This window comes from Mytilus californianus, unplaced genomic scaffold (genome assembly GCF_021869535.1).
Source record: "Mytilus californianus isolate M0D057914Y unplaced genomic scaffold, xbMytCali1.0.p SCAF_4, whole genome shotgun sequence".
Taxonomy (NCBI): domain Eukaryota; kingdom Metazoa; phylum Mollusca; class Bivalvia; order Mytilida; family Mytilidae; genus Mytilus; species Mytilus californianus.
The window spans coordinates 56,180,526-56,233,312 of record NW_026262690.1 but is presented as its reverse complement, the minus strand read 5'-3'; the positions used below and the strand labels follow the sequence as shown (position 1 = coordinate 56,233,312).

Below are 52,787 nucleotides of genomic sequence, written 5' to 3'. Positions count from 1 at the left end.
AGCTCGCATAAAGATTGTTTACATAACGAAATATTTACTGTATGAAATCCATATCGGTAAACGTTCATGAAGATATCTGACTACTAATGAACGATGCCTTTGTATGAAATGTACGTGTTAATACAGCCTTATCAAACTGGTTTAATGCATTGTTCCGTGCTTTGAAAAGTACTTCATTCGAACCTTTTCGATGTTTTTAAACGTAAATGCACTGACATATTACATTTTAAGCCAAAGGATTTTTTTTTCACTCGATAAAACAAGGACGCACTCGAAAAAACACGGCCCTGCTCTCGAAAAAAACACGGACATATAAATATGAATTTACACTCCAAAATTTAGTTTTCAATGCAAAAACAAGATTTTTTTGTAAAGTGTCTTTATATCTAAGTATATATAGATTCCATGTAAGCATTTCCGCTCGCATTTGCATTGGTATGTGTATAAAAATGGCAGTTTAATCTATATTTTGGAATAAAGCATTGTAAGGCTAAACTAAACACTTTTTAAACAAAAAAAATGTAAAGTTGATAATAAATTTGTATTACATATACTAATTTACCTTCTATGAAATTGAATATAAGGTTCTGGGTTTTTTTTAAAGTGTAAGCGAAAAGAAGCCTGTTTGTTTACATTTTTTATCATATTCACTCGAAAAACGTTGTCACACTCGAAAAAACCCGATCAAATCACTCGAAAAAAACACGATTCCAGCCGGACACTATACCTACCGTGATTTTGCCATTTTTAAAAATTGATTTTCATTTATGTAATAGTTTGATGACTTGATGTTTCCGTATTATTATGTTACACAGCAAGTGAATTATCTATGAAAAGAGACCAGTAACTAAGACTTGTACTTAATTACAAGGTATATTCTTAAAATACGGTGGCAATTCCAGTCAAACGATATATTTTTTTTATGTTAAGTCTCAGCTCCAACAGATTAAAATGTGAACATAAAATAATGATACAAATGGCATGTTATCAGATGAAATAAATTATAAAACATTCTATGAATATTAATAATAGATCGTGACTCTGTGATGTAGTCTTTGTTTTTGTGTTAACTACTGTTCAGGGGTGGTGTTCTCGAAAGTATCCTAAGGTTCGTCCTAAGACACATCCTAAGACCAATTTTAAGATGGACTTAGGATCATCTTAGGACACTCTTACGTTGTGTCTCGAAGCTATCTCACACGCATCTTATGTTAGGACGTCCTAAACATATCCTAAGTGCGAAATTTTAAATCGTTAAAGTAATTTTTTGATAAAAAACATTTATCAATGACGAAACCAATTAATGAAATTGCAGTTTACGAATTTTATAATCACATGTATATAATTAAATGCATGATTTCAAATGTAATTATAAAATAATATCAAAAAGGATTGTAATTCAAACTGGAAAACAATTTGTTTTGAAATGAGAATTGAATTTGTAGAGTCACCGTATCGTGAAACACGAAGTTCAAAGTTTAAAATCATGCACAATTTCTTTATATACGAGTAAATAACCGATGGTGCGTTTCATTTCATGTTCATCTCCACAAAAGCCGCAGCCATATTTTTTAAAAATTATTGTCTGAGATGTGTCCTAAAGTTAGGATAAAGATAGGTTAAAGTTAGGACGAAAAATGCGATATATCCTAAGTTAAGAGAGCTTCGAGAACACGACTTAGGACAAAGACGTGTCATAAGATGGTCTTAGGACACGTCCTTATCCTAAGATAGCTTCGAGAACACCACCCCTGATAACTTTCCAATATTTTTTACAATTTTTCAATTATCATGCTGTTTCGTTTTATATCGGTACATCAACAGTAATATCATATGATTTTATAGAGGTAAACGATTAAACCTAGATATTGAAAATCACTGTTATGTCATTTACTTTATTAATATACCTCATGCAGTAATCTAGATTTCGACCGGTTAATAAATAGACTGTAATCATCTGATATGAATAGGACTACGAAATAGATTATATGACAATGCACATAACCCACATTTTTTAATAAACGTTACGATAGTTCGTTTTAGCAGGAATAGATTTTCTCTTTTTACGTGTTTCGCATTTTGACAAACCGGTGCCTTTTATAGGTTACTATAAGGTATATGGCTTTCTCATTGTTCAAGGCCGTGCGGTGACCTTTAGTTGTTTACATTTATGTCTTTTCGTCACCGGTGAAAAAGTCTTTTTATTATCGATCACAAGCTATCTCATCACATTATTTCTAAATTAAAAATTGAATGACAGATTCGTTAAGCTGTATCATATAAGTATGAGAACTAGATAATATCTATCATATGATATTCTCTCTCGTACATTAAACTTTATGTTTTTGTATGTTTGTAGAGAAGGGAAATGATGACAATTCTTTAGTAGTCTCTGTTTGATCTTATTTTATAACCACCTATCTATTGTTGAAGACGGTATTTTGACCTGTAGATTTTTTTTTGTTATTTGTGTTGTTGGTTTTCTGATAATGAGGTATATCCCACATATTTAACCAATTGATATCAACAAGTTGTAAATTTTGTTTTTTAACAATGAAATAACACTTTATAAATTTTATGCGTCCAAAACTCTTTTCTTGATTTACCTTCATCAGGAACGCTAAAACCTATAAACATTTGAAAGCCTGGCATGTATAAATACGTCGCAACTGTAAGAGCTTTTGGCCAAAAGATACCTTTAAAGGATAGCAAATTAATATAAGGGCAACTTTGCTTGAGGGAGTTGGAACTTTAGTTTCTTATATAAACAGTTAATTTTGTTATGATAGGGTATAAATCACGTCAGTGCCGCACTGATTACTTAGCTGATCAATTACCGTTGGGGACTAAAAATCATCCAGCAGCGGTATTGATTCAGAACTAGTAAAGTAAAATGACACTTTATAAATTTTGTGCGTCCAAAGCGCTTCAGATTAATTAACAGATTCAGATTTGGAAGATAATTTCAATGTTATTTAAACATCAAACTAAGCACCAGATTTGATAGTTTTTCTTCGCAGTTTTCTCTCACAAAATGTGCCGGATTAATAGTTTTACTTTAATTTGTCTATACATGACATGAGAGCCTTTTGTGTTTTATTTACTTTTCTGTTTCCGACTACTTTCGGCAATAATTAAAGTATCTCCTAAATAAGAGTAGAAATTAACAATTCCAAAAGGATTTACATAGATATGAAAATAATAATGTTTTTTTCTCTCATTTCAATTGGTTATCTGACAATATATATCCACGGTGCGATACCAAGCGACATCGCAAACAAATAACATACCTGGAATTTCTTTGTCAATTAATGTTCCAGGTCAATTAAAATATTTGAAAATAAAACGTACGAACTAAATCATATTCATAATATCATTTACTTGATATTGTTCCTCAAAAATCGATGGCATACATACACAGGAAATAAACAATAATTCCTAAAAGTGAGGGTTTCAATCCTCAGCACCGTTTTGACCGTAATTGTTTGTAATGTTGGTCTTTACAATTCTTCATTTAAAAGATATTGGGGAAAATGCCATTTTACTAATATTCAGATTTACTTTTTAATTTCCCCATGTATTTTTTTATCCTTTCATTTAGGATTTTCTTTTTTGGAGAGCAACAAGTCAATTTGAAAAAAAAACCTTCTTGGGTGTCTGATTGGATGTCACATGAAATAAAAGTTCCTTCATAATATAAGTTCCAATATGGAAAAGATATTCTGTAACAACTTGAAAAATTATTACAAAACATGTTCCTTACGGAATAAAGGTTACAGAATATTTGGTCCAACAGGAACAGATATTATGGCATTGTTTATAACAAAGTTTCTAGCTTCTGTTATGAGAAACAAAAATACGTCTTGATAATTAAGGATAGATTTATGCAAATAGATATATAATCCGCCTTTATAGATGGTGTGTATGTTTTACCCCGCAACATTCTGTATGTGCCTGTCCCAATTTATGCAGGAGCCTGTAATTCAGAGGGGGGGGGGGGGGGGGGGCAAGGGGGGATCCAATAACAGCAAAACAGCAAATTGATTTGGCTTAAAACAGATAACAAGGAATTGAAAGGGCATAAAAACAGATAACAGTGAATTAAGAATTGTTTGTATCTAATATTTACGTATTGGGATACAAGGAATATTATCCCCATATACATGACATATGTAAAAATTCGTAAGGGTTCGGCGGAACCCAGTGTCTCGCCTACTTTTGCTGTTAGTCGCAGCTGACTCAACGAAAATGGGGAAAAAATTATGAAAAATTTAACCACAGAGTGAATGTAATGTTAACTGGCAGAAAAACTAAGTCCATTTATAAGTAAAATACGGATAAACAGGATTTTTTTTCACAAAATTTTACTTCTGGATACTATCTTATGACTATAAACAAGCTTCTGTCCAAGTTATTAAAATATTCAAACTTTAACCACAGAGTGTCACTGTGAATATAATGTTAACTGGCAGAAAAATATGTCATTTTATAAGTAAAATACGGATAAACAGGATTTTTTTTTACAAAATTTTACTTCTGGATACTATCTTATGATCATAAACAAGCTTCTGTCCAAGTTATTAAAATATTCAAACTTTAACCACAGAGTGTCACTGTGAATATAATGTTAACTGGCAGAAAAATATGTCATTTTATAAGTAAAATACGGATAAACAGGATTTTTTTTTTACAAAATTTTACTTCTGGATACTATCTTATGATCATAAACAAGCTTCTGTCCAAGTTGTCAAAATATCTAAAACTTTAACCACAGAGTGAAAGTAATGTTAACTGGCAGAAAAACTAAGTCATTTTATAAGTGAAATACGGATAAACAAGATTTTTTTTTACAAAATGTCCTTCTAGATACTATCTTATGATCATAAACAATCTTCTGTCCAAGTTTGGTAGAAATCCAGGATAGTTTAAGAAAGTTATTTTAAAAAAATTCAAAAACTTTAACCACAGAGTAAATATTTGTGGACACCGCCGCCGACGGATCGCTATGTCTCGCTTTTGCGACAAAAGTTGCAGGCTCGATAAAAATCAAATTCGAACAATTCTTAATATTACAAAAAGGAAAACAGGGATACCTGATGAGGATAGTCCTAGGTCCATACGATCTTAACCGAAACACCTTTTATATAATAGAGAACACAGACTCCGCTCTGTGATTCTTTTTTAAGAATACGCACACTATTCAAATTACAAGCACGCGGTGGGAGTTTTTTTTAAATGTTCACCAACAAATGCTGAAAACAGTATTCCATAACATAAAATTATCATCATACATTGAGTTAAAAGAAAATGAATTTATCACAATTATTAAAGGATTATAATAAGATATACTGGAATAGTCCTGGACACGACTGATTTTAATATGTTTAAGTGATGGTCTGTGATGTGTACATTACTGGAATGCTTCTCAGAATTAGAGACCACCATATTACCAGTTGTAAGACCCCAATGTACAATGATTTTCATTTTCTACCGAAGATTGGCTGTCAAAAAGCTAACATTCCAATTTTCAATAACAGTTAACAGCAAATACATTCTCACAATAACAGATAACAAAAAAGATAATAGTCCTATAACAAAGAATTAAATTGCCCCATAACAGCATAACAGTTAAACCCCTTGACCCCCCTCAATTCAGTCTCGAGAATTCAGTGGTTGTCGTTTGTTGCTGAATATCATAATTTCATATTTTTTCATTGTTTGTACATAAATCAGGCCGTTATTTTCTCGTTTCAATCTAATTGAAAAATAGAACTCGAAATCCGAGTTCTCTATTTTAATTAGATTGTTTCTCGTTTTAAATTGTTTTACATTTGTCATTTCGGGGCCGTATAGTAACTTCTAAATAATGTAACGTGTAACCGGGCGGAGACGTTTTATTATGTTTATCCTCGGGTTCGTACCAGTTTCCTGGGATTTGAAGAGCAATTCAAAAATTCTAAAGTCAATAAAAAGTTTACGCTATCACTACCAAATATAAAACAAATAATACATAAAACCAGAGACATATAATACATATATGTCTCTGATAAAACGAATTTCAACACCTATTAACTTAACCCGAACCTGGTAAATTGAAACAGTTTAACAAAACCCTTTCAGTCTGATTAGTTTTAAACCAAAGGTTCGGAACTAGGCTGAAACCTAAATGTATGAAACTGGCTGAAACCTAAATGTATGAAACTGGCTGAAACCTAAATGTATGAAACTGGGCTGAAACCTAAAAGGTATGAAACTGGTCTGAACCTAAATGTATATGGAACCGGGCTGAAACCTATTAAAACGAATGTATGGAAACTATTTCAACTGGTGTAAACTTTCGGCGTATGAAACTTTATTTAAACATATGTATAAAACTGTTGGAATAACAGGGTAGCACTAAGGTATGGTTTGTCAGCAAACACTCACTGCAATAGTGAGAGATGTGAGACGCAAAACCTTAGCACCAGCCCTGTTTGGACAATCTGTACCGAACCAACAGTCTCAGCCTTTCTATATTCTATCCGCAGGTTCCAAGCACTTCACTTCACTTAAACTAAACCTTATGCCTGCTGTAAATTACTTCCTTTCCAACCTTTCCGATGTTCACTGTCTGCTGTCTTCGGTACAAATAACAACTTGCACTGAATAGCTACCCTGATACTTCGAACGCAGACCTCGAAGAGAGCACCCTAGCAACAACTGTACGTCAGGTAAAGCGTCTTATAGCAACCAAGGATAAAGGAATGATTTCGATATTGTTTTCAACGATAAAAAGATCAAACAGGAAAATTCATAGAGAAATCGTAAATTACATAACTAGAAATATTATAACATTCTTAAACTGTAAATACGTAACAATAATGATTCTAGAAATTTCCAGCTATTTTAAGTTATAAGGATTTCCGCATTTAAATTTAGAAATTACATAGCTGCTAAAATTACAACGGCTTTATCTTTCGTATCTCAGTAGACAGTTTATTATGGATTTATAAAACGCGAACAAGAAGGTAAGTATATATGCGTTTATAACATTTAAACTGAAAAGTAAAGAAAAAACTCAAAAGCTCATGTAGGTCATTATATATTTATATTTGATTTGTTTTTTTTTTAGTTTTTCGTGTTTTATACATGTAGACAAAAATGGAGCTTTTAATTTTGTCGTTGGGTTACTATCTAATTTTCAGGTCAATTTGAACTGAAAAATTTGTCATCAGTCAGTTCGTTGTCGTGTTCTTTTTTTTTTGACAGATAGAGAAAAAACCGCCGATCCGCACATCTGTCGACGTATGCATTTGTTCCTCCTAACAGAAGTTCCGTATGAAACTTTGTTATAAACAATAATATAATATCTGCTCATATTGGAACACATATTCTATGACTTTTATTCCGGCAGGAACAAAAACTGTTCAAGTGGAAATAACCTTCCGGTTGGAACTAATGTCATAAAGGAACTTTTAATTCATGACACGTCGCGTTACAATACCGTCTGTTGGTGTAAAATCGTCAAACGATAGAGTTGGAGTTACTGCTATACTTTTGAAACTACTGCATTTTTGGATGTTATCTTGACGGAAACTATAAAAGACAGAGAAAGAATTAAAAGCAAAACATGATCAGCATATGAACATCTACATGTAACTCGACATGACCGATACCGCCATTTGACCGTTTAAAGATCCAGTGTTCTTAAATGCCATACTTTACGTTAAAATGACACATTTCGATTGGTCAATGCAAGGGAGACATTTTACTTTATCATACTTCATGTTAAAATGCCAGATTTTGATTGCTTAATTATAATATGAAGATTGTTTATCCTTCTACCCTACGGCTTATATTCTATAATCCTGCGCGGAGACGCTCGATTAATTGTGCGCTTTGAAATATTTTAAATACGGATGGTTATTAAGAACATGACGTCATAGTTTCAATTCAAAAGAATAAAAAAAAAGACATTATAATAGAATATTCAGTTTAATAAATTTAATAACACATAGATGAGAGGGTGATAGAGCAGATTGTTACCACTCGCCTCGGGTGACAATGTGTACTCAGGGTAGGAATATGCTCGATCACCCGCTCAGCTATGTGTTATCTATATAATAATAATTTTGCTTTTTTTAATTATAATAGTGAGAAACTGTATACAGTAGAATTATCAGCAACATATGCGAAATTGTCCATCATCTCCTTAGTCGAGTTATTTTTTTAAATGATGATTATTTTTTTGTTTTTTTTTTTGCTTGCGTTTTTTATATTATCTTGAAAATTATCACAGATAGAGACATTTTATCAACGAAAGCTAATATCACATGATGAACTGATGTTTAAGTGTCTTAAGTCGGCAAAATCTAAATTGTTAATGGACTGCTTATAGGAGTTATTTCAATCAAATAATAATTTTCACCCATTTTTTGCGTTTTGGGCAATTATCTTAAATCTTTAATAGATAAAGGGAAACAAAAAAAAACAGTTTGTATGACCAGCAAAAGAAGATCTAAAGAGAATCACATGTCGAAAATGGTCAGTCGACTTCTAAGTTTATCCCCGATTTTTGCTGGGGTTCGTACGTGTTGCTCTTTCTTTTACTCCAATCTTTAGTTTTCTGTTATTGAGCTTTGTTATTGTTGTTTATCTTTTCGTCGAAGATACCAGGGGGGAAATCATAAACCCTTTGTCGAATGAAACAGGCAACATCATGCTAAAAAAAAAAACGACGAAAGACAAATAGCATTCCACAAAAAACTCAAGATTGGGTAACACGAGCTTTTTTCACAAAAATAATCGTACGATTAGAAATACTCGTATTAAAGTCATGAACTGTTACATTTTAAAACATCTTATGGTTATTATTAATCGAGTCATAGTCATAGGGTGTGTTTATTGGGAATATTTAAGTTTTTACTTAATGATGAGTTGGCATATCAATGCACTGAAAAAAAACCCCACTCCTTCGTGTTATATTCAAACATGAACAAGTTGAACAAGTACATACATTAACACTGTCGAATGTATTTATACTTAGATGTAACCTTTTATATTTTTGCATAAATTCCACCAGGTAATAACATTATAGAAAAGTTCGCGAATATCTTAATTATTATATAAATGGGAATACACTCCTGATAAAATTGCATAATACTTTTGAAATGTTTTTAGCGATAATTTTTTTATCAATACTGTTTCTCCAAGAAATTCGTGAGAAGAGTCGCAACATTACTAAATACATGCATATCTTTTTACCTATAGTGTATTTCAATATTACTCTCTGTGAACGGAAGTTGTCAAATTGGAGAAACCCAAAGTATCAATTAGGATAATAATATTAATTAAAACAAAAACAGCAAACAAAACATAGATGTAGAAAGACTTAAACACCGATAATATATTTCAACAAGGTATTCATATATATTTTGAGAAATACTTAAAATAGATTATTAGTGATGTATAAATATATACTTTGAGAAAGATTAAGATATAAATAGGGAATTATTTTTAGAATGTTGTAACCAATTTATATTTAACTCTTATTTTCCACGAACAAGTAGAGGGGCGTAATATGAAAACAATAGAAGCTGATAATTATTGATATAGCTTGTTATAACATGTATCTCTCTTTAAAGTATACTTAAGGGCACTTGGATCAAAATGAATATGAATATTTAAAAGTCACAATATCCCTTTTCAACTCAAGGAAACCTTGTTTGTTTAGGCAAGAGCCTTGTCCATATATTTCTTTTATCTTTTTCATGGAAATTTTATTAACTACACATCGGCTCAAAATTGTCCTGTTGTTTTTCTTTTTTTTAACCAAGAAAAGTATAGTTTAATATGAACTGTCCACGCAAAAATCATGTTTAGGTTTATTATTTTTGAATTAAAACGGTTGCCAATAAAATAACTAAACTGCTAAGTAGGATATAATATTTCGGGAAAATTACAACAGTCGACACAAACTAAAGGGGTGCATCTGACCGATAGGACAAGGGGGACATAATCCGTAACACTTAAAAACTGCTTAAGAATTGATTACACCTTCGGAAGATTTTGAACAGACATATTTTGTGTTCAAATAGTCAAAACTGTTTTATTTAAAAGATGTGATACATTCATATTGGGGAAACTTATATCATTTAGCATTATCTTTATGATATTTACCTTAAATTAAAATAAAGATCAGATTATGGATCCAAAACTTTCTAACAATATCCTTCAGATGATGGTCGTATAAAGACAAATGTGTTGAAATTCTAAAAAATGAAGAAAAAATATCATCATTTTGAGATCTTCCAATTACAATTTAGATATGAACAACATTCTAACCAAAGAAGATATGCTGCTATAAGATATGTATTAATGTTTGTCAAATCTTACTTGTGGATGATAGGTACAAAGAAATAAGTGAAAGTCTCAAATGACCGGGTGGCAATGTTTGTAACTAATTTTTGCTGAAAAAACTAAGTTCTCAAGTCTGGAAAAATAAGAAAAAATCATCAAAAAATTCTATAATAGCAGGTGGACAACTTCAACATATGTGCAATCTGCCTGTGAAATTTCAGGGATCTAGGTTGAAAACTGACTAGTAGAAGGAGTTGATTACACAAATTAGGTACCCACGTTTCCCCGCCCGCCCGTTCGACATCACCATATACTAAGCCGGTTTTGAACTTCGGACACACATCGTTCGTATTTAGATGTGATGCCTACTTTTGAAAAAAAAGAATATTACCATTTTTGTATTTTTAGAGGTATGGTTCATGATTCTCTCTTTATCAAATTTAAATCAAGACAATCAAGATTAAAGTTGCTTACTTGCACTTGCAGTATTTAATTACAGAGGCAAATATTATTATTTCTCAGTTTTTGCGTTTATTTTTCAGGTGACAAAATTTCTATTTCAATTTATTATGGAGGTCATAAAAGTTATACATTAGGTAAGTTAACACTCCATTACACACAAGTGCAAACGTACGAATCTGTCTTTATTTCTGCGTTGGGAAGACATATGCAAATATTCTTCATTTAATGATTATCATTAAAAAGTATATATCATGGACGTCTGCCTTTATGCCGTCAGTCATACCAACAGTAGAATAAGAGCCATATACTTTTGTACACTATTATCCCTGTCATATTTTTTCTATCCATATGGTTTTCAAGATAGTATATACTTAATGAGTTTTAAGTTATCTTTTTCGCCATGGCGGCCATGTTGGTTGATAAGAAGGAACAAAAAAAGCACAAACTTTGTACTAGATATTTTGATCAGCCCATGTCTGGTTGCAATCGGTTCAGTGGTTTTAGAGGAAAGGATTTTTTTAAAAAGCTTACGAGTCGACAACAAACAAGAAAAGAAGAACAAAAGTAGTTGAAAAAAAAAGAAATAAAAAAACCAATTTGTATTTTAGTGGATTTAACAAAATTCTTAAAATGTGAATATATATCTACTAACAATTTCCGACTATAAACAGCAAAATTGACTAGCAGTACAAGATCTACAAAATGATAATATAATTGTAACCATCAATTGATTCCGTATAGGAGTTTTTGGACTTAAATGACAACTGTAAACAGCAAAACATATCAGCAGTACACGATCTATATGACTGAAACAATCAATTGATAGCAACTAAGAGTAATTGTCATTAAATAGGAATTTTTGACAAATTTTACCGTTTTTGCTAATTTATCTTGAAAACAATAATTATATGATTGACAGAAACTGCACATCCATAACAAGATCTACAAAACGCCAATATCAGTGACACCATCAACAAACCTAATACACCGTGATTGCATTAAAAGGAAGTTTTCTTTCCAATTTTTTGCTAATTAGTCCCCTACCGACGAAGTCGAATGGGACTTTAGGTTTGCACTCCGTCTGTCTGTCTGTCTGTCTGTCTGTCTGTCTATCTGATGTCTGTCTGATGTCTGTCTGTCTGTCTGTCTGTCTGTACGGCAAACCAGTTTTCCACACTTTTTTTCTTCGTCCTTGAAGATATTGATTTGATATTTGGTGTATTGTTTTATCATGACAAGTTACAGATCAAGTTTGAATTTTGTTCTGGTCTGATGATTTTGTGCAGAGTTATGGTTCTTGGACTTAGAAAATTCACTCAAATAATCAGTTTTCAACACTTTTTTTCGTCATGCTTGAAGATATTGATTTGATAATGGGTATATAGTTTTATCATGACAAGTTACAGATCTATTTTGAATTGTGTTCCGGTCTGATACTTTTGTGCAGTGTTATGGTCCTTGGACTTAGAAACTTAACTCAAAAAATCAGTTTTCCTCACTTTTTTTAGTCATGCTTGGAAATATTGATTTGATAATTGGTCTATAGTTTTATCATGACAAGTTAAAGATCAAGTTCGAATTTTGTTCAGGTCTGATGATTTTGTGCAGAGTTATGGTCCTTGGACATGAACATTCACTTAAATAATCAGTCAGTTTCCACACTTTTTTCATCATGCTTGAAAATATTGACTTGATATAATTTTGTTATTTAGTTTACACCATGACAAGTTATAGATCAAGTTAGCATTTTGTGCCAGGACAATGAATTTTTAACAAGTAGGTGACTATGTATTGCCATGCAATACTCTCAGAATGCTTGTTTGCTTAGTGTTTTGAATAGTATAAATCAATAGACAAACAGAAACTGTAAACAGCAATGATGATCAACAATACAATATACATGAGCTGACACTGACATGACTGGAACCATCGACTGACTTCATATAAGAGATAATCTACTGTAATGATAGGTGCATGTGCTTTTAATGTTTTTGGATAATAGGTTGAACAAATTTATAGATTTAAAAAGATAAAAATAAATATAAAATTACTGTATTTTTGCCAGGAGAGCTACACAGGCTTTTGTTTATTGTTCTTTCCATTTTTTCTTTCAAAATTTAGGCCTCAGTGCATTGCTTAAAAGGGTTTGAATCAAAACAAAATGATTAAAATTCGTCTGTATTAACAAAATATTATTCTAACAATTTAATTTCAGATTATCACTCGTTGCAATTACTTCCGCAATTATATCCGTGGCTGACCAATCTACACCAACTAAACTTTGTTGTGTGTTTGAATCTTGTTTTTATGTTGAAATCTAAGATTCTTGGTAACAAAAAAGCTTTTGACCTATTACATTGCAACTGTGATATTCACGCACACAAAATGCATTTGCCATATAAATCTTGTCGTGTGCAGTTTTTTTACCGTATACAATCTTGTTTATGACGTCGGTAATCTACTGATTTCCATGTACCATTCTCGAAAGAATGCACGTTTGCGGAAATTTTACGTCATAGATTGAAATGCTCGGCAAAGTCTCTAATTCAAAGTTTTCCATTTGATCTTAAGCCTTGCACAAATCAGTTATATACTTACATGTTTACCAAAAAAATAATGAAACTTTTCTTTTTAGTTCATTGCAACAGATAACATGTAATTATCAGTCCTATTACTTCTTTCGAAAATATTCTATGTTTTAACAGAAACCTATTATTTCTTCTTGTTTTTAAAGCTTTAGATTAAGTAGAACAGTACTGAAACACTCCTGCTTCTCAAATTATTTTCTTAATATTAACTTACCCTGACGTTGTAGCTTAGGTCAGATTATGAAATTCAATCTTGATCCCATCACCCGATTTTATTGTTGGTTGTGGCCTGGGTAAACGTTCCCCATTATAATAATTGTTATAAAGATAATGGTGCTTTTCGCAAGCTTTAAAAGAAAACGCTGTTTTTTGCCTGGTATAAAACAAGTTTTACCTGGTACTTTAAAAAAAATCGTAAAACGCGACAACAAAAAAAATAATGAAAATGGATAATTTGCAAGGCTACTCTGCTACCAATTGGAAAGACAATCTTAAAAAAGAACTGTGGCGACCTAATTAAAAAACTGTTTTCAATAATACTTCACAATTTTTTAAAAAAAGACACACTAGCTTACCAATCTATGCACACATGATATCTGCACGAAGCTATATAACCGGCCATTTCGAAAGTGAAATTATATATTTGGAAACATCTAGTATTACAAATGCCTATTTTTAAAAACAGTACAAACCTTACAACTATCATTTCCGATGATAGACTTTTCAAACCTGTTGGCATTGTAAAAGATGACAGAGAGAAACGGTCCATTTTCTTTAAACTTTCTTTTGCGAACAAAATGCTTGATGCCATTTATTTATGCAATTTCATTCGCCTTTAATCATTCAAATCTAAAATGCCTACCTGTTTTAAAGATATAAAGTATGGTGTAATTATCTTGTACACTTATTCCGCAGCGATTGCAACTAAAATTTTCAAGCCCAAACACGTGTTGCATGGTCTCAATATAGTTTTAAATCTAAATCTCCTGGTTGTAATGCGCAAATTCTATATTCATATATTATCCAGATAGTCATATCATAGTTGGTAGCAAACAACACTTGTCAAAGAAACGTTTAACCTGAAAGGTCGAAATACTCTGAGCCTAAAATTAAGGCGACATAGCGACCGATGATAGGATTTGAAAGCAAGTTTAAAATGCCAAACAATTCTGTTGACGATCATATTTCAGACATTCAGGAAGTCTTTGGTAATTTTATCCGAACGGGAAGTTGATAAAAAATAAATAGAATTAATTTTTTGAAAGGATTAATGAACACTCATGCTACATCTATCTACAAAGACCAAAATGTTGTCAAACATATATCAAGACTCTATGACAAATGTGTTGTAGTTCCCGCAGACAAAGCCGATAACAGTACCATTTTTGTATGTAAATCGCATTATATGAACTGCTTGAGATAAGGATGTTAGTTATTGGCATATCACATAGAAACAAACACTTTAACGATATTTACTAATCTGGAGCAATCATATACCTACAAAAAAAAATAAGGAGATGTGGTATGATTGCCAATGAAACACCTATCCACCAGAGTTCAAAAACTAACGGTAGGCAGTTCTCTCACAAGCAAAAACATAACTTTAAAATATAAGGGCATACAACACTAGCACGGGAAACTTTCTACTGCATCCACACAGGACGCGCATCAAACCCTGCAATCAAGATGAAAAGTGGATGTAAGAAATTATAGGCAATGGTACGGTTTTCAATAATGAGAAACACACATACCGTATAGTCGACCATAAAAGACCCCGACATTAAATATGAGAAACAATTCAAACGAGAAAACTAAAGGCCTAATCTATAACAAAACAATTTACGAAAAACAAATATGACAGACATGGACCAACGACAAATGATTGCCAATGGGACAACTGGCTGTTTTATCTTTCTTTTGAGACATAAGATTAAGAAAAAGATGTACATTGAAAGTTATAAACGTTTATGAATATCAGAACATGAATTAAAATGACAAAAAAAGTAATTAACCACAACTAAAACTGTAGAAGGGCAATCCAGTTAACAAGTACAATACAAAAATAAGCACCTAATAAGATTCAATGTTTGTTTTAAAAAATGATACACGTCAATCCATGATATAAAACCCGCTGTTTTATTTTAATATTTCCAAACTAACCAATGCTCATTAAGGGAATTATACAAAATGCGTGTGCATGGAGAATCTACTAAAAGTAATATCATTGGCATTATAAATTATATATGGATGACTCCAAGACTACAAAATTTAAGTTTTTTAAAGAGAATTGTATGTAAAAAAAAGTAATGAGATTTGTTTTTTTTAAATATCATTTGAACCATTACCAATGATATTGAATAAAAATTGGTTAAAGAAACTACATGGAATTAATTTGGATTTTCAGCTTTAAATGTTATTTATATTTATTACAGACACTTGTGTCTCACAGAAGATGGAATATCATAGTAGCCATTACGCATTCATAGTATATCTTGGGACGAACCATTATGGTATATCTTGGGACGAACCATTATGGCTTCGAAAGGTAAAATTAGGATTGCTTCACAAACATGTATTCATACTGCCGCATTAACGTTTCCGCTTTTCTGGATCTTTAAAATATCGTCAATATTAAGAACATATATATGGTAAAAATCGAAGAAAATTCACCTAACCATCAAGGTTAATACTTGTTTAATAACGATAGCAGTTTATTTGTATATAGTTGCTTACTCATTATCTTTTGTACCCTGTAATTATCTTTTGTACCCTGTAATGTCTGTCTTAGTTGTGAAAGAACGGATTAGAATGTATGTTGCTCAATTTTATTGTTTAGTTTTTGATGGACTGTTGTCTGTTCATTTGTGTCTTTTATGATTTTGCATGTCATTCTTGAAATCAGTTTAATTGATGGTTTTGTTACTTTTCTACACAAAACGCAACAACCATTTAAACCATAAAAACTGACTTAAATATGGTAGGTAAAACAGCATAGTTCACAACATAGAAATAGCCACAGCGAGAGGGCGTTATATATGAAGCTTAATTATTGACGATTGTCAAAGGGTGTACACAGTTTGCACTTTAATTGGAAAGATGAAAAATAACATTTGATGAAAATCAATGTTAAAAACCTGTAAACGTATTTTTCTCTGTTTAGACTATCCAAGAAATCTTCTAGTGACACGCAGATGCTACGCGATACTTCATCCATGGATGCATATAATATAGAACTTTTTCGAAAAAAAACATACGGATTTTCTGAGGGAACTAAATGGTTCAATAATTTTGTAAAGCAAAGGAAATTGTCCCCTTTTCACTTTTATATAAATGTTGGAAAAAAGATAAAAAAAAGACGAAGGGATTTTGTAAATTTAAATTATTATCGAAGAAATGCAACATTTTAACAATGACATAAATGACAATTCTTAAAAAAACTTAATAAAAAAACAGTAATTCTTCTTTCTAGATTCGTATATATCAGTTTCACACGGGAAGCTCAATGCAAAACATTTTGCACCTTCTTACGTTCGCTATGCCCTTGCCTGTATAGTGATGTTTTAGATGAGAATGAAGGTAGCCTTTGTATTACTTTAATTAAACTTGAAAGTTATGTAGGAATTAAAAAATGACTATCTTACCTTACATTGGTGAAGTTTCAATATAGCTGAAGTGAAATTCAAACCTTAAAGGATAATAAGTATGCTTTCTTTTTCAATTTGCACTTCTAACACTGATATGATGACTTAACTGTGGTTATTCTACAACAGTTTGGAAAAAAAATTCTGATATTTTGAACAGTTTGATTTGATGTTGCGATGTTACACAACTGTCATAGGTAAGGAAAGAGTTAAGTCCTCACTAACATGTTAAACCTTGACCCATTTTTTTTCTGGTCTGTACCTATTCAGAAGTCTGAATTTCAGTTGTGTCATATTTGTTTTTCGTGTATTGTTTTAGCGCTTGGTTTTCTCGTTTGAATTGTTTCACATTTTTTCATGCCGGGGCCTTTAACCATACAGTAGGGGTTTTGCTCATTATTGAAGGCAGTGCAGTCACATATAGTTGCTCATTTCCACGTCCTTTCGTCTTTTGAATAGTTGTTTCATTGTCATACCTTATCACCTTATTATATATGCTTTGAAATATGATTTGGTCAATATTTATTTCTATACTAAATATATGTCAAATAATGTCGTTTTGTGTTAATATTTGTTCGGACATGAGGAAAAACGAGTATCATGACCTTTTGATAGAATACTTGTCATGTGCAACATACAGGAATAATATTTTAAATTATTTAGGAACCTTTATATAGCATACGTTGAACTGATTGACTGTCCTATAGTGCCATTTTTATGTAACAAAGTACATCTGATTTTAAAAAAAATGATCTTAAAATAATTAAAATTCATACCGGTTTTTAATTTAATACACCAGACTACATAAAACTCACCAGTGGTGCTCAAATAAAACAAGCTGGAAGGTCAAATTAAATACGAAGCTGAAGAGGTTTACAAACCGGAAATTCCGGAAAAAGTTGTAACAAATACAACTAAGGCATTGTCTGGGGGTAGAAAATCCTTTGTGTTTCGAATAATTCAACATTTTATACTAGTAATTAGTCATACATAAAAAATGAACATATCAATGATATTTCATGTCAATACGAAAGTGCTGACTACTGAGCTGTGAAACATTTGGAGATGAAGTGTACATCAGCATTAGCATCAATCCATTGGCTGTAAAAACTAACCAAAGATACCTGGCTTATAATTTGGAACGCAAGACCAGCGTTTCGTCTACATAAGACTCATTAGTGCCGCTAGGATTAATACATTTTGAAATCAAGCAACATCTAATAACCGAGGAAATCGCATGAACTCTCAAAGCAGCGAGACTATATGTGCGTTGACAGGGCAAGTGTCTCTTGTCGTGCATGCATCACCCGCCATGTGAAAAAAAAATCATCAAAGATACCAAAATTAATATTTTGTACGCCAGACTCGCGTTTCATCTACAAAAGACTCATCAGTGACGTTCGAATAAAAAAGTTCAAAGGCCAAATTAAGTACGAAGTTGAAGAGCATTTAGGACCAAAACTTCCGAAAGATTTTACCTAATACAGTTAACGTAATCTATTCCTGGTATAGAAAATCCAGATTCGGTCAAATTTGTCAAAATCGGGAATAGGACACAATCGGTTATATTACAGATCAGACGACTTTACTCGTATCTAAAGATCCAAGACAGTGAAAACATGTCTCTAGTGAGTTAGGACACTAACATATTGTATCGGTCAAACCAATTACTGAAGATGACCATAAAACGTTTGTAAAAGTTGCTCTTCTTCATAACTCGGTTTGGGCAGTTTTTGTGTAAGGAGCACACCCGTGTTAATGAAGTCCGTTATAGTGTGACATGCAAGAGAGTAACATATTAACTAAGATATGTAAACGCCATACAATGGATCAGAGGTAGCATAGTGATTAAATAAATAATGCATCCTTTTAATTTAAGACACAAAGTCACCAACGAACTGATTTTGTTAGGTGCAAATCATTTTTTATTTTGAAAATGTTTATTGATAAATTCTATTGAAAAATAAGATAAAAAGCTTAACTTGCTGCTGGTGGACTATCAGTTCCCGAGGGTATCACCAGCTTAGTAGTCAGTACTTTGTTCTAACATGATATACAACAAACCTTTTCTAAATTGTCCGTTTATAAATTTATAAAATTATCAAGAAACTAAGGTCTCAACTCCCTCAGACGAAGTTGACCGTAGATGAATTTGGATATCATTTTTTATACATCCTTAGCCTACAAATATTCGGCTTTGATGTGTTCCTTGATGAAGATAATTCAAGAAAAGCGCTCCGGACGCATGGATTTTTTTCAGCACTGGTTGGATACCGCTACTGGTGGACTATCAAAACATCCCCGACGGCTTTTTCGTTCACATTTTCCTGTGACATTACTTGAAAAACTCAAAACCTCAAAACCTCATTTATCTGATGACTTGAACTAAGCCAAAGTGTTGTGTACAATGTGTAGGACAAACGAGACAAGATTTTTTTAGAAGAACTCAGGAACACCTATAATAACAAACGTGATAATTTCAAGGAGTGTGGCACAATCTCGTTTTTCAGCCCACTCTATGATTGTACGCGTATAATTACAGCTTTTTGTCAACATAGGCTGTTCCCGCGCTGGATACAGTAGAATCACCTATTTTTATACGACCGCAAATTTATTTGCGTTCGTATTATGTTATGGTGTTGTCTGCGTCTGCGTCTAAAGACATTTTTGGTTCGCAGACAATAACTTGAGTATAAGTGCATGGATTTCTATGAAATTTTAGCAGAAGGTTCCATACCACTAAAGGATGGTTGGCATTGTTTTGGGGGCTATTGTCCTAGCGGTTTTGTAATTAGGGTCCAAAAATGGTCAGTTTTTCTGGTTCATGGAAAATAAATTGGTTCGCAGTCAAAAACTTTAGTATAAGTGTATGGATGTGTAAGAAATTTCAGCGTAAGGTTCCATACCACAATAGGAGGGTTGGATTGATTTTGGGGGTCATTGTCTTAGCTTTTTTGTAATTAGGGGCCATAAAGGGACCAAAAACAATTATTTGTCTGGTTTTAAGACAATAACTTGAGTATAAGAGATATTTTTCTGGTCAAAATTTTAGCACAAGGTTCCATACCACAATATGAAGGTTGGGGGTTATTATAGTAGCTATGTAGGAATTAGGGGCCATAACAAAATCAATTATTTGTCTGGTGCACAGACAATAACTTGAGTATAACTGTATAGATCGCTATTAAAATTAAGCACAAGGTTCCATACCACAATAGGAAAGTTGGGATTTATTTTGGGGGTTTCGTTGTAGCTGTTTAATAATTAAGGACCAAAAAGGGGTAAAAAAACAAGCATTTTTCATGTTTCATGACACTAATTTGTGTTTTAAAGTATGGATTTCTATGAAAATTTACTACAAAATTCCATACTTCAAAAGGAAAGTTGGGATTGATTTTAGGAGTCATGGTCCAAACCGTTTAATGATAAGGGGCTGAAAAGGGGACAAAAAACTCGGATTTTCTGATTTCTGGACAATAACTTGAGTATAATCCTATTTATTGCTATTCAATTGTGCCACAAGGTGTTATACCATAAAATAAAGTTTGGGATTGATTTTAGGGGTTATGACCCTATTGGTTTAGTTAAAATGGGCCAAAACTAATACTTTGTATAAATTGCGTATTTCTTTAACAATTTCAATGGGGTTTAATTCAAAAGTCTTGAATTCATGGGAGTCTTTTATATGCTGAATCTTATTGGCTATTTAGAATTTGGATTATAGGGTCTGTTTTTGAAATGATCCATATTAAGGTCCAAAGGGTCCTAAATTAAACTTTGTTTGATTTCTTTAAAAAATAAATTATTGGTGATCCTGGATATGCTGAATCTAATTGTGTATTTAATTTTTTTAATTTTGAGGCCTGTCTTCAAATTGGTCCACATTAAGGTCAAAAGACCAAAATACAACTTTTTTTTATTTAAAAAAAAATTGATTCTTGGGGTTCTTTGATATGCTGATTCCAACCATTAGAATTTGGATATTGGACCATAATCGGTAAATGTCCAATTTTGAATTATTTAACTTACTTAGACCACATTCATTCTGTGTCAGAAACTATGCTATATCAAGTATTTAACCAGAATCTTAATTTAGAGCTGTATTGCACAATTGTTAGAAATTTTAAGTTGCGTCATAGTTAAAAATAGATATAGCATCATATTCTAATTTTAGAAATTATGTATAAATATAGTTTGAAATTTACTGTTCTTTATTACATATTTTGAAAAGAGGTAAGTTTTATAGATTTTTTACAGACACTGATTTTTATACGACCGCAAAAAAAAATTGTGGTCGTATATTGTTTGATTTTTTGTTAATATTTGTTAAAAACTTCGTGGTAGGTTTGTTTGTTATTCTGTATAATTCAATTTTAAGAATGTTTTATATATATCTTTTTTATGAAGCAAACCCGTTTCAAAACTTAGCTAATATTGTTCATTAACAAATGAATAATCAAAATTCTTGGTGTACTAAGATATTATGGTCCATTAATAAATAAATGAATAAAATTCTTGGTGTACTTGGATATGCTGAATCTAACCGTGTATTTAGATTTTTGATATTGGACCATAATAGGTAAAATCCAATTTCAAATTTTTCAGTTCTTTGTCCACATTCGTTCTGTGACAGAAACCTATGATGTGTCAATATTTAAACACAATCCAAATTAAGAGCTGTATCAAGCTTGAATGTAGTGTCCATACTTGCCGCAATTGTTCAGGGTTTGACCTATGCGGTCGTATCCAGTTGCGCCTAGCGGAGCATTTTATTCTCATTGATGAAGGCCGTACGGTTGCCTATAATTGCTTACATCCACGTTATTTGGTCGATAGACTAGACTAGACTAGACTAGACTAGACTAGACTATACTATACCAAACTTAATGTAATTTAACGAAAAATAATATATCCGAAATTCTAACTTAAACTGCCATGGTTGTAAAGGAGGATACCTGATCGTAATTGGCTAGCGAAGATGTGATGTTATCTCTATGAGGTTATATTGTCCCCATGATGTTATCTGGATACAGACATGTTTACAACAAATATGATAAGTACTAACAATAGTAAATCCAATAATTTTAAACAAATCTTTTATTTAAATCTTAACGCAGCTGATTCTGCAGTGCACTTATTTTCTTTACCAACTACTGTAGTTGCGTTGTGAATTTTGAATTGTTTATATATAAACAGATATTTATTTTCGTCTTTTGTCTTGAACCTTATTTGACGATCAGTTATTGCCGCCAGTAGAACAAGCATTCTGAGAGTATTGCATGACATTACATAGTCCCTTACCGGTTAAAAATTCATTGTACTGGAAAAATGACAAAAATGTGCGAGACAAATGATTACTTGCTTTTAATTTCGAAATCCAATGACCATATAACTCTGCAAAAAAAAATTTAACTGATCGGAACGAAATTCGAACTCGAGCCATTACTTGACATGGTTAAACAATAAAACAAATATCAAATCAATTAATTTCTTCAAAGTGACGAAAAAAATTGTGGAAAACTAATTATTTTTTTAAGTCTGAGAACTTGTCATGGTAAAATTATATACCAAATATCAAACTAGAGTCCGCAAGCATGACGAAAAATGTGCGGAAACCATGATTTTTTAAGTCCAAGGACCATCACTGTGCACAAAATCATCAGACCGGAACAAAATTCAAACTTGATCTGTAACTGGTCATGCTATATAACTTACTTTATGCAAAAATCAAATCTCAAGCACAAATAAAAAAGTGTGGAAAACTGATTTGCCGGACTGACGACGGACAGACGGACAGACGGACGGAGTGCAAACCTAAAGTCCCCCTCGGCTTTGCCGGTAGGGGGAGAATTTTCTATTTATAGTTTAAAAATTCCATGATCTATTTATAAATGATTTGAGGGGACGCCATTGATTAGAGCGTTGTAAAGTTGTGCTCATGTGGCAGTACGGACACTGATAATGCGTTACACATGTTGTTTAAGGTAAATAAGGAAGGATTTTATAAGTAAAATCAAATATTTCAAAGCAACAGTAATACATTAGCTACGCAATGAAAACGCGAAAAACCTCGAAAGATGCCAACGACCTTAACAAATTATTTGGATTGTGCGATGTCACTAGTTCATCGCTTCATAGCGCTCAACCAGTATACATTTTAGCACGCATGGGTCCATCTCAGTTAAATGCCTGCACATTTGAGCTTTTTGCGAATCGATACTAGTTGAAGAAACATGAAAGCAAAAGGAGGACGATCGTTATGCACAATAGCTAAATTTAGAACAAAAAACATGAATTAGATAACTCAGATATATACGCATATTCCGAGACTACTTAATAACTATATAAGTCTCAGTCATATAAAAGAGTTTTTAAATTTTAATGGCCATTTAAACTTTTAAACTTACTCTGATGTCCCATTGTTAATTTTAAAGAAAGGTTTATTTTGATTGATTATTGTGTAAAAATAGCACATAGTAAAAACCAAGTGGATTTACCAGTAGTAATTAGTCTGTTGAAAATAATAATGATAGTAATCGTGTGCTATTGCATAACCTTGCCTAATTAGCTCATATTAAATGTAAGAAATTTATGTAGTTCCAGAAGTTGAGAACATAATGATTGTTCAGTTTATAAGTAGTTCCAGATAGCATTTGTATCTCATAAGAGGGTCTAGCCAAAGATTGCTCTGACGGCCTCTTTAACCATTTCATACGGAATGTATCCTTTTGGCACCCTCGTGCACATGCTGATATTATCTTTTTGGCACACCGGTGTAGATGCCCAATGTATCCTTAAGTTTCTATTTTTAGACGGTCACAATGCAAACAGAAAAATAACGTTCTAAAGAATTTCTTGACCCAGTTGATCCATAAATAGTATAATAAACACTAAATGCATTCCCTAAATTCCTATGTGATGTAAATACGCTGCCAAACACAATGTTTTTTTCAAAGAATGTTGAGAGAGAAAAAAACTCGTGACGTAACAAAATGGCAGAATTGTAAACAATCACTGTCATTTGTTTCATTTCAAGTTAAAATATTTAGAAAACTCAACCCGCGGCTATGAAAGCAGTTGAACTTGTACTTCTTGGAGCCAAGGTACGTTAGAGCACAGTCCATTTAGAAAATTGCTAACCCAGTCTTGAGGGTGGCAAGTTTCTGTGTCATAATCGTAATGGAACTATTTTCAAGTAGATAAATCATAAACCTTTGATTTCTTATTCATTTTACTCCAATGAATATGAAACTTTTATTTAAGTATTAACCACCTGTAGCACATTTCCAATGTATATGCTGTATCAAAACATGTGATGTACATCATGGCCGTTGCGGAAGATTGATTTGGGGGATGATATCTTCTGAGATTCAAAGTCAGTGTAGAGATACAAATGTACATACCCAGTAAAAGTAAACATGGTAAATCTCAAGTAAAAGGTTAGGTGTGCAATTTTGGATTTTTCTCCATGAGAAAAGATTAAAAAAGAATAATGAGAGTAAAAACTGTGCTCGCTTTTGTGCCAGGCTTTTCAAAATTTTCAAAATTTAGTTATCTATAATAATATACATACATGTATATATAGCATGTATTGATCGATTCTACCACTGCAAGTGTGATACAATATTTTTCAACTCAAGATAGTTTAATTTTCAAATCAAAAATTTAATGGGCAAGAGTGGAGAAATACCTTATTGCTAAAGATTTGGTGGTAGAATCTGTTTCTAATGATTTTTTGGACAAATATGGAGACAAATTTAATCCTTCTTTTACAATGATCTTCAAAAAGATGTGTTCTTTCTGTGTAATGTCATCAGGCATGGTCGCCTTTTTTTATGACGTCACAATAAGAAAAAAAGAAAGCAAAACAATTGATGTCATAATTGAATTTTTACCAATGAAGAACTGAAATCAAACGAACCACACACTTATTAAGTAAAAATAATCAACAGGTCAGGAAAAGAAGAAATCGAGAAATGTATAAAGACATAGAATATCATCAAAATTAAAGTATGCCATCTTTTATTTAAAGCTGACTTAAAAGAAATAATCTGTTCATATTTTTTGTTTATGTTTATTTTAATAAATCTATGTTTACCTACCACCTTTCAAAAATGTACAATATTGTACAATGTTGGATTACCTCCCTTACACTGCTTTGAAATTATCTAGACTTTTATGATGTATTTAAATTGGTAATTATGGTTGCAACCTCCATTGGAAATTTGAATTGAGATTATGACCATATCTTGAGGGAAAGAATTTTTTTTTTTGGAAAAGGGGGAGGGGGGGGGGGGGGGGGGGGGGAGGGGGCTAAAAAAAATTGAATATAAATTCAAATCATATAACCAATTCTAAGTTCTTTGGCTACAGTTATTCGGTGTCAGAAACCTATTATGTGTCAAATACTTAATTACAATCCAAATTCAGACTGTATCAAGCGCGAATATTGTGTCCATTTTCGCCCCAACTGTTCAGGGTTGGACCTCTGCGGTAGTATCCAGCTGCGCTCAGCGAATCATTTTATTTTTTTAATATATGCAGAACTTACCTTTATTTATAATAACAAAATACTTGCATGCATAAAGTTTTATCCTATCCAGTACTACAGTGAAAATTTCACACAACATTTCGTTGCATACAAGAAAATAACATTCACAGGAAGTAAACAAAGTAACTTTTCACCCCTTTTTTACCTGTTTACAAGCTTTAGTAACCAGGTCACCTCAAGGTTTCCAATATTTTAAAGAAACAACAGATAAAAAAAAGTGCTTTGAAACACCCAAGATATATGTTTATGACTAAAAAAATATTTTCTACAATGAAATGCAGCGTAAATTTCCTCCAACTATCAAATAAACGTGGATTTTTTTCCTGCCTCTTTTTAAAATGAAGCTAGACATTTGGTGGTATTACACCTAACATCAGCATACTTTTTGAAAACCAATACACATTCTTTTATCTCTTTCTTGATAGGCAAGAATCAGCTTAAGTGAATTTACCTAATTCAAAAAGTATAGTTACTGTAATTAAATGTTATGGCCAAATATCACTTACAAGGCATCAAAAATATGTATATTGTGTATATAATCACATTTCTACATATCTGAAAATTTTTTTTATGAATTAACAAAGAAAATTATAAAAAATAGGGTTTTGTGTCAACAAAGTAGAAAACCAATCCTTTTCCACTGACTTATTTAGTCAAATTTATAATAAAACAATAAATCAAGGGAAAAAGTTTTCCAAGCATTTATGGAATGACTGTAATATTTTTTCTATCTATGAAGAAATAACATCAAAAATGTGGTGCACACTGAATAACCACGGGTTGTTTTAAAGTGTGCACCACATTTTTTATGTTATTTCGAATAGACAGAAAAAATATTACAGTCATTTCTTATAATTTAATCCTTAATTCCATTTTAAACTGGAGTAAATCATGAAAAAACTTTAATGACGTCAAGGTCACATGACAAAATTATGTCTATGAGCTGATAAACAAAACAACGTCAGCCAATCGGAAGACGGGTTACATCCAAAATTAAATTATTGAAAATTCGAAAAAGTGCCACCTGCAAGATTGAAATACTGAATGTATATTGTTAATTGCCACTAGACTTAGAGAAAACCTGTGATTTCTCAAAATTTTGTCAATCAATTAAAAAAAATTTTGGCATGAGACGGGAAAGAGACATAATTTTATATCTATATATTTTTTTTATCAAACAATTCGTAATAGTTTCAGGTAATGTAACTGTAAAAAAGTCACAGCATGAAGTTACATATAGGTTAAATGACATTGCCGTATTTGAATTTTATGTCTGATTTTACTAGAAGAATGCCATAAATTTTTGATGAAGTACAATTGATACTTACAGTACATGTAGTAATAAAAGGTATTAAATATTTTTTAACTTTTTTTTCAGCACTAATGGTTATGCCTGGTAGTTGCCACTTCTTCTACAAACATACCAGAGCTTGTTTGGTTTTTCATTACATACAGCCGATAGAGAGAATACTAAAATTGTTATACATTATTATTGAAATCAAAGATCCACCGCTGTAACTGATCTTTGAGCTTTTTTGTTTTGTGTATGTATTATAATCCAATAGTATAGCTGTGTATTTGTTGCCTATGATTTTGCTTTAACACTGTGAATTAGCACCCTCCCCCATAATGAGTTCCATATCATCCAGATCAATCATATCTACTCCAGTGGAAATACCAGAATTTGTTGAAATAGATCTCAGAAACAATAGTTGCCCTATTTGTCGGAATGTGTTGAGAGACTGTGTACAGTTGCCTTGCGGGCATAAGACTTGTGAATCCTGTATTGATCAGTTATTTAATAATTCTATTTCGGAAGGAACATGTCCAGTGAATGATGAAGACTGTTTTTCTTTTTCAAGAAATGATGTAAGTATGAATACCTATTACATTCACTTTTCTATATACATGTACATTGTAGCACCATATGTTTTTTTATGCCCCCACCGTAGCGGAGGGGGCATTAAGTTTTACCCTTGTTCATCTGTACGTCCGTACGTCCCATAATTGGTTTCCGTTTATACTTTAGTTTGCCTCAACCAAATGATATGAAACTTATACGCAATGCTTATTACTACAAAACCCAGATCAAGTTTGAATTTTTGGTGGCGTCACTTTTACCGTTCTAGAGTTATGCCCCTTTACAAATGGAAAAATTGCAGAATTTTTCATTTCCGTTCTCTAACTTTAGTTTGCCTCAACCAAATGTTATGAAAATTATGCACAATGCTAATTACCACAAAACACAGATCAAGATCGAATTTTCGTGGAGTCACTTTTACTGTTCTTGAGTTATGCCCCTTTACAAATGGAAAATTTGCTGAATTTTTCGTTTCCGTTCTCTAACTTAAGTTTGCCTCAATTTAATGTTATGAAACGTATACACAATGCTTATTACCACAAAACTCAGATCAAGTACAAATTTGGGTAGCGTCAATTTTACAGTTCTTGAGTTATGTCCCTTTTTGAGGTTATATGCAAGCGGGGGCATCATCTGTGTCCCATGGACACATTCCCCATTTATTTTTATTGTTCTTATTTAACAAGGTTAAGTTTTTATTTCCATGGATACTTCAAAATTGAAAAGTATTGATGGATTAATTTAAGATAACATTTACATATGTATTACTGGTATACAATAATTATATGTTCAATGCAGGCTTGGCTTCAATCAACCTGTTTAGTCTGCATAAAACATAATAACTTTGACACATACAGACTTTGCACAGTGGGTTTAGATTTTAGTATTGACCATTTTAGTGCCTGTTTCCTGTTTATAGTGACGATATACAAAATGTACTTTATATATTATAAAATGATGCACGACCACAAAACAAGTATACAGATTATAAACCACTACTGTGGTAAATAAATGTAGTGCCATTTCCGTATTCCACTCTGATAGCTAGCTGTTCATGAAATTTAGAAATTATTTCTTGTCTGGAGAAGTATATTAAGACTGCCATTATTTCAATATTTAAAAGAACTCATGATGAATTTCATTGATACATGTATACCTATATGCTGAGAGTCTAAAAGGATCTAATTTCAAACAGTTTTTACAAATGTATCATACAACATATATGAGATAGATAAAAAGTTTGAGCAATGATTAATTAAGAATTATTACCATTGTTTGTAGGTTGTTCCAGATTATGGCACCAGAAGAGAAATTCTTAAATCAAAAGTATATTGTCCATACAAGACAAATGGATGTGCCACTGTCATAGAGTGGCAAAAACTCCAGGTAATTCCAAAGTTTGTAATAGGTTTTTTCATGTTTAGAAAAAACAAAAGGAAATTTTATACATCTGTGAATAAAAAGACATACAGGGTATACGTACCGGGGTATATATCAATTAGACAGCAACCCAACAACACAAATCCAAAAGACATCCAGCATTTGCCTATAGGTCAACAACAGTCTTCCACAATAGACCCATGTCTACTCAAAATGTCTAAGCTCTAAAACATCCAGAAAAAAAAAAAATTTAACAGAGATTTCGATGATCTGCTATCAACACCAAATTTTCAAAATAACAAAAACACAAGAAGATGAAAAAAGACTTTTACTGATGAGATTTCTGATATGTAACAGGCAGATATGATGTTGAAGGATTAAACTACATGTATTTTTTTTTTAGATTTCAACCTTTTATTCTGAATCAGTGGATTAACTGTTTTTTTTTATTTTTTAAATTGTTGGTAAAAGTACATGTATATAAACTATTTAAGGTTCCTTAACAGTATATAGACTTCCAAAGAAGGTTTCATAAAACAGCTATTAAACCTGTGCAGACCAAACAATATACCATTTTAATGTACATATATGGAAAGAATTATTTATGCATTTGTAATCTCTATAATTGTTGACCTATTATAGAAAAATTGTTTTTGAGATATATTTTGACTTGTGAAGTCATGGTTATATTTAAACATGAAATAATTCCTGTATAGATAAGGAAAGAGTAAAGGAAGTATATAATCATGATATACTTATTTTTTCAAACTATTTTTGAATTCAGTAGTAAATAAAGATAAAATGCTGACTTTATCAAATTGAAATTTATATCTTATAATTCTTAAAATAAACATAAAACATTGTAGAGGTGCAGGAGGTCAGGAATTTTCATGTAAAATTTATAACTAGAATTTTCATGTTAGATTAATAATTAAAATTCAGTTTACTGTAAATTTGTAATCAAAAACATAATTCTTCTCTTCCTATCATTTTCAGTTTAGATAACACAGAAGTGGGAATTTTGAAGTACTGATTTGAAAAAAAAAAATATTTGTCATTTTCCACCAAAATTTAAGATAATTAAAAAAATTACTAAATTATTTTGGCTTGAGAATTTTCATTTAGATTTGAATTAAGGGGAACTTAATATTTCCTTCAGTTTAATTTTATTCCCTAAGTGTTATAGCCTTTCTTTGTTATCTTTTATAATTGAATTAATTAGCACAGTTAGTTATTAAACTATATTGAAATATATCTTAATACTTCATACAGATTCACTTGCTTTTTAAATGATGACTAAAAACTAAAATTTGTTGCAATTTAAAATAACCAATTTAAGTAAAGTAAGATTATGCATATTTATTTCGACGGAAGAATGATTGATGCATGTTTTGAATTTTCAAGTAATTTTCAGACTAAATTTTTAAGTAATTTTCAAAGACTAAATTTTCAAAATGAAAATATAATGTTTCAATAAAGGAGATAAGGGGTATACACGAAAGAAATAGTAACCTAATGACACAAAAAAACCAACACAAGACATCTATAGGTTAATATAGCATCTTCAAAAATAGACAATAGACAAATGTATATACAGTGTGTAAGTTCTAAATCACATAGAACCCAGAAATTTGTAAATGAAATTTAACATAAACTATCTAAGATATTCAATCATGTCACTCAATCCCAACTTGAAATTCCACAAAGGACATAAACAATAGGTTTTAACTAAAGACTAGGTTTCTGATTTCTAAAAGGAACATACATACTTTGCAAAGTTGACTTAAGATTACAACTGTTGATTCATTATTATTCGTTAGATACTTATTTTCGTGAATTTTGTGGGTACAGGTGAACCATGGATTTAAATGTTCAATGAAATTACAATTTCCTATAGTCTTGTATTCAGACTTTGGCAAAACCAAGAAATCAAGTATCCACAACAATTATAACAAATATATGAAAAGGGTAGGGTACTGGATGTCTTATCTGCTCACCCCTTCTACCAAAGGATTAAAGTGCCCCCCAAAGACAGTGCATGTACTATAGAATGGCTAGTTACTGAAAGCAAGCCTATACACTGTACATGCTAATATTGAAATTATGTTGTCCTACACTCTTATATTGAGGCTGTACTTCATACTTGAGTATGATCAGTACAGAATGACATGATCTAATGCAATGCCTAAAGTCACTGTCTGTAAGAATATTAATTTTTAATGACCTACTAGTAACATGAATGAAGCAAATTTGTATGTTTTATGCAAAGAAATATATTGTATAATTTTAAATGTTCAAAAGTGATTTTTAATTACAGAACCATAAAGAAAGCTGTGAACATAAACCTAGAGAATGTCCAAACAAAAATGATGGTTGTCAAGCAATTCTTTCATTTAAAGATATAACAGATCATATTACCAACCATTGTCTGTACTCTCTTGTATCCTGTTCACATTGTCAATCACCTGTCATGAGAAAAGACCTTCAGGTACAAATACTTTTAAAGCAGAATAACCTATTGGATTTGTTCTGTGGCTTAGAAAATTATTTTTTTCACTTAAAAGCTAGATTCAGATCAAAAGTTTGATTTATAACATAAAATGATTGTAAGAAAATTCAAAAAGTTAAAAAAAAATCAACATTTAATTGGTTTCAATATATTCCTTCACTATTGATAAATTTCAAATAAATAGATACGATTTATGTCTCAATTAGCTATTTAAACAGATTTTTTTCATGATTTTTGATTTTTTTTTTTAAAGAATCACCATGACGATTGCACAAGATTTCCTATCTCATGTAAATTTCATTGTGATGTAGGAGAACTACCAAGAGAGGAGGTAAGAAAATAAGGTTTATTTAGACCTGTCTGACAAAGTGACCACTGAAAATGATTATATTATTAATTATTTTCAGGCTTGTCAAATATTTCCTTTTATTAGTCCCCTACCGACGAAGTCGAAGGGGAATTTAGGTTGCACTCTGTCTGTCTGTCCATCTGTCAGTCCGGCAAATCAGTTTTCCAGACTTTTTTTCTTCGTGCTTGAAGATATTGATTTGATATTTGATTTATTGATTTACCATGACAAGTTACAGGTCAAGTTTAATTTTCACGATTTTAGCTTTTCTCTTTGTTCAGTTAAAGCCCTTTCCCTAGAATTAATTTTTTGATGAAATACTTATTAATTAGTAGATTTCTGTTCAAAGGGAAATAACTCATTTTTTAAAAGACAAAATGACATTTTGGATTTTTTTCCTTTTCTTTGGTAAATTATTTTGAAGAATTTAGTGGTTGGTTTGTTTGTCATTCTTGAAGATATTGATTTGATAATTAGTATATAGTTTTATCATGACAAGTTACAGATCAAGTTGGAATTTTGTTTCAGTCTGATAATTTTGTGCAGAGTTATGGTCTTTGGACATAGAAAATTCACTTAAATAATCAGTTTTTAACAGTTTTTATGCCCCCGCCGTAGCGGAGGGGGCATTAAGTTTTACCCTTGTTCGTCTGTACGTACGTACGAACGTAAGTATGTACGTACGTACGTCCCAAGATTGGTTTCCGTTCTCTAACTTTAGTTTGCCTCAACCAAATGTTATGAAACTTATACACAATGCTTATTACCACAAAACACAGATCAAGTTTGAATTTTGGTAGCGTCACTTTTACGGTTCTAGAGTTATGCCCCTTTACAAATGGAAAAATTGCTGAATTTATCATTTTCATTCTCTAACTTTAGTTTGCCTCAACCAAATGTTATGAAACTTATACACAATGCTTATTACTACATAATACAGATTAAGTACAAAATTTGGTGGCGACACTTTTACCATTCTTGAGTAATGTCCCTTTATAAACATAAAAATTGCTGAATTTTTCGTTCCCGTTCTCTAACTTTAGTTTGTCTCAACCAAATGTTATAAAACTTATACACAACCGTTCTAGAGTTATGCGTGTTTACAAATAGAAAATTGCTGAATTTTTAGTTTCTGTTCTCTACTTAAGTTAGCCTCAACCAAATGTTATGAGACTTACACACAATGCTTATTACCACAAAACTTAGATCAAGTTCAAATTTGGGTAGCGTCACTTTTACCGTTCTTCAGTTATGTCCCTTTATAACTATATGATATGCAAGCGGGGGCATCATCTATGTCCACATGTGGACACTATCCACATTTATTTTCGTCATGCTTGAAGATTTTGACTTGATATTTTTATGTAGTTTACACCATGACAAGTTATAGATCAAGTTAGAATTTCGTTCCATTACAATGAATTTGTAACCGGTAGGGGACTATGTATTGCCATGCAATACTCACAGAATGCTTGTTTTTTTACCAATGAAAGAGTTAAAGTACCTTGTTAAGAAACAGATTTTGTTTCCATATATTTAGGTTAGGAAATCAATTCAACAGAGTTGAGGATTTTATGACACCAAATTATCATCAGACAAAAACATGTCTAATCAGCGCTAGGTTTCAGTAAATTAAACATAGGACAACTACCGGGAGGCGACTGTTTATCATAAAACAAAGAAGGAATCTATTTCTCCATTGGACTTTAACAATTTTCATTGTTTATGTTCTCTATTTCAACCTGACTCAATCCAGAAAGTACTCTCTAGAGAAGGTACAATAAGAGCCATAATGAATTTTAAGGTGAATGTTTCTTGAATTTCACCTTCTATTATATAGCAGTAAACTTCATCAGTATATGCTCATGTGTAGTAATAATAACAAGAGTAGGGACCAATTTTGAAATCAAATAATTTTTTTTAAAATACTGCAAAACACAAAACTTCTTAAGGGTATAGCATGCATAGTGCCTTATGGTTAGTACAGTTGTGAGTTTGCTAAAGAATTTTGATTTCAAATATATCATTTTAGATGAAAGTTCATGAGAATTCATGCCCAAAGAAGCTTGCAAAGTGTCCATATGCTAGTGCTGGCTGTACATTTGAGGTAAGTGTTTTTGATTCATTCCATGAAAACCTTGAAAATATAAAAAAATAAATATTTTTTTTTTCAATTAAATATTTGCACAGCATATGTTAAAATTTGCTGAAAAATAGAGTTCATCTAGCTATAGACAGAATATTGGTAAAAAAATAATATTTTTTTTCATTTCTTTTTAGCTCACCTGGCCCAAAATGCCAAGTGAGCTTTTCTCATTACTTGGCGTCCGTCGGCTGTCGTCGTCGTTAACTTTTAACATTTTGAACTTCTTATAGAGAAGCCGATCCATCATCCAAGATGGCCGCCAGCGGGGGACTTAGTTTAACATAGGACCCTACGGGAAATACATACAAATGTCTTCTTTTAGAGAACCACTGAATGGAATGAAACCAAACATGGCATGAATGTTCCTTATGAGGTGCTGACCAAGTGTTGTTACTTTGAAGCCGATCCATATTCCAAGATGGCCCCCAGCAGGGGACTTAGTTTAACATAAGACCCTATTGGAAATACATACAAATGTCTTCTTTTAGAGAACCACTGAATGGAATGAAATCAAACATGGCATGAATGTTCCTTTTGAGGTGCTGACCAAGTGTTGTTACTTTGAAGCTGATCCATCATCCAAGATAGTCACTTTGGGGTGGGACTTAGTTTAACATAGGACATCATCCATGATGGCCGCAAGCGGGGGGACTTCCTTTAACTAAGACCCTATGGGAAATACATAAAAATGCTTCTTCTAGAGGTGCACAGAATGGAATGAAACCAAACATGGCATAAATGTTTCTTATGAGGTGCTGTTGAAGTGTTGCTGCTTTGTTGCTGATTTACTGTTCAAGATGGCCACCAGGATTTTTCATTAAATTACAGGGCCAATATTAAACCAAATAAACCAAATTTGGCCTCACTCATTATTAGGTATCTGTTATGATTTTAATCTATTCTTACATAATTTCCAAAACCAAAGTAGAATCAGGTGAGCGACACAGGCTCTTGACAGCCTCTAGTTTCTATTTATTGAGTAACAGAATAATTTGATCATGTTTATATAATATATGTAGTTTTCTGAGACACTTTTTTTTTATGATTGCTGACCTACTGCAGTCATATTTACAGTAAAATTATGAAAGGAATTTATTTTAATGTACTAACTTAACATTTACTTTAAAAAAAAAAGCTGTGTAATATTGTTTGAAAAACAATATTAAGAAAATATGCATAAAATCTGTGTTCATCTTGTTTATTTTCAAAGTTTTCTCTCAGTATTCAGTTAAATGAAGATTGTTTAAACACCTTGTAATATTGAATTTCAGGGAAAAGAAAATGAAATAAAAGAGCATGAAAAAACAGCACTTGTTTATCATCTGTCTTTAAATCAAGATTATGCTAAAAATATGGAACAACAAAACTTCAATATACAGCAAGAGATGCAGGTAATAATATAGAGGTTTGAAAAAGAAGTATTAAAGGTTTATTGCCTTCATACCAAACCAGAATAACAGACTAATGATAGAGCTATCAAAAGTGAAACATATGACTGACAAGAAAACATCAGCAAATTAAGGCAGTAAGCTTGTATTTATTGAGATGATGAATATCTGCATTTCTGAATTTCTTGTTAGTTTCGGGAGTTGGGGATAACTCATTTTCCTGTTTTAATGTTTCAAGGCTGTTTAAATTCTGGTTGGATATGAAGGCTTATAATAGGGATAGACTTTTATGACATGTCCACTTTTATATGATAAACTTGGCTTCTGCTGCATCCAAAAGTGAACTTTAGTCATGAAACCAACAACATTTTGCAATTTTCATTTTCAAAACTAATTATAGAATTACTTATCAATATTCAACATTTATTAAAAAAACTAATCCATGGGCTCCAATCTTTACAGGGGCCTCAGTGGCCGAGTGGTCTAAGTAGTTACTACTGTAATCACTAGCCAGTCAACACTGAGGTTGTGAGTTCGAACCCCGCTCGTGCGGGTGCACTCGACTCCAATCTTAATTGACTAGGATTGTCAGTTTTCCTATCAAAAGTCGGTGGTTTTCTCAGGGCACTCCGGCTTCCTCCACCAATAAAAACTGGCCGCCACGAAATAGCCCAAAAGCGGTGCTTAAAAGTGGCGTTAAAACACCAAAAATCAAATCAAATCAAATCCAATCTTTACACTACAGATAATGTCTTAGTTTACAGGTAGCCAAAACATTATAAGTAGGATGTAAACTAGGCAGGGTATCAGAAAAATGAGGCAGTGTTTAGATCAAATATTCTAAAGTATAAACAAGATATATACAAGAAAGAAATTTCACTTTAATATCAAATGGAAACTAAATGTTAATAATAATAATTGTAGTTCAAGTTAAGTACCTAATTATGCTTAAAACTAATACTCATTGTAAAATGAGGTGTTTTTGGTTTTGCCTTTCATAATTTGAGTGTTAAGTCAGAAACATATATATTTTTCTCTCACTAGATCACAAATCTTTGTTTTGGGGTACTAAATTTTATCTGTTAATATATAATATATGATAACACAAAACCATACAGCTTGCTTTTCCATTTATTCTTTATAAATGTTGTAGTCTATTTAGATGATAATGCCTGAAATAGAAAGATAATAACATAACTTATATAAAGCATAAAATTTTTTTTTTAATACTACATTAATTTCTACATTATTTGATCCTTAGTGGAGAGTTGTCTCATTGGCAATCATACCACATCTTCTTATTTTTATAGTGGCTTCTTGTAAAACAAAAATAAATGTGAGGATATAGAAGGCAATGTTGTAGTCAATGTAAATGATGTTCTGTCCCTTGTCACAATATTGTACACAATTCATCATCTGTCTCTCAAGTCGCAACATTTCTTTGCATCAGACTTACAAAAGGGAGACATTTTCCAGTACATTTTGAAGTTGTGTGAGCCCTTGTTTTACATAATTAACCGGTGATATTTTAGTTGACTGTAGTCAGATACATAAAGTACATCTTTTCCCTTCCTTACAGCAGGTTTTAACTGCTGGTAACTACTTCATTGTAAATATTCTATAAATGTCACATGTATTCATTTTATGTATTTATTAGATTAAACATTTTTCTTTACAAATAGTGTAAAATTTTCTCTTGATTGCTAACAATACAAAGTTATTGTATATATCCAATCCCTGTTTTGCATCTAAACTTGTAATTTTTCACTGGTTTACTCTGAATTTACTGTTACATGTATTATATTTATCCAGTCCATTTTGCACTTAAACTTTATCTTGAGCACTTATTTTAGAAAGTCTCTTTTTAAAAGCCTGCTCCGCTGTTGTCCTAATTTCACAATATCAGAGGAGAAAGAAAAAATTAGGAATATCTAGACATTTTCTTATCAATAGGGCTGAAAAGAAATGTATGCCTAACTATCAGATCCAATTTTCCATTCATGTTTCACTCGGTTGAAATCATTTGACAAATTTCCTAAGTTTAACACAAAATAAAGAAGATTAATACATAGACAGTAGAAACATAAGCTCGAAATTGACAACCTTAGTATACTAGGGTACCAATTTATAGTCATCCTGACTGTCAGGGAAGTGTTGGATTTTCTTCTTTAGATGTGCAAAATGTAGAAACATGCTGACATTTTTTTGTTACAACAAGAAAGGTTTTTTTAAACATAACTTTTGATTGGGTGATTAAAATATCTATATTTTAAATTAAGTGACAATTGATGAAACACCATGTTTAATTGTTTCTCCCTATTAAACCAGTATGAACATAATAGACATGATAGATAAGAGAATGCAGTTGTCCCCTGTCACCAAACTTTCAAGAAATTCAAAATTTCAGCTTTCATTTTGTCTTTTACAGGAAATAAACAAACACAAATAAGCATTTTTTATTATACTTTGTTTGTGGTAAAAAAGAACCAGATGATTTGTTTTATATGAGCTTAAAGCCTTATGGCATTTTATGAATTTGAACTGTGTTAAGATGGATGGCCTGAAAGATATTGCAAACATTTATGTTGTACTGTGAAAAAAATGATTCATTGTTCATCATTAGATTCATTATAATTATTGTTTTCATATACAGTGTTGAATGTTTATTAATTTCTTAGAATTTTAACTTCAGCAAAATGCGTTCAAGTGAGAAATTACTAGTGGAGAAGTGCACATTTCTTGAGAATTTTATTTTAATGTACTAATGAAATGATAATTTCATAAAAAAAAATAGTGATGCATATTAATGGTTGGAGAGGCTACAAATTTCAGCATGAAGCAAATATTGCAGATTTCTCTAGCTGTATAAAGAAAGATACCAAAATCAGATAGTGAATCTAAGGAAAACAATATTTATTTGTGCATCAAGTTAGATAATCAAAAAGTATAATCAACACAGAAAAGTTAAAACGAAGAAGATTCTCATAATTGCTACTCTGGTTTTAGAATACCTGGAACGCATCATGTTTGGCAAAATCAGAAATAGATATCCAACTGTCATTGCCCTTTTCTAGATCACTATATTTTAATATGGAATACAGATTATCAATGGAGAATTGAGACCTCTTCAAAATGGAAGTCAGGCAAGTGGCAGTGTCATTCAAGCCAGCAAAAAAAGGAAGAAAATAACTCATAAATGTTAAATTGAATTTTTCTAACACAAATCTTAGCAATGGTATCGACTGAGAAATATTGGCTACTAAAAGCTTTCAATTTTGGAATAAACTGTATCTTTTATCTGCAGAACATAACAATGAATTGCCTAAGGTTGATGGAACATGCATGAATCACTATCTAAAAGCTTCTAAACTCCAAAAGATGATATGAAGATTGTTTCTGTGAATAAAGAACAATAGCAACTACACAGAATAAATATTTTGCTGCAAAGCAGCACTAAGAAATAGAAATAGAACATGTAGAAAGAGAAAAAAATGAATGGATGGTTATGAAAAGAACAAGCCTACTTCATTTAGAACAAGACCCACTCAGTTAGTATTAATCAACAGTAGGAATAAAGAGAAGGAATTCAGTTTCCAGAGATGAATGCATCATTAACAATTAAGTTGAGAAATAAACATTAAGTTAAAAGGGAATTTGTTATGATGAAAAAAAGGTTTGAAACAACCATAAAATTAAATGGAAATAACTTCACCACAAAACTTTTACACAAAGAATAAAAAGAGGGAAGGAAGCCAATTATTATGCAATGAACTAATATGGAATTTGAAATTGTAGCAGAAATAGAAATGGCACAAAAAAGAAAAGGAGGAAGGAAGTCAACTAATATTCAATGAAATTTTAGCAGAAATAGAAATGGCACAAAGAAGAAAAGGAGGAAGGAAGTCAACTAATATTCAATGAAATTTTAGCAGAAATAGAAATGGCACAAAGAAGAAAAGGAGGAAGGAAGTCAACTAATATTCAATGAAATTGTAGGCAGTAGCAATAATAGAAATGGCACAAAGAAGAAAAGGAGAAGGAAGACAACTAATATTCAATGAAATTGTAGCAGAAATAGAAATGGCACAAAGAAGAAAAGGAGGAAAGAAGTCAACTAATATTCATTGAAATTGTAGCAGAAATAGAAATGGCACAAAGAAGAAAAGAGGAAGGAAGTCAACTAATATTCAATGAAATTGTAGCAGAAATAGAAATGGCACAAAGAAGAAAAGGAGGAAAGAAGTCAACTAATATTCAATGAAATTGTAGCAGAAATAGAAATGGCACAAAGAAGAAAAGAGGAAGGAAGTCAACTAATATTCAATGAAATTGTAGCAGAAATAGAAATGGCACAAAGAGGAAAAGGAGGAATGAAGTCAACTAATATTCAATGAAATTGTAGGCAGTAGCAGTAATAGAAATGGCACAAAGAAGAAAAGGAGGAAGGAAGTCAACTAATATTCAATGAAATTGTAGGCAGTAGCAGAAATAGAAATGGCACAAAGGTTGAAAAGAATAATGACGAATCATTAATCTTATCTGTGCTTGCCGATTTTTAAGTTTGCTTAGTCATGATTTGCTTCCAGATTTCATTATATATTTGGTCCTGAGACTGAGTTCTACTTAAATGTAGAGGTTTGCCAAGTTCAAACACTTCAATGGATATTTGTACAGTAGGTTTAATATACTATTATACAACAACAGTGTTCTCCTTATTGTATTCACTATCAGATATCCTATCAGGTTTTATCGTATAATTTGGTTAACCCTATTCTTATAGATTTCAGGAACAAGATGGTTTCTGGCACTATCCCAGGATATTATTTGAAATTTCTGAGGAGAACACATTTACATACATGACATTGTGTGCAATTGTCATAGTTATAAGAGAAATGCATTAAAAAATAAATTTTCATTGTCATTCAAAAAGGGACCAAAATGGATTTTGATTATGGTGTGTTGTGTTTCTGTTTGCACTCAGTATATATGGAATTTGGTAAATTATTAGATTAAGAAGTTTGGGCTTTCTGTAATGTCACTGTTTTAAATCTTTGTTGAAAAGTAGCATATACTTGTAGAGTGTATGAAGGCAGGATTTTTATATCTACAAATTAAACACTTATCTTTCAGTATATGCAAGCATTAAAACTATGGCTTAAAAGTGATCATCTTTTTTATTGCATACATTGTAATCCTTACCCATACATTAAGTATTGCTTATTCATTTATGTGTTTCATTCTCATTGAGGTGTTTCATTCTTATACTTATCAAAATGATGGCCATCCATAACAGAGGAGTGGTATTTTTTTTGTATAGTAAAATGATTGGTTTAAATTATATATATGATATGTATACAAGTATGGATAAATGATGGAAGTAACATAAAACCACAGTAAATTAAAATTCTGATTTTTTTTCCCATCTTTTTTAGAAATGCATGGTGGCATAAGAAGATATACAATGTTCTATTTGTCAAGAAAATCGATTTGAAAAAAAGAAATACTTATTTTTGATTTATTAACTTTCAGTGATTCAACTTATAACCTTGTCAGTTAGATAATTTCAAATCCGTTTTTTTATGACAAGCCATGTTGGCAATGCCTGAGTTGGTTTGAAAAAAAGAATTGTATTTTTCAAATATGGGTAAAACTTGGAAACATGTGTAAAAGGTTGTTTTTAAGACAATAGATTTGTACAATTGTTAATCATTTCTTTTGTAAATACAATTTTATAATACAAATTAAAGCATAGGTTTTCATGATAAATGTTTTTACACTATTTTAACATATTGACTTTGAGTAAAAAATTAATGGTAAATCACCTGAAACATTATGGTACATGTACATCTTTCAGTTATGACTTTAATCAAATGTTGTGCAAGACGGGGATGAAACAGCTGCAGTTCATTGAATGTTGTATTCTACTTTATTTTATTTTTTTCATTGCCTACTTTAGCAAAATGGTTAGTATGTAAAGTATAAAATAGACATAATCCTATTTTCTTTGATATGTTTACAGATTCTTAAAGACCAGAAAGTACATATGGAAGAAGAAATAATAGCCACCAGAAATGATTATAGAACTTTGGTACAACATTATGAAGGTTTGAAAAAGGAATATGTAGATTTTCAGGTAAGAATCAAATGAAAAAGCAGCAAAATATATTTCTTAGATACTTGGATATAAATAACAGGGATAAATATTCGTAACTAGGTTATTTCAAATTACAAATGTGTGTTGTTTTCTGCTGTTTATTATTGTGTCATATGTGTAATATATGTTTTTGATTGCTATAGCATGTTTATGCTTTTTGCAAATAAACTCATTCATTCAAATATTGCAACCTGACCATTTGAGACTTTGACCCATTTTTATACGACCGCAAAAAAATTTTGTGGTCGTATATTGGTATGACGTTGGCGTCGTCGTCGTCGTCGTCGTCGTCGTCGTCCAGCGTCGTCGTCCGAATACATATTGGTTTTCGCACTCTAACTTTAGTTTAAGTGAATCGATCTTTTTGAAATTTGACCATAAGGTTAAATACCACAAAAGGAAGGTTGGGATTGATTTTGGGGGTTATGGTACCAACAGTTAAGGAATTAGGGGCCAAAAAGGGGCTAAAAATGAGCATTTTCTAGTTTCCAGACAATAACTGTGGAACGGTGTATGGATCTCTCTGAAATTATACTACAAGTTTCCATACCACAAAGGGATGGTTAGGATTTGCTTTGGGGGGTTATGGCTCAAACCGTTTAGGAATTAGGGGCAAAAAAGGGGGAAAAACAAGGTTGTCCTGGTTAATGGACAAATACTTTAGTACAAAACATAATTTAAAGCAGTGTAAGGGAGATAAATCAAATACATCATTGAAATTATCTCCCTTACACTGCTTTTAAATTATGTATAAAGTAATGGTTAATGAACAATAAAGATAATCTAAAACAGTGTAAGGGAGGTAATCCAAATACAACGTTTTGGTTATTTCCCTTACACTGCTTTTAAATTATGTTTAAAAAATGCATATTTATAAAGGAAGACCAGTAAAAATATCTGCAAATGTTTTCATCTTTTTTTTTTACAAAAAAATCCATATGAAAGATTTGACACTATATTTTTATTAATTCTATTATAAAATAGATTAAGTTAGCACTATGGTAAATTTAAATGGGTAATTATGGTTGCCAACTCCATTGGAAATTTGAATTGAGATTATGACCATATCTTGAGGGAAAGAATTTTTTTGGGGGAAAAAGGGGGGGGGGGGGGGGGAATAAAAAGAAATTGTGGGGGGCCAATTTTTTCTCATTTCAGATTTCAGAAATTAAAAAGAATTATTCTTCAAATATTATTTTTTTTTCAAATTTCAAATATTGAAAAATTTCAAGAAGTAATCTTTAATTGCACAGTATGGCGCATTAGATTTGTAAAATCTTTGATCACATTTATTTATTTGTTATGCCGAATCTAACAGTGTATTTAGATTTTTAATTTTGGGTCCAGTTTTCAAATTGGTCTACATTAATGTCCAAAGGGTCCAAAATTAAACTTTGTTTGATTTTAGCAAAAATTGAATATATGAGGTTCTTTGATATGCTGAATCTAAACATGTATTTAGATTTTTGATTTTTGGCCCAGTTTTCAAGTTGGTCCAAATTGGGGTCCAAAATTAAACTTTGTTTGATTTCAACAAAAATTGAATATATGGGGTTCTTTGATATGCTGAATCTAACCATGTATTTAGATTTTTTATTTGTGGACCCCATTATCTAATTGGTTCATATTGAGGTCAAAAGGGTCCAAAATTAAACTTTGTTTGATTTCATCTAAAATTGAATTATTGGGGTTCTTTGATGTTCCAAATCTAACCGTGTATTTAGGTTTTTAATTTTGGGTCCTGTTTTTTAAATTGGTCTACATTGAGGTCCAAAGGGTCCAAAATTAAACTTAGTTTGATTTTAACAAAAATTGAATTCTTGGGGTTCTTTGATTTGCTGAATCTAAACATGTGTTTAGATTTTTGATTATGGGCCCAGTTTTCAAGTTGGTCCAAGATAGGGTCCAGTATTTAAACTTTGTTTGATTTCAACAAAAATTGAATATATGGGGTTCTTTGATATGCTGAATCTAAACATGTATTTAGATTTTTGATTATGGGCCCAGTTTTCAAGTTGGTCCAAATTGGGGTCCAAAATTAAACTTTGTTTGATTTCAACAAAAATTGAATATATGAGGTTCTTTGATATGCTGAATCTAACCATGTATTTAGATTTTTTATTTGTAGGCCCCGCTATCAAATTGGTTCATATTGAGGTCAAAAGGGTCCAAAATTAAACTTTGTTTGATTTCATCGAAAATTGAATTATTGGGGTTCTTTGATATGCCAAATCTAACCGTGTTTTTAGATTTTTAATTTGGGTCCCGTTTTTTAAATTGGTCTTCATTGAGGTCCAAAGGGTCCAAAATTAAACTTAGTTTGATTTTAACAAAAATTGAATTCTTGGGGTTCTTTGATATGCTGAATCTAAACATGTGTTTAGATTTTTGATTATGGGCCCAGTTGTCAAGTTGGTCCAAGTTGGGGTCCAAAATTAAACTTTTTTTGAATTCAACAAAAATTGAATATATGGGGTTCTTTGATATGCTGAATCTAACCATGCATTTAGAATTTTTATTTGTGGGCCCGCCCCCCTATCAAATTTGTTCATATTGAGGTCAAAAGGGTCCAAAATTAAACTTTGTTTGATTTCATCTAAAATTGAATTACTGGGGTTCTTTGATATTCCAAATCTAACCGTGTATTTAGATTTTTAATTTTAAGTCCCGTTTTTTAAATTGGTCTACATTAAGGTCCAAAGGGTCCAAAATTAAACTTAGTTTGATTTTAGCAAAAATTGAATTCTTGGGGTTCTTTGATATGCTGAATCTAAACATGTGTTTAGATTTTTGATTATGGGCCCAGTTTTCAAGTTTGTCCAAGTTGGGGTCCAAAATTAAACTTTGTTTGATTTTAACAAAAATTGAATATATGGGGTTCTTTGATATGCTGAATCTAACCATGTATTTTGATTTTGGACATTGGACCATAATAGGTAAATTAAAAAAATTCAAGTTCTTAGACCACATTCTTTCTGTGTCAGAAACCTATGCTGTGTCAAATATTTAATAACAATCCAAATTCAGAGCTGTATCAAGCTTGAATGTTGTGTCCATACTTGCCCCAACTGTTCAGGGTTCGACCTCTGCGGTCGTATCAAGCTGCGTCCCAGCGAAGCATTTTATTTTATATAATATGTATAGGTCATGGACTTTCAGAAACTATGTTCTAAGATATATTCTTGTGGCAAGCAAATTAGATTTAGAATTATGTAATAGAGTTTTAACATATTCTTATACTTATTTTTGTGGAAATATATCATGATATCAAAGTTCCATTTCATTTCATCTTGTGAGTTTACAGATAGTCATAATACAAAAAATTCCAGAAGTAGCATTTTAGCTTAGTTTAGATAAGAATTATGTATAAATTTATACAATTTTGCAACTATTTATCAATTTTAGATGAGAGTTGTCTCAACTGTAGAAAAAGTGTTTGGGATGGAAGAATTATTAAAAAACGTTCCAAGTAAACATACAACTGACAACCTTGGACGGGAATTAAGATCATTAAAAGACAATCAGGAAGAATTAAATCGAAAACTATCAGACTTTGATAGACAAGGTTTCACAAGTGGAGACACAAGACGTGGAAACACAGATCCTAGTACCACAGGTAATTATTGTTTTTATCAGCAGCATATCGATAAATACATCTGCAATTATTGTGACCTTGTGACATGATAAAACACTATATGAAAAGTACATACAGATCATGCAGTATGTATATAAGAAAGTAGTTGAAATAATATAGTTTCTGATTATTTCTATGATAACATATGTTCTTTTGATTTGATTATTTGTGAACTAGTCTCAATGATTAATGACTTTGATTACTTATACCCAAATGTGGTATTTTGATTATAATGACTGTCATGTATGAACAATTTATTGACGTTATAACTACGGACACAGATATATTATGATATGAGATTATTTGCCTTCCACTTATATTTCTTATTCTTAATGAATATAGAAAATTATCAACTTACTGTATGTCTAGGGAGTACCTATACGAGTACTTGTTTTACATGACTACTACTATACTGTCTTGAAAAGTAGATAATAAAATTATTTACAGTTGTTAGTGTTCTTATGATTTGTATGCAGAGATATTTTAAAATTTAGTAATTTGGTAAATGTTAAAGTATGTATTAATGCGACCTAAATGGTCCAGTGGCCTAGGTAGCTGGTTGCTTGCAGATATTTTGTAAAATATACTTATTTGGTTAATGTTATAGTATGTGTAAATGTGACCTCAGTGGTCCAGTTGTGTAGATAGCTGGTTATATGCAGACTTATTGTAAAATGTAATAAAGTTATTCGGTAAATGTTAAAGTATGTATAATGATCATTATCTGTACATATTGTCCAGTGGTCTGGGTAGTTGATGGAACATTATCTGTACATATGTTCCAGTGGTCTGTGTAGCTTTTACATATTATCCAGTGTTCTAAGTACCGTCCAGTGGTCTAGGTAGCTGATTGACCACTAATTGTAAAATTGGCTGTAACTTATCACCAGTACACTAAATGGTATAAAATAGCTCTGGCTATCTAAACAAGTTCTTCAAATAGGGCAGTGTTACAAAATTTGTACATTTGTAAATAACTTACTAGATGTTGATAGACTGGTTGCCTGTACCAATTACACTGTTCGCCAAATCATTTTGGGACTAAAGAAAAAGGGACTTAAACTATATTAGAACAAACACAGAAAAAGGGACCTAAAACCATATTAGAACAAACACACATACAGAACTAGAAAATAGAGAATTAAACACTATCAAACCAAAAAAAAAAACATATATAAAAATACGAGTCTATAGAAAAAAGGGACTTTATAACATATAAAATGATATAGAAATTAGATGCCCTATTTATTATCACAATAGAAATATTTTAAATGTTCTGTTATTTTCAGATACAGTTTTATTTCAGGAGAATTTCAATGTTTATTTCAATTTGATGATTGTTGAGCTTTAAGAATAATAAAAATTGTTTTGTAACTGTTCTGACAAAAATTTGTAATATTAAAAACATGATAGTTTTGAGTTGCATATAGTCCTATCATTCATTTGTGATCATAAAATATAGGTCAGTATTTCAACAATATCTAATTAATATTCCTTTCTTTTCATTTTACTTTCTTTAACTTGCTTCTATCTTAATTGTTACTTTCGATTTTGTAGAGGCACTTAAAAAACAAATTTCAAATTTGGAGAAACAAGCAGCAATTCAGGACATTCGTTTGGCAGAATTAGATTTAAGGTTTCAAATCTTAGAAACTGCAAGCTATAATGGCATTCTTATTTGGAAAATAATGGATTTCGCTCGTAGAAAAAATGATGCTGTAAGTGGTCGCACATATTCGTTATTTAGTCAACCTTTTTATACCGGACGATTTGGATATAAGATGTGTGGAAGAGTATATTTGAATGGTGATGGAATGGGAAAAGGAACACATTTATCACTTTTCTTTGTTGTTATGAAGGGAGAGCATGATGCACTTATGCCTTGGCCTTTTCAACAAAACATTCAAATGGGACTGTTAGATCAGCAAGACGGTTCACAACCAGTATCCGATAGCTTTAGGCCAGACACTTCCAGCTCTAGTTTCCAGCGACCAACAACAGACATGAATACTGCAGTAGGATGCCCAATGTTTGTTTCTCATGCAAAATTAGAAACAAGAAAATACCTGAGAGATGATACAATATTTTTGAAAATTGCTGTTGATACATCAGGTCTGCCACATCATTAGCAACTCATTATGGGGGAGGGTGTCAAGTCTTGCCACATCTTCCTATCCAGTTTGTATGGACTAAAAACATTCATACAAACTTGACAGGATAATGTAGCAGGCTTGTTTCTGTCTTTCTAGGGGGTGGATTATTTGGACAGCTTTTACAGGAAACATAAGAAAACAAATAAAAATCTGAAGTTATATTTTTTATTAAATTCAATCAAATTTGAATGTATATTGCTTAAATAAGATTTTTTTTTAATAACATAGTAAAAGTTTGCAGTATAAAGAAAATATTTCTATCAAAAACTTTATTTCAGTACCTCATTTTTAATTTTTTCAAATTACTAGTAAGAAAGAGTTGACTTTGAATACCACTTAGAATTATCTCCCATACATCAGTGCTCAGAAGTTTAATGAAAAAAAATCTTAAAGTGTTTTTATTTATATATTATTTGAATTTTGCCTATTTTTCAAGTTTTTTTAAGTGAAAAATGTTTTCAGAAACAGAAGCTTTTCCATTGCAATTTACTGAGCTAGTGATATTTATCCACAGGAAATAGTAAATGAATCTTCAAATTTTTTTCAGAAAGTATTCACAATAAATCAAAGTTGAATTTTATAATAATAGAGCTTTTTCATCTCAAAATTTTACTGAGAAGTAAATTGTTTCAAATTAATTATGGTATGTTACAAGAAAAGGTCACCTGCCTTAAACTGACTACAAACGTTGTTGCAATGGTGGAAATCTTTTTTTCCAATTTCTCAGTTTAAAGGAAGGAATCATAAACCAAGCTTGGAAATATGTGGCCCATTTGAAAAGTCAAACCTTTCTGAATTAGCATATTAATAAGCAAGAGAATAGATAAACAGAAGATCATCAGACATTCCGTTTAATGGCTTCAATTGAAACACTAGTTTTGAAATAAGAATAAAATTTTACAATTTATTTCTCATTTAATCTAGTTTAGTTGAAGTTTGAAATTTATATAAGAAATGATCTTTTCATAGCTTAGATTCCTTGTCCGTGTTTGGCTTTACTTTTGGCCCTTTTTGGTTTTATCAGCTCTTCAACATTTGTATTAAGTTTTGGACTTTTAAAATGGCCTTCAGTATCACTGAAAAGACATTTATTGTTGAAATTTGCATCTAGTGCAATAAAATTGGTACTGATAAAGTTATTACATATTTTGTCTAAAACTTAATAAAATGATTTTCATTATTTAACCGGCTAAATTCTTTTCTCTCAACTTTATATGAGCAAAATCAGATTGAGATGAGCTTTTATCTTTTTTGTTATTATAGTTTATAAATCTGCTTCAAAAAAGGTAAATTGATTGATTTGAATCAGTACTGCTAAAAAACTGTTTTGATGCATAACATAATGAAATACTCATGTGTTACTTAAATATTAATTGCTTATTAAAGGCAAAAATATACCATCATGCAATTCTTTAGTTTCCATGTAAATGCTGTCCCTCTGAAATTTCAAGAAAAATTTAAAACTACAAATGCATTTGAACTTCTTTGTTTTTTTCTTTCGTAATTTAGTCCTAGAATGGGTTTGGTTTTTAAAATTAAAGAGAAATCTCGATATTAAACTATGATCAACTGAATCCTTGTGGAACAGTTATTCTCAGTTTCTAAAAAACTCAGTTTAAACTTATTTCTATAGTTTTCCTATCTTTGATAGAGAATTTAGAATTTTTCAGAAAAAGACATATTTCAATGGATGTAAGTTGACAAAAAAAATATACATATGTATTTGTCAAATTTTATAAGTATGTTGTTACATTTCCTTGGTAAAAACAATCTTCAGAATAGAAATTGGAACACATAACTTTCTTTTTGTGAATAATCATACAGACTTGTGATGGGTTGATGTGGCAGACTTTAAACTACGAATTATCTTGAAAGATCTCAAATGAGACTTCAATTTGTTGTAATAGTTATGTTTGTTCTTCAAGTATGAACATGCATAACAACTATCTTGGTAACAAGGAAATACATTTTGCAAGAAATATTGGATTTAGTGACTTATGATTTTGACGAATACTATACTTGTGTTTCTACATGGCATTAAACCTGTGAACTTGAATTAAAATCTAGGAGATGTCATGATTATTTATCCTGAATGACAAGAATGAGTGTTATTAGATGTTGATCCTGTGAGAAATTTGCAACTATTCTAAATATTTTAATGAGTGTAAATATACGCATAATTGTTGTTAAAATCCAAAAAGAAAGAGATCGCTGTGCGTGCTGCTGTGTAGTTGAGATATAAAGTTTAACAACATAATTATTATAAATGCATGAGCTTTTATGAAGTAATGAATGTGAAAAGAAAAGAAAATGTAATACTGTTTAAAAGGTTAGTTGTAAATACAACTGATGAATACTAAACTTGTATCTGTATATATGCAGCACTTCCTGGTATTCAACGATTGATAAAAGACAAAGTCTGGTGGTATAAATTTGTTCAAACTATTATATGATCTCGATGTGATTTCTGAACAATGCAAGTTTTTCAATTGATGTTATTGTTCATATGTCAAAAAACAAGGGCAATTGAATGGGGTTCATGTTTCCTGGAGTAGATATTTATGGAAGAAGTTATCAGTATTATATACATCTTATTAACTTCATGTCAAATGCATTTTATCATGTCTATATTATATTGTTTTCAATACATTTATTTATGCTGCAGATAGAACACTTCCTGTTGTCTTTATCTACTAGATATAGTAACAAAGGGATATTTCATGCAATGTTGATTTCATGACATGTCACTTTTCATCACAATCGTGGGTATGTTTAGGGATGGAAAATAAGTTTAATTTTTGTGTTAGCTTTCTCCTAAATATGTTTGTAGCAATTTTTATCTGCAGTATAAAAACAATATTAGGTCAATGTCAGAAAAATATCAACTTTTTTGTATTTGGCATGAAACTTAAACGGCTTGGTTAACCTTGCCCTTCCCCAGTTTCTAAGCCTCATACTAAAAAGTTGATATTTTCTAACATTGACCTTATATTGTATATTTTTAGTTTTCATCATAGCCAGAAATAAACATTGCTTGATATTGCAAATTATAGCCTATAACAAAAATCATAGATTGTACATACTTTTCTGTTCCTTAGAATTTGAAATGTTCTTTTTTTTCAATATAATTATAAATAATTTGCTTTTTTTAATCTTCTAGTTTTATTTTCATATAGTCTTGCACATCCCAAACTGTTATATCATCTTAAAAATAGAACCAGTAATACTGTTTATAACAAATGTTTCACCATAAACAATTGAGGAATATCACTGAATGAAAATGTGTTTGAGCTTTTGATTTTGCCATTTGTTAAGGGACTTTCTGTTTTGAATTTTCCTTGGAGTTCGGAATTTTTGTTATTTTACTTTTTGATACCTAATGGCAAAGGCATGGAAAAAATAATCAAATGCCAGCAAGTATATAAGTCATATTTAACTGCTGTTTTATATATATACTATGTTTCTTCTATTCATATTGGTTCATAAAAAAGAAGGGTCCTAAGTTGCGAAGTGGTTTAAGTAGTTTATCTTCAATGATCATTAATGAGGCTTGTTTAGGGGGATATCAATATCCCATATCCCATTAAGTTTTTGTCCCAATATCCAATATCCCTATAATTTTTACCCCTAATATCCCAATAAATATTTTTTACAAATATCCTGTATCCCTAAAACTATTTTGAAATATCCCAAAAAATCATTAATTAATTCCCAAACCCATTTTTGTATACATCATTCGTAAATACATGTTGTATGCGTTGTAGTAAGGATGTGGGCTTTTTCACAGTTAAATTAGAAAAGTTAATTATTTATTTGACATATAAACAAGAGGCACAACTCTGTCTTTATCGCTCACCTGATGAAAAAAAAAATCGCCAGTTTTCTAATGAGGACTTTGATATGCACATAATTTAGTTACTCTTTCTGTTGCTGATCATTATTGCAATTTACATGCTTAACCTAGCTCCTATATATAGGTTTTTAGAAATCAAAAAAGCCAAAACTTCAAAAACAGTTAAAATCAACATTTCAGGGGGAATACTTCTAAAACTTGTTGCCAAAAATATCATAGTAAATAGGTCTTGTTATGCTGATAATTATTTTTTTTTTATTTACACTTTTAATCTAGCTCATATAGTTTTCATGATAACAGCCAACAACTGCTAAAAATTATAAAAATAGACATTTCAGGGACAATAACTCAAAAACAAGTGGTTAGATTTTTCGAAAATTTTCAGGGTGGATACATGTCATCATGTTGATAATTTTCCCAAATTAAACTTTTAATCTAGCTCCTATATTTGAAAAATAAAATGGCAGGGATATGTCAAACAAGGGCAATAACTCCTTTGAGAGCTCGATTGGCAATTTCGGTCATGATAACTTATTTGTAGGTCTTATTTTACTAAAGATCTTTGCCATTTAATGTTTATCCATGTCCAACATTGTTTCTCCAAAAGATTTAAACTTTTAGTAAATAATCTTTCAAGGGCAATAACTCCTATAAAGGATCAGTTGACCAGTTTGGTCATGTTAACTTATTCGTAGATCTAATTTTGTTGAACATTTTTGTCACTTTAAGTTTCCCTTCATCTATTATAGTTTCTAAAAAAAAACTTGAAAATTTAATTAAAAAAAAAATGCTTTTCAAGCCAATAACTCCTTTAAGGGATAAATTTACAATTTCGGTCAGTTAACTTAGTTGTAGATCTCAACTTGCTGGCTATTTTTGCTCTTCAAAATTTCTCTTTATCAGCATTTAAGATAATAATAAAAACAACTAAATAAAAAAAACCAGAGATATTTCGTAAAATTTATAATTCCAGATGCAATAACTACAAATAGGGTTGTCCAATTGGTTTGAAAAATTACATGGCAGATAAATCTTAACATGCTTATCATTTTTACCCTTATAAAAATAAGGAGATGAGGTATGATTGCCAATGAGACAACTATCCACCAAAGTTCAAATAAAGTGGATGTAAACAATTATAAGCAACCATACGGCCTTCAACAATGAGAAAAACTCATACCATATAGTCGGCTATAAAAGGCCCCGACATGAAAAATATGAAACAATTCAATTGCTGAGAAAACTAACGGCCTATTTTTGGCAATTTTTTCATGTGAGATGTAACTATTTCTGTACTTTACTTTTAAATTCCACATTTTTTTTTCATGTTCAATATTCAGTATCCCTTAAAATGCATCAATATCCCATATCCCATTCATTTTTAGGACAAATATCCCATATTCCTAAAATTAAAATGGCAAATATCCCGTATCCCAATATAGCCAATACAAGCCTCATTAATCTGTCAACACTCAAGAGGTTGTGAGTTTGCCCTGCTTGTGGCAAGGTGCTTTCAACTCTGATCATAATTGACTATGAAAGCCAGTTTCTTGCAGAAAGTTTGTGGTTGTCTTTGGGTGCTCCCTCCATCAATTAAAACTGGTTGCCATGATGAAGCAAATCATAAAAAGGATAAAAATCATTCTGAAAGTTGGATAAGGAAATTTATCACTATTTAGCAGAATTATAGACTAACCTTGGGAAAATTTTTAATATTATAGAATCCCCAAAGTTGTAGGGTGCTAATGATAAGACACCTAAAATATAGAACCTTTTTAAA

The 52,787-nt window shown here is 31.2% G+C and overlaps 1 protein-coding gene across 2 annotated transcripts; it reads left to right on the top strand.

The window, feature by feature from the left end:
- Window positions 1-6,953: 6,953 nt before the first annotated feature.
- Window positions 6,954-50,301, top strand: LOC127698471 (TNF receptor-associated factor 3-like). 2 transcript variants are annotated; one of them, XM_052201950.1, is made up of 12 exons: window positions 6,954-7,007; window positions 10,881-10,934; window positions 15,821-15,933; window positions 26,959-27,449; window positions 28,723-28,827; window positions 31,139-31,309; window positions 31,584-31,661; window positions 33,712-33,786; window positions 35,097-35,216; window positions 41,233-41,346; window positions 44,773-44,983; window positions 46,559-50,301. In XM_052201950.1, exons 4-12 carry the CDS (start codon window positions 27,210-27,212, stop codon window positions 47,128-47,130), a joined length of 1,686 nt encoding a protein of 561 aa, XP_052057910.1. In that variant the 5' UTR covers window positions 6,954-7,007; window positions 10,881-10,934; window positions 15,821-15,933; window positions 26,959-27,209; the 3' UTR covers window positions 47,131-50,301. The 2 variants fall into 2 exon arrangements, with proteins under 2 accessions (XP_052057910.1, XP_052057911.1); XM_052201951.1 differs by lacking the exons at window positions 6,954-7,007; window positions 10,881-10,934; window positions 15,821-15,933 and adding an exon at window positions 22,920-23,013.
- The last annotated feature ends 2,486 nt before the right edge of the window (window positions 50,302-52,787 follow it).

Bases quoted from the DNA above. Each gene is read 5' to 3' on its own strand.
- LOC127698471 (XM_052201950.1), top strand. From the start codon at position 27,210: ATGAGTTCCATATCATCCAGATCAATCATATCTACTCCAGTGGAAATA. The intron at 35,217-41,232 runs GTAATAATATAG...ATATGTTTACAG, and splicing joins ATATACAGCAAGAGATGCAG to ATTCTTAAAGACCAGAAAGT. The intron at 44,984-46,558 runs GTAATTATTGTT...TCGATTTTGTAG, and splicing joins CACAGATCCTAGTACCACAG to AGGCACTTAAAAAACAAATT.